Here is a 72,089-nt window from a genome sequence, read left to right as displayed (position 1 = left end):
ATCTGATGTGTCCATTGTGTCGATAGAGGTTGGCTTATTGTTTTTTCTCTCTGTGGTAACGCCCCATGCTCTTAATGAGAGATTGAAGCTCTGCTCTTAGGTAGGTGCTTTACAAACACAGAGAAGGATCTGGATTCCACTGCAAAATGTTACAGCTCAATTAAAAATACTCCCAAAGCCCAATCTATCACAGTTGAAATTTGTGTACTGCGTGAAACTTCCACATTACAAAAATAATTTATTTTTCTTCTTTAATTTAAATGAAAAATATCAGAATTTTAACTCACTTAAGGGCTAATAATTTGCTCTGCATCCATTGGAAAAAATCCCAAGCAGTACTGTTTCTTGAGCCACCTAAAACCATAATTCACCTACTTAGAAGACTCATTCAGTCATTTAAAAACATTTCAAACTTTCATGACACAACAGCTCAGTGAAAATTATTTCAGTACTGAGATTCTACACAGCTTACCTAGTAACTTCAGAATCAATTATTTGAGCCTGCTTACCAAAGATATAAATAAACATATCTAGACAAACATGGAATGAACCCTTTAAACATGAACATGAACTCAATTCTATTTATGGAAAAGCCATTTTAGTGTTACTTGTCCATCTTACTCAGGCTTCTTCCAACCTTCTCATAAGTCTATTCTCCCACCATGCCAATCTCTTGCTATCATTCCTTTAATTCTGTCAGATACTATTAAAGATTCAGTACATGATTTTAAATTGCATTTAATACAGAAAAATCACATATCACTGAAATTCAAACATAAAAATAGTTTATCTTTATGAATTCAGAATATGTAGATAAAACACCTGCATAAGGTCTTGTGCATGTGTGATGACACCAGTTCTTCACTTTGGGTAAAATGAGCACCTGAAAGATCAAGATAAAAGAAAAAATCAGCCATATCTTAGAAAGGATAAAACTATCTTTTTGCAATCTAAGTGAAAAATTTGGATTTAAGAGGTGTAGGATCACTGCCTGGTTGCAGAGAACTTTTCCTGCAGTGGCTTTTCCTGCATATTACCCTAAGAGGAAATAAGATTGAATGTTAAACAAATTATTCACTACAATAGTAAAATAAACTTTCAATATTTAATGAAAGCAATAAATAATAGATTGTAGTTGTCAACCTAAAACAATTTTAAAGGCAGAATAATTCTTATCCAAACACACTCAACTGGGCTAACAGGCTAAGTCAGGGTTTCTGGTTTTAAAATACACCAAAAAATCTTCAGATATTTTTTCCTCTGTTCTAGAGCCTGCTGTAGGCAGATGAAACCTATCATGGTTATCATTATATTCTGAACTAGTTTATTTGAAAATGATTTTGAAGTCAAGGTCTTGTGATACTTTATGACCTCCTTTACTCTTCCTCTGAAATATTCTTGGATGGACTTAAAAGAGAGCTGCACATATGGTCTACTGGATTAAACGAGGAGGTAGGAGGGTCAGATTATTACCAGAATAATTTATATTTCCTTTTGCATTGGCTGTGTATTACATGAGCTGTAAGCAAATGAGGCTCCCCAAAATTTATAGTCAGCTACACTGATTGAAAATCAGGACAAAAAGAGATTTTACATTAACCAGAGAACAGAAATCATGACCAAAAACTGGAGATGAGCAGATGGCAATTAGAAAGATCTTACCATGCACCTAGAATGCAATTCTTCCTGCACAGGTACTTCACCTATTGTACATATGTAAGTCTATATTTCAAATTTTGAAATTTGTAATCACTTTATCAGGGAAGAGAGATCTTTTTTGTTAGCCTCTCTCTTCACAGCAGTGAAGACAACCACTCAGTGGTCATTACACTATACTCCTGCAACTGAAGGCAACACTCCACTAAAAGAAACTGAGCTATTCATTTGATGACAGCCTGATTCCTCTTTAAGAAGTTTCTTGCTGAAATTCGCTGGAAAGAAATTTACCCTGTCACCTAGGATGGTCTGTGATATATCCACAAAACAGAATCATTTTAAAAGGTGCATGTTCTGCAATAATCCCAGCAAAGCTGATCTTTCAGAAACAATCTATGTAGTACAAGGACATCTTTTCACAGAATTTTTAAACAAAACAAAACACACACACACACTCCCTAGGAAAAAAAAAAGGGGGAAGAAACTTTTATTCTGCATTCTCCAATCATCTCGATGAAATGAGGATTAATAACTAATTGCCTATAGGCAAGTTGTTATAGAATTATCTACTAAAGGACTTCTCTCCCTTCACTTTGCAGTACCCAGTTCTGCCTCGAGACAAGGCATCAGCTTCTGTGCTTTGAAGGATATTTAAAAGGTCATCCAAAGTAACCACTGTGATAAATGCAAAGAAAATCAACTGAAATTGGTTCAGGGAAGGGTTTTCTTTCCTTAGTAGGAAGAAAACTTCAGGAAGTGCTTTTGTCAATCCCAGTAAGACTTTGACAGTAACGTGTAACCTCAGTCCTTGACCCAGCAAGTCTGAGCTGCATTTAATTGGTCTGTCTGCAAAGCTATGAAAAATTTCTCTTTGTGTACTGTAAAATAAAATGTATATATTTCATACAGCTGGGAAACAATATCTACTATTCAGAGCTGCTGGCAGCACAACAGAGCACTTTCCTTGTTAAACTCTCTGAAACCATCCTCTTTTTTCCAGCCCTGCTTTTAGGTGCACTGAAGAAGCCAAAAATATAAAAGTCAACAAGTGGAAAGCAAAATCACTGGAAAACTCAAAGGATATAAATCATTCTTAGGAGAAACACAACATTTGGTGAAAATCATGAGAACCTTGCAGTTTTGTTAGGTTGGTTTGTGAAGCTCGGGAAGGACTTAGCAGAAAAAAAAAACAAAACACTGAACAACCACAATGAAACCAAATCCTCATCTCTGTCCTATCCATCTCTTTTTTTTTTGCTCTACTTACTGGTCTTCCTCAGTATCAAGATACTCCTCGTAAATCCACAACTAGCAGCCATGTGGACTTTTATGAGATAAATCTCAGTATAACTGGGAACCCAGTTCATTTTTAAAAAAACTAAGCTTTTCAATACATGATCAAGTAAACATTCAAAGAGGAGGAATTGAAAGAGGAAGAGACAGAAGCTTCCTAATCTCTAATTCTCATGTCTGTCAGTGTGAGTTACTATGGCAGTTTTAACACACATCGAGCTTGGGGCCATTTTTATGGCTGGAAACAGGATGGGTTGAGGTATATCAGCATTACAGAATGAGTCAGCCAACAAATCCATGCCAGGAGATTCCCTCGCGGAGAGGCAGCATGCTGGAGCGGCTACACCAGTCACATAAAGATATAAACAAAGGTAGCAACAGGACTTATTTCACTGCTGAGGTGCAGCTACCCGAGGAGTTTTGTTGGCAACAAGATCTTAGTGAAGGGAGGGAGGATGTGGTCCCAGTTTCCACTTAATATACCCAAAACTAGTAAAATGTTTAGCACAGGCTGAGCCTGAGCTGCATAAAAACACAGTCGCTGAAAGTTCACACAACAGTGGTTAAAAGGAGAAAAATGATTATTTAAAGGATGTCAATATTGATAAGAAATTCAGGCTTTGCATTGATCCCATACTGATTCAACAATAAAATGTCTGTTATAAAGATCACCACCTCATAGGACTGAACACAATAACACAACTTCAACTTCTCCTAAGCCTTCATTTGCAATCAAATGACAAAGAAACAGGTAAATTAGGTGTGTCCTGTGCAGAAAACACATGTGGAAGTGATGCACATCATGTGTAAATTAGATCTATTTTTCTACTTCCAATTACCTTTAGATGCAGCGATAATTACCCAGAGAAAAGGTATTCCTGCCTGCAAGCACTGTCAAGACGCAGGACCATTTTCAATCTTTAAAAGAGCTCACAATTTTAAAGTTTCTGGCAATAGAAATGCAGGGGGAAAAGAAAACGGGAGCACCTTACTAAGGGACTTGAACAACATTCTGACACAAGTTTCATTATTATTTTTAAATTAAGCACAGAGAAATAAAATGGTAACAGTAACCATTGGTCATCATTAGGCCCATTTTTCTTTAATCCTGAGCAGAAAAAGAACATTCCCTTAAGTATTGTTTGGATGGGCACTGAACAAGTGCTAAAACCACCCACTCCTGTTTCCCCCTAGATGCTTTTTGGTGCTGCTCAGAGTTAAAGCACTAGCATTTATACAGTTTTATATCTTCAAGCATTGGTATGAATTGAAGGGATTTTTTTTCAGCCTTTTGTAGGTGTGTGATAGTTACACAATGCAGAAATACAGGCTGCTGAACACTAATTAAAAACAAACCCTTAAAATACATATTCCGTTTGCTTTAGAGCATCAATTATAAAACCAGATGTTAGAGCCAGATGTCAAAGAATTATTTTTCATAAGCCACAGCTTATAGCCATGTAGCCTCCATTTATCATCTCAGATGGGAACATTTAATTTGACAGCACACATTTTGGTTAATAGCCAGTTTCAACATTAGCACTTGTTTTTGCAATTTTATGTAAAGGGATGCGATAAAACTGTCTATAATGAAAATTCTGTTATTTCAGTACCTCAGCATTTACAAATCATGTCTATCTGTGTGCAAGCTGAAAATGTTTTACACACTTGTGAATGTCTGCAGTATGTCTCAGAGGCATAGTTCTTTCCACATGCCAGCTTATTTAATATATATCCACGGATAGAGTTTGCTCCTAGAAGCTGTACTCCTCTTTCAAGACATTTATCTTAAGAGAACAGAAAATAAAACATATTTGCTCCTGTGTTTCTTGAACATTACAAAACTTCACTGATTTCAGTGGATAATTTTGGTTTAAAAAAATATTGCATTCTGTTCCTTTTGGTACATGGCCTAAACAGAAATTTGGGCCTATAACTCTCAGGACAGCCTATATTTAGCAATACAAGTCCTGTCTTCTTATGAATTTCTTGCATTTCTTTGTAACATCTATGCCAGGTCTTCAGCTGCTGTCAGGCTGACACAGATCCAGTGACTTCAGCACTGTATTTAGGTTTCTTTTACATTTGACAGAAAAAAACCTCTATCTTTTCTGAAGAAATAGTGAGGAAGGGATAACTGGTATACCATAAAAATCTGCCAATAGATATCAATCTGCCCTGATTTTCGCCTTAAAGGTGAACAGTCCCACTGCAAGGCTTCCACTGAGAAAAACTGGGTAATCATATCTCATTATGTGACAAATTCACGAAAAGAGCAAATTAATTCTCCTTCTAACTAAAGCCAGGATTTGACTCTCCAGATAGTGAGAAGACACAAGCACACTATTTCAACTGTGATATTTCAGGTTTGAATTATTTTGTCCAGACAGCAAAACAGATTTTTTTGGCTGCCGATCACACGTTTGCAAACCCAGACGTGAATTTTAGAATAAAATCCTCGAGAAGTAAAATCAAGATGTTTAATGCAGACCTATCAGAAAGACATATTGTATGTGCTGCCCATACATGTGAAAAGTCAGGGAATGGGTATTTTGATTGCTCTTGTTCATAAATCAAAGAATGTAATGAACTAATACATAAAGGGACTAAAGAGGAACATACAGTATCATCTATCAACAAACTCCTACAAAAGGGAAATGGAGATGAATCATAACACACCTTGATAATTCTTCACTGGGAGGCATGGCCAGATCACAGACTCCAACTGCTAATAAGAAACACTGAGTCTCTTAACTGCAGATTAATACAGAAATCATGGCCAACATCCTTTCATGCTGACATAGAAGAAACCATACAAGCCAACTCTACTTTTCTGTTAAGAAGGATTTCAAAACATTTCTAAGAGAAAAAAAAAAAAAAAAAAAACGCATCTGATTTGGTCTTACCTTACCAGCTACCAAGAAAGAAAGAATAAAGAAGTAAAAAAAATAAGTGTATCATGCCTGGTTGCCTGCTAGTTTCTCTAGTAATCCAGAAATAGGAATTCCTAAGCTTTTTTTCTGTTTTACAGCTCTAAACCAGCACCACCACTCAGAGGAACTGGGAATCCAAGGGCTTTGGACTTTAGGGGTCCTCAGCCTAGGATGGCTTTGCCATACAGGGCATTAAGGGTGGTGGTTTCAGGTCAGAAACAGCCAGAGATCCCCAAGGCCACGAGCACCCTGACAGGGGTGCTGAACACCTCTGTTCACTCCCCCTCACTTCACAGGCAGAAATGCAGGAGGCCTGGCTGTAACCATGCTCAAAGAGCCTTCCACATTCTGAGCTGAGGAGGATAGGAGGGTTAAGATTCCTCCTGTGAAATAAATATTTTCATTGGGGTTTTCTGTTTTTCCTGATTTTTTTTTTTCCTGTCTCAGAGATTGGAATTTCCACCTATTAGAATTGGTGGAACATCAGTCTTACTCCTTCTGGCCCGTATGCAAACAAAACAAAAACAAACATATTATCTCAGTAAGTTAGTAAATCAGAATACACTCATGAGTTCTCTTTTCAGTTCCTGAAAAAAAAAAAAATTGAAACATCATTCATACACTGAAAATTTTGATTTTTCAATACCCTGTAGCAATCAGCTTTTGAGCAAGTCACAGTTCCTTTCATGCTCTTGGATATTTGTATACCGATACAACAAAGAGACTGAATTCACTACTGAACTATTGATATATACAAAATAATGTTCTGACACAGGAAAATGCCAACATACAGTAATTGTAACTATTGGTTTCAGTTGTTATGGTCTGGCAAAAGGCTGTCAGTGCTCTCATATCTGCTAGTCACAGGACAAGGGCATTGCAGCTTAACTAACTGGTTAACAATGTACAGGCAATGAGAAACTAACATTCTACCTTTTCACATAGATCATGCATGTTGAACAGCTCTAACATTCAGATCATTAGCCACAAAAAAAAGTTGTTTTTCCAGTCACCGACATCCATGTTTTTATTTCAGCAGCCATAACACTCTAATGGCTAAATGGGTTTGCATTCCCAGAGTGTCTGGGAAATGATTTTGCTAATCTCAGTTCACAAACTCATTACCAAACTGAATTCCAGCATCTTTTCCAGTGTCTAGCCAGAATATCAAGTTTCAGGCACCTTTCACTACTCCTTATTTATGTAATTCTTTATTAAACCTGCATTTTACAGCCTTTTTTTACAACTTGGGCATATTAAGTAACAAGGTTCTGGATAGCTGGAAAAAATTCAGCAGCAGCTTGAGAGGTACCAGGGATTTGGGATGGAAGTGTAAAATCATTTACAGAGCAGCAACGTGCACAATGCTGGCAGTGGGGCCATTGGATGTTGATGCAATTCACGTGGTGGCTGCTGCATGTTTTCCATTTCACACAGGAAGGTGCATTACATTCCTTCCCATCTCACGTTAGCCCAGGAATTCATTTCTGTGGGATCACTGATTCAAGAGCAATATCAAATTCCCACAGCAAGATGAGAGGCACAACAGCTAAATAATCTGCACTTAGGAAGCAGTGCAGATGTTTGAAGCACTGTGTGCAGACAGTAACTCAGCATCCTCTCCAAGGCTGGCACGAGGGAATGCACTACAAGCACAGGTACGAGGAAACAGGGACAAACTCTTCCCAGAGGACAAGAGCACAATCAGCACAAGAGGCAAATGGAAAACTCCTATTAGGGACTGGGGAAATAGAGCAGCTCTTACAGAAAGGGTGGTCACACCACGGAACAAGTTGCTTTGCTATGGAATCTCCATCCTTGGAGCTATTCAAAGAACTGCTTGGGAAAGGCCCCAGCAGCCTCAACTGGCCTCTAAGTTGCATTTACAATGAAGAAAGCTCTGCTGTGACTGGCTTGGACCAGCCAACTTCCCCTCCCAGCCTAATTTATTCCACGATTGGATCTCACTTTCCACCCCACGTTCAGGATTCCACAATTTGGGAAGGGAAAAGGGAAGCTTCTGCTGTGGAAAGTGGAGGCACATTTTCTGCTGCAGAGGCTGAGCAAGGCAGAAGAAGCAGCACACTCAAAATTCTTTTTCATTCTTTTTTCTTTCTAATGCTTGCTCTATCTTCTAACCCCTTAGAAAAAGACAGCATGCACTAAAATCATAAACTTTATCGCTCTCATTTCATCTCCTCAAACAGTATTTTTCTGGAAAGGGCTATGACATGCTCTGTTTTCCATGGAATTTTGAAGGGCAATGACCTCCCTGGAAACTTGAAGAATGTCTACAGCTGGAGGTATGCTGGATCCAGGAAGCCTTTCATATTCTACCCGAAATCCATCACAGTGGATACAGCATTTTTAAAAATTGCTAACTTTTGAAAATAGACTTTTGCCAATTAAATGTCTGGCCTGTGCAACAGCTACAAAGCTGAAGACTTCTGCATTTTCTTGTTGCTCCTTCAAAATCTTAGTTAAATATATTCCTTCTTAAAATTTCAAATTATCTACTGAAATAATAAAAATTTTCAAGTGTCCTAAAGAACAATCTAATTTCAATTTTACTGCTGCAGTAAAATCAGCTATTCCAATCAAGAATTTTCCCTACAGTTCACAAGAAAGTTAGAATTTCATTTGAACTGTAAAAATAGTTTTCATCTTATCAACTAATCTTATTAAAATAAGTAGCAAAGTTTTCTATCACATTAATGTCTATTTAAGTCTCACAAAGAAGAATTCCAAAATATTTAAAAATTGAAAAAAACATAGGACTTTGTTTCATCCTTCCCAGCTTCTAGAAGAAACTGCACAATTGACTTAAAGATACTTCAGGTTGTTTCATTTTGGTTCTAACAGTATTTCATGAGTTGGTGGTGTGCTTGCTCAAGTGTAATTTCAAGAAAATTAAGTCAAATACAGTAATGCAAACTGATAAGCTGAAGAGTGAAAAAAAAGTTCACCAATTCTCACTTGCACACAGAGATGGTATTCACAAAGTTATTGCCACTTCTAATTATCACAAGCAAACAGCTGGCATGCAAAATTGTATACCAAAAGTATACACAGATCTGTTATTTAAATTTATTTCAGACTGGAAATGGGCTCTTGGAATGAAGAAAAACTATAACTAATTGATTTATACACTTTAATTTGTTTATTTCAGTTAGAACATAAACATTTCGTACATTCCTGAAAGACCTGGCAAGGAAATTAACTGAGAAATGATGATGTTTCTAGCTTGAGCATTTTATCATTGTTCATTTTATTACTGCTTTTTTTCCTACTGGATAGATAAAATATGCAAAAGTTCCTGTTATTATAATAGAGATACATAAACAGAGGAATTTGGCTTTTCCCTGACTCCACTGCAAAGGAAAATAAAACAGAATTTCACCTATTGTCAGAGTTAGGCATGGTTGTATTTTTTCAAAACTATATTTACTGCAGACCATATATGTGGGAATTCAGGTCAAATCTCGTTCTGCCCATCCACTTTTCTTTCTGTCACACAGACTCCCTTTATTTCCTCCTGCCATTTCCCAGGCTTTCTTGACACTTGGAGCAGCACCACTGAGGAGGTGGGAGGGATTATCCCAACATTTAACAGTGCTCCATCACAAAAATGGGCATTGCTCTAAGAACCACTTAATGAGTAATTGACAATACCTAACCTGCAACTTCCCAACATTTTAAGTTGAATTAAAAAAAAAATTAAAAATCAGTTTTTTAATACCAAGAGAGCTCATTTTAAACAAATACCACTTTCTTTAGTCCCGTTTTACATCATTTTTATTTAATTTTTTTGCTTTGATTTTGCTGGTACTTGGAAAAAATCCCACCATTTGGAAGCTTATAAAGCAAAAGGTAGTGGTAGGCCAACATCATTCACAAAGCAACCCTACTGCAAGAGTTCCTGTCTCACTGTCTGTCCAAAGGTTGGAGAGCAAATAAACATTTTAAACTGCAATCCAGCTGCAAATGTCTTTCTCAGTGCAGCCTGACAGTAGGTTTTGCTCTTTGTGTGTATATGCATGAACATTAATTTAAAACTCAGAGGGGAAAAGCACTAAAAACAGCACTGGGAAGATTCAGTAAACCTAGAGAGTCACACAAATCTTTTTTTTTTTCATGTCTTCAAGTTCAGAAGTCAGACAAAACTGGAAACTGCCATATTCAATTTCTTGCATAATCCTTATTTCATATTAAGAGTATAAATTAGAGCCTAATCATTAACCTGGGTCTCTAAAGAACATACCAAGCCTAAACACAGAAACAAAAGCACAGATTCTGACTTTCACCCAGGTACACAAACTCAATTCTGCACTTTGTTACTAACAACAGGGAAGGTTGGTGGTGGTAGTGGTGTGTGCAAGGCCAGATGCTGCCAGCAAAAGAATGATGCTGAGAAGCTCAATAGAGAGTGAAAATCTTTGTCTTTTAGAACAAACACAATCCTGAATACTTAAAATTGGTTCAGAAGCTTCATTTGAGATGGTAGGTAATACATTGATTTTCCTTTAAGGAGGCTGACCCAAGCAATTTGCTTGCTGTATCACAGAATGACTCAATTATTTTAAAGAATAAATGAATTAATTAACTGCACTCTTAGAGCTGGCTAAAAAAATTAATTAGGCTAAAGACAGAATACTGGTTAGTATGACTTTATGCTCAATTGTTTAATGATTTTAATAAAATATGTTACAACTGTGCTTAAACTTTGAGATCTAGAAGCTTTTGGCTTCCCAAAAGTAGAAAAAGAGCAAATAAAATTCTGCCTTAAAAAAACATTTTTTTTATCCAGAGCACAAAACAAAAGGAAACACCCAGACCCAGGCTTGAGTGGCCCCAGCTTTAAGAGACCACAGGCACACTCTGAATCCTGCTGGTCCCACGACAATCCAAATTCAAACCTCCCCAAGGAGCCAAGTGAGGCGCTTGAAGCCCTCAGTCTCCAAAAACACCTTTTACAAATTGCAGCATCACTTTCTGATGATTCTGAGCAGATATATCCCTAACCACGACCTCTTCCAAAACTTCAGAGCCCTTATAGAAAACTAGACCAATTTTTCCTTCAACACTGGGCTCTCATCATCTGCCAGTGACCCACTGCTGACTTGCACACTGAGTTTGGTTCTCTCTCCCTGCCCGTGAAGATGCATCCCCACCCTCTTGCTGATGGGGATGCATTTCAGATGCTGGCATGAAAAGCATGTCGGGAGCTGCTGGCTGAGAGCAGCTTGGAAGCAAACATGGAGAGAGCTGGAGGAAGGGAGCTGGACTCGTGCACGACTTTTCCACACACTTTTGTAAGGATTTTAGGCTAGTCCAGACAGCTGGGAAATCCCGAATGACAGATGATCCATTTTTATTACCCTTACATTTCCATTGTGGATATAACTCATATTGGACTTGTTGCAAAAAAGCACCATGCTCAAAGCACATTTCGAAACAGTCTTTTTCACATCTCTATGGTTTTTCTAGGAGGACTTAATGTAAAAAGTAGCCAGGATGACATCTGCATTAGTATATACATGCAGCACCTATGGGTTTACTCGTTAATTAAAGCAAGAGCCTTTATGTCATTTGTACAGCGTGAGGTAAAGAACATTTTTCCTGTCTGTATAAGCTTTGGTACACCAGTTTCCTCCCTAAAGAGCACATAATAGCTACATTTAAGTAAATCAGGTCAGCATGTCCTCCTTTATTTTATGTTAAGGTAAACTAGCCTTCCTGTCCCACTGCAGCCTAATTTTTCTTTATAGCTATTTAAAACCTATTATAGGTTAACATTAACATTCAGACTACTTCCTGCACTGTCTGATTTTGCTAGATGATAAACTTAATAGCACGTAGTGACAGACAGCAACCGAGAAGCTGGGGGGAAGGAGGAATTTCATCTCCAACAGCAGCCCACAACACTCACAGCAGTTTAATAACGACATCAATAAAAAGGCAGATCTACTGTAAAATGCCTGCGGTGGCAATTACTCTCGTTTGTTTACTTTGGCTGCAGCCACCAGAGAGCAGGATCCACTCTGCTTGCCACACACCCCCTCTTCTCCCCCAGTCAGTCCTACCCCTCAGCTGGGCAGGGAGAGGTGTAACTCAGGGTGGGGATGAGGAAGGTTTGGAGGATGGATACCATACTGCACACCTGGCACAGACCACGTTTCTCCAGCACACAGACGTTCATCCCACTGCTGTGGCAGGACGTGCTAGCGTTCAATGGTCTGCACACAAACTAGAACCTTGGAAAAGACATTACCTCACATGAAAAAATTCTTGCACTGTGTTCATTTTTCAAGATTGAATTAAGCTTGTTTTGGTTAAATGTGAATATCAGTAGTTCTGAAACCCAAATTTGTTGCATATGCTCTCTCTACTGTCTCAGAGGTTCAATCAGGGGATGTTTAAAAGCTTTCTGCTAGTAGCAGGCAGAAAAAGTCACTCAAGAGGCAAGAGGAATGATTTGTCAAGAGTTTTCTGATTCCCAAAGCTGATATTCAGGAGCAGTTTTGTTCTCAGGGTGAGTGTGGCTTCTAGATACAGCAACTCTGCAGTTATGCTCTGAGGCTGCTTTGGAAATATCTTCATCGGCCAAAAGCAATATTTATAGTGTAAAAGACCATGTAAGTTACTTCTGCAACACTCAGTTTCTAAAGACATTCACACTTAGCTGATACCTGACTCTTATCTTTCAGGAAAAAAAAATTAAAAAGACATAAAGGAAAACCTTTGTGTTAACAATGACAACTGAAAAACTGGCTGTTCTCTTGAAACAATACAAATGGTGCTAAATGATTCTAAGCTGGTTGTGGGTCTTCCTGTCCTCAAGGTCTACCTGGTACAGAATGAAATGCTTGGAATAAAGAGAAGTTTCAACACCATAAGAAATTATAGACTCTGAGATTTTGCTCTGGCTGACAGTTTCCATGGGGTCATGGAAAACCAGGAGAATTTTTAAAAGATGTCTATGTGCCTCCTTGTACAGATTTAGCTACCTTGGTAGTGCAAATTAGGAGGTGTCACAGAAGAGGTTGCTATCTCCTTGCCAAGGAAACCTGACAGGTATCAATCTACTCTAACAAGCAGCACAAAGAAACCAGTCCTTTCATTTGATCAACTTCCCCCTAGAGTAGGACTCAAATTATTCTTATAGATCCATTACAGCTTAGGATATTCTACTGCATGACAATGCAAACAGCCACGCATGTAAATATTCCCTCTTTCTATTCAGCTGATTTTATTTACTACCTTTCTGTGTCTCTGGCTGTTTATATGACCTCTGTTACTGCAGTCACTTCCAAATCTTAGTATAAGTCAATCATTTGTCCCCCTTCACTTCGTGGGAAATCATGGGGGCAAAACAATAACGTTGTTTAGTCCAAGTAGAAACATAGAAATTTAGAAATAAATTCTGAATGTTGGCCAGCTGTAATTTTTATTTAATACATTCCAGTGGCCTCCTCCCCTCCCCAGATGTGAGATAAGAGCAGATTATCAGATGATCCTTTATTCACACAGTGACTTACCCAGGGACAGACCAGGAGATCTGAACATGTTCTCCCAAATTCCACAAGAGTGCACTTGCTGTAGGACCATTTTCCCTGTTTGCTCCAAGCCATTTAGGGCACTGCAGCTTGGTACAGTACTACAGTTAAAGGAGAACAGAGTCGATTTCCAGAGCTGTAACATTTTCCTAGAAGGAGCAGATTTTTAAGGGCCACCCCTGTGACAGGTGGGAAGCTTAATGAAGTGCCTTGCAGTGTTGACCACATGAGATTTTACTTCTTATATACTCACTCCCTGATTACTTAGGCTTCACTCCCTGTTAGATTTTGGGTAACTATATAAATAACAGGAGAAAGCTTCGTCTTCTTTCAACAAGTTTAACCCCTCAAAAAGACCAAGAGAATCTGCAATATTCTGCAATAAATGCCTAAAGTCCTTTTCATACACTACCTTCCAAACATGATTGAACAGTACAGGTATGTTAGTGCTGTACTGCATATCTATCTGTTACAAATCACCTGCAAAGAGAAATTTAAATGTGAAGTATGCCTAGCTTTGCTGAAAATAAATTGGATTTTATATGGTATGAGAGACACAGGTAAAAGATAACACCAAGGTATTAGAGTATTTAGTAGCTGAGTAGTTTGTTAATAATTCCTTTAACAGTTGCAGGAATCTTTGCTACAGGTTCATCTCAAGCAATTGTCTCAGGGCACAAATATTAACATATTATGATTTGAAGGCAACAAAAAGCAATATGCAACATCACATATAAAAGGACACGACCACTACTACTAAAGAAGTGAGCTACCTCATTTTCTGACTAAAAAGTTTTAAAAATTCTTCCACATCACTTTTGGTTTCTCCAGACCCACTTGCCTAAGCAGTTTCATCTTTCTCAAGCTGCAAACCCATCTAGAAGGGACTCAGCAGCCAGCAGGAAAAGAGAAACTATGGCAATGGCTGGGTCAGCATTCCAACTACAGCAATGATGTCGCTTCCCAGACTTTCCACTGGAAAGTAATGGTTTCTCTCTGCTGTGAAAAAAGGACACTCTAATGGTTCCAAGCAAAACAAGGCTCAGCTCAACTACAGCACTCAGGTTTTGCTTAGAGGATCTATTAAAAAAGCAATGAAACATCAGCCCAGCTGTAACTTGCTGTTGTTAAGAAAAACTTAATAAAAAAAAACACTCAGAGTCCACTTCAAAGTGCTTCTCAGATGAAAAATTGCCCCATTTTGGAGCAAGCTTTGGATACTACAATGATGAATTTCGTAATCTATCATTTACTAGTCAAAACAAGAATTCATTATCAAGATTCCTGCACATTTACCTTAGTTTACAAAATTCAAGACCCTTTATGCTTCCGTGCACCATCACTGAAAATATCCAGATAATAACAACCACGTTCCAAACTCCCCAGGTATTGGTTTTTCATGTGAACCATAAATAGAGAAAATTAAAAGGAAAGAAAACAACTGAAGATTATATAAATTTGGAGAAACCTGCAGGATAATGGGGGCAATATCTATTGTTTTGACTACAAAATCCACTAAATAATACACATTGCATACAAACACGGAAAGAGACATAAAAATAATTTTTTAAAAAAAAAAACAAAAACCACAGCTTAGTGTTGGCTCTCTTTTTCCAAAGAAAGCTTCACTTCTTGAAAGCTGTGAGAGATGTGTGATTTCTCACCCATTTATAGGGCTGGCTTTGAATTTTTATGTGTTAGACAGTTTCTTTGTTGTCTGTAACTTTTCTGTAACTTTCATACACACAGAAAAAAAGAAGTTAGTTCCCCAAAACAATGACTTCAAACAATTTTGCAACCACTCAATACACTCCACACAAAGTACAGACATGGTCAGACCTCCATTTCTCCAAAGTTCAGGTCTAGATCAGAAAAAAACAATCTGAAGTCTGTCGAAGTTTCATCTGAGTCGAAGCACTATTGCAATAGTTATCAAATACTTAAAGATGTATCAAAGTCACATGCAATACACAGCTACTTTAAAAATTCTTAAAGTAATTATTATGTGGAAGTTTGCTGATATAGTCATTTGATCTTATTTAAATTAATCAAAATTCCAATGCAGATTGTATGCCACAACATACATCATTCAAAGTATTTCTGAAAAACCTTTGAAATCATGACAACTTCACCTGGTTTTAAAATGTTTTCACCAAAATGTACACCATGTCCTTGGTTAACTACAAGAGTTAAAAGACATAAAACAACAGAAAACTTTATTAAGACCTATGTGCCCACAAAGCAAAAGTTCAGGACAACATCTGGAACAAGCTGGATACTACCTGAACCTGGGGTTTGGATACATCAAGTGAAGGCACATGAACACCCTGGACCTAAAAACATTTCAGAGCCCATACTCTGAAATTTTCCAAAATTTTGACATTGAGAGCTGCATTCCAGCCACATACACTTTTTAAAATCCAACAATCTACAATAAAAAAAGATGATTTTACACTAGGAAAACTTACTCTTCACAACAAAACCCCAAGTGTTTCATTCTTTAAATAGCAGACATGCATCACCATATTCTGTGGCTGTGGGTGTCTGCCCTTTAGCTCTCCTAATGTTTGTCCCAGCCACCTTCCACAAACTCCTACCCCATCATCCCCAGCACACAGAGACAGCCCAATTGCCCTCTGGTAAATAGATATTTACACAGACTTGGACAAAATGAGCAGAAAGGCCAGTCCACATGCTGGGGCTCTTGTTTCCTGCCTTCCCACTTCCATGTGAAGTTTAATATGATGATGGTTTCCATTTTTAGAGGGCAATTTTCTGAGCTACTATGCAGATCTGAATTTCTGTAAATAATGATGTCTTTAGCTTGGCATCAGCTATCTACTCTGCAGCACTAAACTTTGTTCTTGCCCTAATGACTTCTCAGCCATAATTTTCCCCAGACTCTGATAATACTAAAATTAGATCACCACAGATATTTTTTATTATATTCTCTGGCATCTTTGCACTACAACCATTGTCTTACATTAGCTGCATCGAGTGCCATTCCTTTAATCCTATAGCTGTTCTTCCAAGAGTGCTCTAACATCTAATTATGTGAGCTAAGGCATAAGAAAAAAAGCTTTTTTTTTCAGATAGTCATGTGCATATAGTCATATTGTTAAATAGATTTTACCTACTTTCATCTACATATGGCTTTTTTTTTAAGTGACTGGAATGGGATCGTTTAGTCTTCATTTTCATACAGGATTACAAACTTAAATACAACAGATATTTATTTTAGACTGGAAAAAAAAAAAAAAAAGAAAAAAAAGCAAGGCAAAAAACCCAACCACAATAACCCAACATGGAAATAAGAAAACATTGAAAACCAAAAATACTCCATAGGCAAATGCAGTGACCATCAGGAGTTTTTAAATTGTTAAAAATATTTAATTGTTAAAAAAATAAATATTAAATTGTTTTAAAATTATCAAAAGCTTGACCAAAACACTGTTTCCAATTTGTGGAATTAATTCAGATGCAAAGAGCACTGAAGCCAAAGTTTCTTTTTAACATACTTCAAAGGGCTCTGAATTAGCCTATAAGTAACAACCTGCTTTGATTTGTTTTAGCTTTATGTTCTTTTGTACAAGCTATTCAACACACAAATCTTTGATAACAACAGTTACCCTTTGCTAGGAATGACTGATTTTTAGTCTACATCTGTGCTCCTTTCTAAACCTACCACAGTAACATAACTACTTTTGGCTTGGTCTAACTGGACAATTTTTCTAAGGTTTGGACTTTAGAACATTATGTAACACAGGACAACATCGAATTCTGTTAATACGAGAGGCTTAAAAATAAGGAAAGACTTTAGATTAGAAAAGTCCCCCTGGGTCTTAGAGGGGACGATCATCACTGATGACTTGTAATAAGACCTAAGCCTAGTCAAGCCCATCAACCTGTTGTTGGACTTGCTCCCATTTCTGTTCCTCCCCCTCCAGCTGTGCCTGACATCCACCAAGGCCCTGTCAGCACCCACAAGGACACCGTCCCCAAAGCAGGAGGGTGGCTCAGTGATGGCGAGGTCACAGAGAACTGGTGTGACATCAGCACCCGGGCCCTAAGCTATAGAGCTGGTTGCACACCAACACACCTTGCAGAGTCCAGAGGATCGCAGAGAAGGAGCTTGCCCAAGGCTACTCAGCGAGTTCTGAGGCAGCTCATCCGCATCTCTCTTCACTCAAGGAAGGATTGGAACGCTTTGTCAGGAGGAGACAGGTCGGCAGTGCTGTGGCCCAGACCCTCCAGGCGCTCTTCCATTCCCACAATGGTGCAGCAGGACGCTGCTAAGTGTCCTCCTGGGAAGGAGCAAGGTGAGAGCCACGTCTCCCTCCCCATGGCTGGCACAGGGGGAACAGCCAAGAGCACGGCAAGGGGAAGCAGGAGCTTCACAGAATGACCCCAGAGTAGGTCTCTCCTCTCTCAGGCTAGCAGGGCCAGGCTGGAATGTGAGAACCTGTGTCCCCCCACCCTTAAGTCAACGCAGCAGGGCCTTGGGGACAATCCTGCAGGGACACTTCCTAAGCCCTGCAGAGGTGCTCACACCACTTGCCCTCTCCTCTCTCTCCAATGTGCACGCTGTGTCACCTGGCAGAGGCAGATGCAAACAGCAGGAGCAGCCTCTCCGGACAGCCCAGGCCGGACCAGACTCGACGCCGTCCCTGGAGACAGCGAGCCCAAGACTCGGGCAGCCAGACAGTGAAACCCATCCGGCTCAACCGCGTGCCACTGCTGTGTGCTGAGACCAGCGGCCCCAGCACCGCCACTCAGGAGGTGCCAGGGCTCTCCCAAGGTGTGGTGCTGGTCAAAAGCAGAAGCAGCAGCAGCTTCCCCTGCAGAAAGCAGGGCTTGAAGCGAGGCCATGCAAAGGAAGCCACAGAGCCACAGACACCCGAGAGCCCGCTGGCAAAACGCCGCAGGATTGACGACGTGCCAGCCCAGAGCGCTGTGACCCGCTGCTCCAGCATCGCCAGTCAGGTGGCATCGAGGCTGTTCCAGGATGCTCAGTCCTCCAGGAGACAAGAAGCTCCATACAGACCACCATGGCTCTTACCCCACCCTGTGACAGACAGCCGTGCCCAGCCGGGGCCAGTTCATATGAGACACGTCTGGCGGCAGCAGCGGCGAGCGAAGAAGCCCTACAGCCGGCCCGAAAACCAGAGCAGGACCAGACCCACATCTGCCCCTGGTGCTCGGCCCCCTCACCCCTCAAAATAAAGTTTTGTGTTTGTTTGAACTGGGAGGTCCCCCCATTCCTTTTTCCAGTCACCTCGCAGCCTCCTGCAGGCTGATCTCCAAGTAGGGCTCCCAGTTCAGTGAGACATTCCAGCACGCGTGTGCCCTCAAGGACTCAGCCTGCCCCAGGGCAACACTCCCGTCAGATGGAGATGCCAGCCCTGCTTCTGCCCTCCAGTCAGCCAGGGAAAACCAGAGTGGTGCAAAAGGGCCATGGAGATTTTGCAAGCATTCCTGGCTCAGGCAGCCTCAGTAGGAGGGCACAGCTCTGCCAGCTGCAGGTCTCCCAGAGGGGAAATCATGGATGCAGCAGGAATGTTCCCAGCCCAGCCCAGGCACATTTCAATCTACCATTGCTGCCACTGGGGTTGCACATACCAGCCTGGAGAGTAACTGGGATACTGCAGCTGATGCTGGGAAGACAAAAGTAAACCCAGCCCATTGGAAAAATACACTGCACCAATGGCCTGAGACTCACTCTTGGACTGAGAAGCAGAGAGTTTCCTTATTTTTGGGAGATTTTACACAAGTGCCAGCTCAGCTTAGGGGAGAAATGGCAGAGAGGGCTTGACAGCAAGGAGGTGGCTTCTGTCACAGTGGCAGCCCTGACTCCTGCCTCCCTGGAAACCCTGGTTTGCCAGACAAGCACACTGAGACATCTCTGATGTCACACTCAAATTACCATTTCCCCTTCTCTGGAGTGCATTTCCCCCAGGATGAGTCTCAGCCACTGCACTTGCTATCAAACAACTATCTTTCTGGAATCCAGTATTGTAACCATGAACACACATGGGGAAAAGCCTAAACCCCAGTGTTACCCCAATTACTTGTGTTTATTAATCACAGATCAGCTTTTGAGCTTCAGCCTTGCCTAGATCTACAAACAAGTTTTCTTGTTTTGAAGCAGTTTAAAGAGGTGGGCACTCTGAAATGAGTAACCTCCCCTTGACTCCAACCAATCTCTTTCTACCAACAAGGAACAAAATGTGAGTAGATATAAGTGAAGAAATAAAAGTTATTAACAAACAGAATGCCAACAGGCAAGAATAAAAAAGGTAAATATCTGCTAGATAGTAAACTGCTAAATCTCACAATGCCATGGCAACAGAGAGAGACACGAAATGCCAAAAATACCTGTTCAGCCTGAGAAAGTGGCTCAGTCCTCTGACACTTTCTGCCAAGCGTCACATCAGACTGCTGAAAACCTCTACTTAAAAGTTTTATTTAGTGGTACTTTTACTACCTCAAAACTGGCACAACCTTTTATTAACCTGGTGTGATGTTTACAAGACTGTTCTGCCAATTAGCTAACTCTGTGGAGGTACATTACAGCCATATTTTCCCAAATACATCTTATTTAAACCTGAGGGTATAATTCTAGCTTTATTATCAGGAGATATTCCCCTTCAAATTAAAAATTATCAAAATTCTATCTCAATCTTTAAGGTGTTCCAAAACACTTAAACCAGAGATTTGAACTGTAAGAGAAATGTCATGATAACAAGGAGTTCAGTCCCTCAAACAAAAAAAACACAATCTACAGATAACATGAATTAGAAGCGATCCATTGCATGGGAAAAAGAGTTGTATATTAAATGCAGACTGCCCTTGAGTTTCTGCATCTTTTAAATAGTGTGAACAGGAAACTTATCTGCACCACCTTCAGAGACTCAAAACAGTTTTCTGATCTCCCAGCCAAGCTCTTTCAGTGGTTACACAAAAGCAGAGCACATACTCTACCCAGAGCATGCAGGATTTGATCAGATCCACCACTCACAAGCCCTGGACTGTTGCAGCAGTTTCTTCTCCAGCTGTACTTCCACTTCTACATACCAAAGTAAACACAGAGGAGCCCAAATTTGCATCTATCCCAAACTCCCAAACTGGGCTGTTGTGTTCAGGATTTGACTAGGAACTGTACCTGGAGCCAAAAGAACTTTTCCAGCTGTAAGTTTTGTTGAAACTGGTATGCTTCCATCAAAATTTTAAGTTTTGACAAATTGGCAGTTTTTGGTATTAAAGTGACTTTCTCCGAAAAATTCCCAGTAAACTCAAACTCTAATCCCAAACAAAACAGCCAAACTTTCCAGAAAACCATGAGAATTCTTCTGCCATTTAAAAGGAACAATACATGCTTGAAATCAAGAACTTAATGAAAATATTGGATCAGTGTAGATGGAGTTGACATACCTCAAAATTATTAGATCCTGACAATGCTTTCAGCACAGGGGTAAGTAAGATTGCACTAAATCACTAGAGATTACACAGAATCACAGAATATGCTGAGTTGGAAGGGACCCACAAGGACAATGAAATCCAACTCCTGGCTCTGCACAGCACCATCCCCAAGTGTCACACCCTGTATCTGAAAGCATTGTCCAAACACTTATTGAACTGTCAGGTTTAGTGCTGTGACACTTCCCTGGGGAGCCTGTTCCAGTGCCCAACCACTCTCTGGGTGAAGAACCTTTTTCCAATATCTGCTCTAAACATCCCCTGACACAACCTCAGGCATGAACATCTGAATATTTTGTTGATATGCTAATTCTGTGTCCACAAAAAGTCACAAATGCATTAATTATTATTTTAACCCTTTTCAGATATCTCAAGAGGAGAGGAAATGGTAATGTGACAAACCTGCAGCCTAAACTAAGAAGGTTCCATAGCCTAGAGAAAGATGGACATATATGAGAGAATAACTGGGTTAACTGAAAGAGCTCATTATCTTTTGTTTTGCCATCCATCACCTCCCTGATCTCTACTAAATTATGAAGGACAGCATGTGAAATGTCTGTTCTACACCATACACATCTAATGGCAGATTCTTAAGGCACCCCAACTGAACCAGACTTTTGTGGGTACTGCACACCTTGTGAGTGTAGTAGGTGAGGTGTAGGCTCCCCATTAGGGTAAACTCCTGTTCACCATTTTACCTACTGCATTTCCTAGGGTCAGAACCTCCAGAGTCCCTCCCCAGAACATCACCAAGAATGTGTTGTGTTTTCCTGTGAAAAATCTCAGGTGCCAAACATAACCTAAGGAGCAGTTTGAGCAAACTGTCTCGGAGGGGATGTTGAATGTGCACAAACACATGCTCTGTTTTTGCAAGGGAACCAGCCAGATCCCTGCTGATGCATCAAGTGCAGGAAAGCATTTGGCACCAGCCCTCAGCCCCGGAATCTATCCCCTTGTAGGCAGTGGAAAAATGTTCCATTTTGAGTTGTTCAGCTATATTGGGTCTATACCTAAGTGAAGCATTCTATCTTGTGCAAAGGCTGTAACCCTTCATTAGGAATTTAGAAAGCCAAGGGGTCCTCTCATAACCCCATGACTCAATGGAGGAGTCTCTCATAACCTTTACATGCCTGCTCTTCATGCAAATCATTCTAAATTGGTTCTTATCAAATTTTCCTCTGTATGTTTCTTTTGTGCACTAAAGCAACAGAGAGACCCTCACCAAACTCTATTAGGTCTTGCTTTCAAAAATGTATATTAAACCCTGGTTTTGTTAACACCTTTGATGGTGATTCTTTAAGTGGCCAAACCACTCATTTGCAATGGGCTCTCACAATGGAAACTGAAATGAAGTGGGGAAAGGATGAGAAATGACTGAATTTTGTCTTGATGTACAAGCAAAATAAAGTCATGGGTGCTGGGAAGCACTGCATGTTCATTACCATAAAGGATGAGTAGGAAATAGTTTGCTTTAATTAATTGTGGGAGAGGTCCTCCCAGAAAAGTATGAAACTAAAGAATGAGGGAAATTTTTAAAAATTGAAAAACCAACAAAACCAGCCAGGAACAAAGACAGCAAAGAGCATCATGAGGGAAATAATGAAGCCCTTGAGGCAGAAAAACAATAGAAAATAGGGCCTGAAAGCCTGAGTTTCCAACAAAAGAGAGAGAGGCAAAAGCACAGCTAAGTCAAAGCTAACAGGAAAGACTAAGAGTGCTCAGACAGGATGAAGAGCCAGCAAGGTTAAAGAAAGAAATATGCCATGGCCAGGCCTCAGTGCTCAATTCCAGCTTTAACACTCTCACTGGTATCTTTGGCAACACTGTCAACTTTATTTTAGTCGTGCTGCACAGCCCCAACCTTCTGTACTCCTCCAATACACTTCAGGAAAATCTTTCTATGTATATTTGTACTTTATAACTTTAATTAGACTAAATATGTTTTATTTAATTCGTTTCCAGTAAGAAAATGAAATATATATGCATCAACACATCGTGTTTTTTCCTAAGTGTAAAGAATCTTCTAGCATTCAAATATCTCTACGAAGAATTTAACAAAAGATTAAAAGGGCACTTTGTAAATGCTTGGAATAAATATAAGCAGAGGGGAGACAATTTCCTTTTTCTATTAAACAACATAGCAAAGCGTGAGACCTTCCAATATATAAAACAAATGTTTATGGCTTCCCTTCTTCTTCCCATAACAATCTCAACATTAATTAAGAAAAACTTTAGTTTGTCACAGGAACATTTCTTTTCAGCATCTCATGCAGTATAGCCAAAAAAGAAGAGTACTGATTTGATAGGGGTCTTCTGACAGAAAGGTTGAAACAGCTGTTGTATTGGATAACACAGAGAATCATGATTTAAGGTATTTGGAAATAGACTGTGATGCAAATAACAAATGAGAGAAACAAAAATTTGACCTTGCTCAGCTCCCTTCAAGTCATGCTGAAGTTTTCACTTGCAAAGAATCAGCTGCTTTAGTAGACACAACCCCCAGAAGGTTTGAATCAAAAACTGGTTTAATAGAAGATGAAAAAACATGGAGTGGAAGCATCTCCCATCTTTACAAACAGCATCTACACTTACACTGTACAGACTGGCCATCACATGTTCTCAGCAGAAATCTTTTGATTTCAGATGAGAAGTCCAAGACTCACCCTTTCCTTCACCTACCCATTATGGAGAAAAGACAATCACATACAAAATCTGTCTTTCCCCATCCCCAGAACGTAAGGCAGGTTAGCTGCAGCATGCTAATTAAAACCAATTAGTTAAATTGCCTAAAATAGGCAAGATTACAAAGGAAAAAATTCTGGAATTATGTATCTCCAATCAACAGCCTTAACTCTTATTAAAGATTGAGACACATTGGGAAGCAGATTGTTATTTTGGCAAAACTACTCTAAATTATCATCCCATGCTTACAAAAGAAAACTCTGGACATGCCTGAGCTACAAATAATGATTTAAGCATTCATCTGGTACTTTCCCCTTAAGTTAAATTGCATCCAATGAAGTTTAAAAAAAAACAGTTGCCAAACCACTTTTCTCACCTTCATCTGTTTGCAAGGTCTTGTAATGATGTTCAAATGAAATTAGCTGGTAGCAGTCTGAGGAACATGACAGTAATATTTTTCCGTTTTTTTAGTTAGTGCAGCTAGCAGCTTTCTTAAGCAGTTTCTATGTTATAGAATATTTTTTAAAAAGTCAAAAATATAGAACTGACATCAGGGAATAAAAATATAATAGGAATAACTTTTGAGCTGATATATTTCAGATTTAAAAACACTAAGCATATGTCATTTCAATGTAACTAGTATTCTTGAGGTTGGAAACAAGTTTCCCTAGGAATGGCCAATGGGAGAGGGGAAAAATGAATCCTAGCCAACAAAAAAAAAAAAAAAGGCTTTCTAAAGAACTATTAATAAGAAATCTTAAGAGAAGGGCATTTGTCTGCCCAACTGAGTAAATATGAAGTATTTCCACCATTAATTTTTTCATACAGTAAATCACTAAAACATAGACCAGTATCAAGAAAATACTCTGGAATCAACACATCTCTGGTCCAAAGTTAGTTGGTAAAAATAACTCAGTGATTATTCCTCTTACAAATAGGTTTATGTCTTAGTTCAGAACTAATTTTTAAACGCTCCAGAAAGGCAAAGAGCCATACAAACAGCTTGTTGAATGACGTGCCAACTGAAACAAGCTCATAATAATGTTGTGAAATTACATTATCTGACACGTTTCAAAAGCTTATTCAGGTGCTTATTTAAGCCCATAAAACCTGTAGGGAAATACAGACAGGATGACATTTCAGTCAGCTTACCATAACATTTTTCTAGTGAAATTGCATAGCAACATATTAATGCTGAAAAAAGTGTCAGCAGTAAAAACAAATGCCAATAACCTACACACTTCCGTGAAAAAAAAAGAAAAAAAAAAGCTACCGGTAACATAGATCAGCACATTACAAAGGCACCACAGTCTTAACAGCAGTTTAGAGCATCAAATATATGCTCTAAAAATATCATACAGCCTCTTAACTGCACTCTAAAATGAGAGAACAAGGCAGTTTATACCACATGCCGTGTGAAACCTGCATCTCACATCTCTCTGCAAACATGCACAATTTGAAAGAAATTATCGAACTTTTCATTACTCTGTGAACAAGCAGATAGCAAGAATTGCTGTCAGTGCGAGAGCTTTTTGTAGATGATGAAACTCAACACAACTCAGTCATCAATTCACACACTGCAAGGAGGCACACCATTCTGCCCAGTAGGCTTCTGGTCTGAAAATCAAGCTAGAAACAATCAGTTGCTAAAAAAGGTCCTTCTTGTACCTAACAAATTATCTCAGTGGCAGAAATATCATAAAGTATCCTTTGCCCCACAACTCAATTCATCTGCAAGTCAATTCAGATCAGACTATACTTGGAAAGTGCTTAAGGTGAAATCAGACAGGCGATAAGGGAAGAGGCCTGTAGGAGAATTTAAATGAATGTCATGTGAATTGAAATGGGAAAAGACAGTGCAATTCTAAATGCCACAAGTGAAACACAAAAGATAACTCCATTCAAGGTGTGTGAAGTACCAAATGATACCACTTTTAGTCATCTGTTTTCCATAGCTTAGTAAGAGTCATCCATATATTCTTTTCACACCCAAAGAATGCCACTGAAGTTGCACCAAAAGGATTGTCAGATCAAGATCTAGATGCACAATGAATTACATTAGGGAAAACGCAAGCAGAATAAGCACTTAACCATCTGAAATTTTATTCTTCCGAGCTCTCTCAAACACGCAGTGCACTTTTCCAAATCTACTTCCCAACCCATTCTTTACCCATTATACAATTTCCCAGGAGAGGCATCTGTTGCCTTGACTAAGAAAAAGAAATATGACTGCAAGAAACCAGCCAGAGATGAAAGTTAACCATCTTTGATAGTTACATCCCTTGGACACATACAAACAGCAATATGATCTCCTTGCTGCAGTTCTTCTCTCCATGGTCTTTATAGTTCCCTTTTGTTCATTTTTAGATCTCACTTGTATTATTTTCTAGCAGTGTCTGATCCTTACACTCGGCACAAATGGATTAACACCATTTAGGGCACACTCACAGCAGTACTGATGTCTCAGGTTGCAACCTGCCTAGCTCTGAAGGAAACTCTTTACGTGAAAAACAGCACATTTCTGAATTCATAACCATTCCTTCAAGTGATACAACCAAACCAATGAAAAATATTTTCTAATATTTTTAATTTTATTTTCTAACATGTTCTAATAAACACCTGTTTGTTTATAATCAATAGTTCCAAATATCTTCCATTTAGAGTAAAAGAGGACTTCACTTGCTAACAACAAAGGAAACACAGCATGAACAGAGCACCATTCAGCAACAAACTAAAACAGGTAAGGTTTGAAGGCCCACAAGCCATTTTGAATCCTGTCTAGATATAAACCTGTGCCCATGAAAGGCAGCGAGCAACAGACTGAACCAAGACAGTGTTGGGATCAAAACACCAGAATCTGTGAGTCCCCAGCCAACATCTTTGTCTTGCCTTGGCCATGATACAGCAGAGGTTACCAGAAAGAGAAATGAGGATGTCTGAACAAAGAACTACAGGAGAAAAAAGAACTTCTGCTCTGGAGGGATATAGAGAAGAATTTGCCTTTGGGTATTGATGGTGACCATCAAAGAGGTAATTGTGATAATTATATTCTTAGGCAAAAACACAGATGCCTCATACAAACAGCAGAACTAAGCCCCAAATATTTTGCCTATATTTGTGAGGACCTAAAGATCTTAACTACAATGAACCCAAAAAGATATGCAGCCCTGAGAGAAAAAGTCACACCTCTCAAAGGAAAAAAAATCTTCACTTTCTGCCAGCATTCATGACATCAGTGCTGAAGTGAACAAGCACCAGCCTGTGCCACCTCTGCTTGGCTGCCACTTGTCTTCTCACACTCCCTCAGATAGAAGTGATGACATGAAGACTAAATCTGAGTTATGGGGCAATTCAGCAAGAATACCAGGTTCTTTGAAAAGAGCATGTAATGTGGCAAGTAGATCTGGATTTTCTTCAAGCCCCCATCTCAAGCTCACTAACTTTGATTTAATTCCAATAAATAAGAATTCTGAAAATGGGGAAATTTAGTAAAAGCTCCAAAAGTTTATTATTTAATATTAATTTTCTAAAGTAGATATTAAACACGCCTTCAAAAGGAAAACAGGATTTAAATGCTATATAAAAATCTTGCTTTGTGAACACAGTCAATGCTCAATAGAGATCACTTAATCTTGTACCTTTCAAAACATATCATTGATGACTAAATGTCATGGATCTCAAAATATTCTCTGACTACTAATAAATCTCTAAACAGCCATGATTATTCCTTAGCCAAATGAACTTTAGCAAACAGATTGTAGAATTCTATAAAACTGGAATAAAATATTAATTGTACATTTAGGAAGGTCTTTAGTTAAAAAAGAACAGATGTACAGCTAAATGGAGTTACAAATCTAATAATGACAGAAATTCCTTAACTCTCATCCACTCCTCTACCCGCATGAAAATGTATCATGGTTACAAAAGGAGAAAAAATTACAGATATTATCAGATCTCTTTATTTTTTTATTATTTTTTTTAACTTGGAAGGAAGGATTCCAGCCTGCAGCTGTCCCACTGATTTGGCCTGCAGCAGTACCGTAGTTTGCAAGTGAATCCCCACATCCATTCGTGTTTCTCAGAGCACTTTAAATGCAGATGTGGCTGGACTCCCCCATCTCTGTGGAGAGCTAGCGAGGCTGTGAAGCTTCTCAGCTTCTGATGGTAGATCTCACAAACAGCAAAAGAGTTGTCAGATCTGCTGTCGGTTTATCTGGGCTTTTAATGGAGGATGAGAAGGAGTTGGCAAAGCAAAAGAACGGAAAACAAAGCAACCAAACAACCAGAAAATGGCTGTACTGATTTAACTGAACGCATGATTAGGTGTTGCAAGTTAATGTTCCACCTCTGTCTCAGGAAAGTGTCCAGTTAGACACAGGAAGCACAAGAAAAAGTTTGATTTCCACCCTCTTACGGTTTCATACAACTTGTTTGGGAAATGATTTAGCATAGTTTAGAGATTGACTAAATCCCCACAGGAGCAGTAAGGCTGTTTCAAGGTGCAAGGAACATTTCTTTCCGAGCAAAGTGAAAATAAAACATGTACATATATATTTAACTTTCACATACTCTGGCTGTCTTGAAGCTTCGTGACAGTTGCAGACCACATGAACCATGTCAAGTCTTGGTTCTCTGCAGAATATATAGCACTGAAAATGGAAACTTATTTTCTTTTTCTCTAATCATATAGCCAACATTTGTCTTCTTACAAAAGTAACCTGTTTTAATTGCTAAACTACATTTTCAACAGTTATTTCAGTATTTGAGAGTTTACATGATAGTACAAAGGACTTCAGTTGGAATTTCCCCACATGTGATTCAAGCACAATGTCCCCTTAAGAAACCAAATTGGGGAAACAATGATTAAATTCCAAACACCATAAATAAATATTTGCTAAAGACAAGGAAAGGCAACTCCATGGCAACAAAATTTATTACATTTAAAAAAAAAATATCAATGAAGGCTTCAATGATACCCTTGTTCAAAAAAAAAGTTCTCCTAACATAAAACCACCAGACTAAGAACTCTCTAAAAGTTATTCATTGTCCAAACTACACTGAGATCCAAATCTGATAAATGTAACATGGAGATTTTCATTAATGCTTAGTCCTGCACTAGAGCAACACAAAGCAGACAGCTAGTTACATCCCTTTTCCTCAGCAAAATCCCTGTTTTCATCTCTACTCTTTCTCCAGCAGGGTGCAATAATCACAGAACCATAGAATGGTTTGGGATGGAAGGACTTTCCAGATCATCTCATTCCAACTCCCCTGTCACAGGCAGGGACACCTTCTGCTACAGCAGCGTGCTCAGAGCCCCATCCAACCTGGTCTTGGACACTTCCAGGCATGGGGTAGCCACAGCTTCTCTGGGCAGCCTGTGCCAGGGCCTCAGCACCTTCACAGCAAAGTGAAGATTACTGGATTGTAGCTAAAAATTGGAATTACAAAATCATGGAAATAAACCTCAAAGGGTTTCTAAGAACATACTCCTAGTATTGTAACTATTTTAAAAAAATTAAAAATTAAAGGCAAGAACTCCATTAAATTAAAGACATCTCCATTAACCTCTCAATCCCATAGATTTGTCAAAGTATCCAAGCAAAACATGCCCACGTAAAGCTTTAAGCAATGGTAAAACTCTTAGTAGAATTCCCATTAATTTCTAGAGCATATAAGCATCCCATTTATAAGCTCAACTTTCTCATTTAACAAATTCATTTCCTTTCTACAGATACCAAGACTATCTAAAACGAGCTTAGTTAAAGCATTCCAGTGGTAGACATATTAAAACCTTCAAACCTTCAGCCAAAAGCCAACTGGCAGGGAAACTTGAAATGAAAACATTTACCTCACATCATAATCTGAAGTGCACTCTTTGAAGCATTATTTTTAGATCAAATCTATGCTAAAGTAGGACTTAAGGAGATTTGTTCATAGCATGCTAATGTATAATGTCCTAATCTCATTTATTCCAAAACTTGGAGCTTCCAACAAAATTCCGGTTTTTCCTCAGTAGTAGTTTGGTTTTCTTCTGAAGATCTTTGCTGCTGCATATCTGTTTGCTATTACCCTTCAAACATGAACACATTTATCATGATTTAAGGGCGACTCCCTCTCAAGTACATTTATCATGATTTAAGGGTTCTTCCCCACCTCTGTTTCCCTCTCCCCCACCTAAAATTTCAGGTTGAAGTTTTGGCTAATTCTTTCCACTGATTGCACATTTATTGAAACCCAGATGCTTCAGAGACAACTGGATCATTTGTGCACTGGCATAAAAACATAACAAAATCAAGGCTAGCCTTCATGTTCTTTGAATTGTATACTCCAAAAAGCCAGTGTTTTTAATAACAGACTATATCACTCATTTATTAAAAAAAAAAAAAAAAAAATCAGACCTTTAAATTCCAATACTGCTATGTAGAGGAAAAATTCAGTGTTTTCTTATTATATTTCCAGTCATAGAAAACCTACATTTTAATTCCAAGCTAAGAACCCAAAACAAACTCAGACTGGCAATAAGCCTTTTTCTCCTAGCCAACAATATCTTAATCAAACTTTCCATTTCCTTTGTTTACAAAGTTCCTTCTAGCTCCCATGTTACATTCAGCACAGATCCTGAGAGCACCATTCATCTAGGAAATTGCCACTAAATGGGGTAGAAAAATGTTATGTGCAACATAACATAACAGCACTGTCACTGCCTACTGCCCCCAGGCTTTAGTCTGCATTGTTTGTACACAAATGGAAGAATTGAGTTTTCAAGATCTCAAACCCCACCTCATTTTGAACTTGTCTTTGTTGCTTTTCTCTGCAAACACCTAAATTTTCTGTTCCCTGAGGCATGCTAGAAAACAGTCTTTAAAAAAAAAAAAGGAAAAACACATTTGTGGAAAGCATAAGAACAGTGAAAAAGCCGAAAGACAACAATTCAGAGAAGATTCTGCAGTAAACTGCCCCAAGTGCCGATAAATCTCAGTCTTTATCTGAAGGAGTTGCCTTGAAGACACAAGTGGATAGTTGTCTCCTTGCCCATTCGCTCCTTGTTAAAGCTGCCAATTTTGCCTCTTTACACAAAAGACCACAAATCCAGTATTTGCTTTTCCTTTTGAAATTCAGCTATGCAGCTCAGCTATGCAAAGCAGCAGAAAAAGTCAACGCACATTCCAGATTAAGAACTTAAAACCAGAACTTAAATCCAAACCAGTTTCTTTTTGTGGAGCACATGATATATATGGTGTGTGCTCATTCTTTCCACTCCAAACAATACATGCTGGAAGGTATCTGGTGGTGTTCCCTGGGTGTTCTGGGGAGGTTCCTGCTCTCTCCCATCCTGCTACCAGGGAACACCATAATAACCACTATTAAATCTGTCCTTATCAAGTGTTAGGACAAGTACAGAGGCAAATCATGCAGCCTGCATCTGCTGGCACAGCTTTTACATAAATGTCAAATCTGCCCATTTGTAACAGGCACGAGACATTAAGAGAAATAAATGCCACAGAGCAATTTGGCTTCTTGTGAGCTGCAACAGACATGACAGATTTCAAATACAAAACTTGCTGATTGGAAGACTTTTTTAATTGCCAAAATGCTGCCATCTGTTCTTCTAGGTTTACTGAGAAATACAGGAAGGGCTGCTGCAGCCAGTGTTTGATGTATTGGTGGCAAATGACAGGTAATGGCTTTAAACTGACAGAAGGCGAGTTTAGATTTAATATTAGGAAGAAATTCTTTGATAGGAGGGTGATGAGACCCTGGCACAGGTTGCTCAGGGAAGCTGTGGATGCCCCATCCCTGGAAGTGTTCCAGGCTGGATCAGATGGGCCCTGGGCAACCTGATCTATTGAGTGGCATCCCTACCCAGAGCAGAGGGGTTGGAACAAAATGGTCCTTAAGGCCCTTTCCAACCCAAACCATCCTTTGGAAACTTTAATTGTACATCTGAGGCCTTTCCTTCCTGCCCTAGATTTGTCCCCCTGCTCTATATATCAGATGATTTGTGCCATACCTGTGGGTGACACTCTTTGTGGAACTTTGATGACAAGTTTCTTCTCAATGCAAGGAAGCACAGCTTCTCACATGATGTACAGGTTTGATGCCTGATGCAAGAAATTTGGGGGTTGCTAGAAGCCATAAGAAATTAAAAGCTGGAAGGGGAAAAAAAAAAATCTCTCCAAGTCCCTGACCTGGTTACTCACTCAGAAGTTCTAAAATCTTTAAGCAAAACCAAGGTAATGACAATGATCCTTTTAGGAGAGGCTTGCAGCAAATCCAGCCTGTACTTAAAGCACTCCAGCCAGCCCTACTAAAGACAGAACTGAAGTTAATCCACTTCATGGGAAAGAGAAACAGGAAAAGCTGTGGGTGTCCTGATAGGCAACGCCTCTTCAAGCTCAGAAACACTTCTTTGACACAATTTGACCTGCTGTATCCTATTTTGGAGCTGTGGCACAAGGTACAATCTAGCTCTCAGTGGGAGAAGGATAAATGTGGTTATAAAAATCAGGCAGGAAGAGACCCAAGCAAGGAGACAGCTGAATAAAACTGAATTCTTGCATTTGGAATAGTTGAGGCTGGTAGCTGTCAAGAATGAGATACTGAACTAGATGGAATTAGCCTGCCATCATGGCAGTCCTAACTTTCTTATATTTCTAAAAGGAAAGGCATGCTGTATTTCTTTCTATAAATCCTAAACACGATTCAAATGCTAGACTGTAGATAAGAGAATAAGTGTTTAAAAGCGTAGCTGTCTCCTAAAGCAAAAGCTAAAAATTGAAGGAAATATCTTTGCCAAAATATAATAGCAACCTCTGAACTCTCTTTAATTCCATATCTGGCTTCTGTTTAATCAAAGCAATCTCTTCCCCCCATTAAAAGCCACTTTGGCTTAGATCTCTAGCAAACCCCAAGTGCAAGGTCGGCGCTGGAGCTGTTACTTGAAAGAATTGCCATTTCAGGAACATAGGGGTGACACTGTCACCACAGCATGGCATTCGTCATGCTCAATTCCATTCATCTGTGAGGTAATAAAACTCTGCATGCTGCCTTTTGCTCAGGAATTAGGAGTCCTCATGTCAAACCATGCAGCTTTTTCCATCTTTCAAGAAGTAGTAGCCCAGCAGCACCATTGTCTCTTTGCTATGAGCAACAAACTAATGGGGGTAATGGTTCTAACCACAGCCTACTTTCAAAGCTTTTTTACAGGTGTCAGTTAGTGACATTTTAGAGTGAGATTATCAAGTAATCCCTCAACAAAAGTAAAATGTAAGGCATTGTTTGAATTCCTTCCACATGGGCAATACGCTCCAAAATTACAGACTCCATTAGCACTGCTTGGTGATCCTACAGTTTCAGGGCTGCTCACCTGAATTACAAAGTGAGACCTGGAGTTTTCTAATTAGAGCTTAAAAACACCCTCAAACACATTACTAAAATATATAATTTTATCCTCAGAGAAATGCCAGATTTTTATTCCTTTTTCACACCAGATTTTGACATTTTGTCTAAGGTTAGGGTGAATTAACATTTCTGACTTTGGAGATGAACAAAGTTCCCCATATTCTTAAAGGACATAATTAAGAAACATCTCAGGATCTGCACTGTGCAAGCAAGCAGCTTCCATTTAGCTTCAGTAAAATTCAGATTTTAGTGAAGCTCTCTAAAGCAGCTGAAGTCTGGTCCTGCTTGGTATGATGAAAGACCTATCATTCATACTTGAAAAAAAAAAAATCATTCCTCATGGGTGTATTCACTGTAGAACATCAAAATACATATTTTAAGAGAACTCCAAAAGTAGAGCACTGAGCTGAGTTACACAGCAGCTTAAGGCTACAATAATCTTTTGCCTCGATAGGATCAGTAACCAAAACTAAGTATTAAACACTGTGCTTGAAAAATAAGTGTCCATTTCAGGAGTCATTTTTATAGCCCAAGGCAATAATTCAACATATTTGTATTCTGCTATAGAATTTCTGTTTCAGCTTTGCTTTCTTTTGTTTCATTCACGGAACCAAATTCCATGTGGATGTAGTCTGCTCTTTCTTGAGGGAAGGAAATACATTTTTAATTAATTTAACAAATTAGTCACATTGCTGAGGCATAAATAACCTCTGTAGTAATACCAAGTTCAGTAGCCCTTTCACAGCAGCTGTTAACACCTCTTCTCACTGCCAGAAACTTCCGGATGGCAACTTGGAACAGAATCTTTCCATTTCAGAGCAAGATAAGCCATCCTAACTCTTTCTGTATTGGAGCAGGACAACAATGTTTTAGCACTTCAGTATTTAGAGAAAAAAATACAAAGATCAAAATTATGAAGTGAAAAATGTGTAACTGAAAACCAATACATTCCTTTTCTAAAACCAAGGAAGAGAATTAAGTTGAATGAGAGCCCACAGAGTAAAAGGAAACAGGCAAAACCATGGAAGAAAGTCAGGGTGGAGAAAAAGCAGGAGTGTGTGAGTAAGCACCAGGAGCTGAGGGAATCAATAAGAAGGTTATGATCTAGGGGGAGAGATACAAATCTGCACAAATCATATGCCATAATTCAACTCCAGCTCCAGATGGGCAGAAATGAAAGACAGAAAAATATCAAAGCAAAAAGAAGGGGGGGTGGGGGGAGAGAGAAACAGAGACCCACAGAGATTATTTTACTTTAAATAACGTATGGGTTATTAGAAAAAGTCAGTGATAGGCTGCAGTTAAAGTATTCTCAGCTGCAAAATTCATCTGCAACGGCTCAGCTTTGCCCTTGTGTATTTAGCAATTTCAATTAAAATCTCACATATTTCTAAGTAATTTTTGCTAATATGTTTCTGTTCCAATTTCAGGCAATGAAACAGGGTCTTACTCAGACCTCTAAAACAATCAGTAAGTTCCATAAAGTGTGTGCTGTCAAAAGGCCAAAGCCATAAAACTCATGATTCTCTTACACAATGTGAACTGAACATTAGAAAACATCCTGAAGGGAACAATCCTATGCTGGCAAGCAGAAAGACAAGATTGCTTAACGAGCCTTTTCTATCAATTTCTGTGATGTTATCAGTGCTGTACTTGACCTTAATATTAGGGTGATTTAAAGAAAGTGCCATATTTTTAAATATCCAAAGAGGTTAAAGCTTGGTGATCATTAGACCATCCGACCTTATCTCTTGCTGCAGGACAACGTATCTGGTCCCATTCCTTCCACGTTTCTGAAAAATTAAAACTAATAATTATTCCTGAACCTTCTAAATTTCCATGTTCAAGCATGACCCCCCTGTACAAAGAAGCAGGAAGAAACTGGAACAAAATCATCCCCAATCCCAGTCATCACTGCCAACCACAGAGTGAACACCTGAACTGATTTACTCCTGCTGGAATTTTCTCAGGTGGAAACATTTCACTGTTGAGATCGTGTTCACCTGTCTGTAGTAGCACACATCTGGAATAAATCAATGGGAATGAAACTCGTGTCTCTCTTCACTGGGATCATACAAATGGAGCAAAGAAGAAAATTTGTCAAATTATCATCTTTGATAGTTCACCTCAAGCCATAACCACTCACTTCTCCATTCTGCTTGGAACGGTTTCCTTTCATTAAGATAAATTTTCCCAAACAGCCTCTATCATGGAATTATTTTGCCCTCACACTCAATGATTCAACTCCCCCACATCCTGAAAGGAAAACAGCTGTCTACACCCAAACTGCCTTACTGATCCAGCAGAACTACTGTAAGCAAGTCCTAAAATTCTTGTTGTTGTTTTATTTGGAGACCCAGGGAAGATTATGGAGTAAAGCATCCTCAGCCTGAGCCTCCTGGGGCACAATATTGATTCCTTCCAACCACAGTGAGTTACAAAACATCTGACTCGTGCAGTTCTTGGTGGATGAGCTGCCTTGCCAAGTAAGCAAGGAGATTAAATTAAATAATAAAACTCAAAATATGAAATATCCTCCACTGCTCCAGGATCTTTTTCCTCACTGGTTGCAAGTGAAGGCAGAAAGATGATCCTGCCACAGACTGTGCTTTGAGGACTGGGTGTGCAGCTGGCAGGTACTCAAGTCTATATTTAAAAGTATAGTGAGGATGAGGGAGAACTGAGAGGAGGGGGAAAAGGAGGGTTGCAGAGAAGGGTGGGATATTTTGGGCTAAAAAAAGATTTTGTCATCAAATCAGTTTTTTGGGGTTTTTTTTCCTGGGGAAATAGGAGGTGGGGGAAGAGAGAAGGTGGAAGGGAAAAGTTTTACAGTTCCTTCAAAGTCATTGAACAAAACAAAACCCTTCCAAACTTAAAATCTAAACACAAGAAGTGTTTTAAAAAAACAAAGTACTGATAATTTCTCCCTCAGCAGTGAGCATAGAGAAGCTCTGTCACTGAGAAGATAAACACTAGGTGTACAGAGAGAACATGAGTAAAATGTTTTCCCCCTTGGAAACTGTATCTGCCCAATGTGCATTTTGAGCACGTTCCCAACAGATTTACTGAGGGTCTTCTAATAGTCTGACAGGTAATTAATTAGAACAAAAACTATTCTACATAAAAGGGCACTGCATCAAATTTCTAAGACCTGATAAATCCATAGCAAATATGTTAATTGAAAAGGATCAGGCCAACTGAAACTGAGGATGGTATTTCACTTTTCAATATATTGCTGGGGTAGGAATATTTTCTTTGTAACTCAAGTTCCTCAGAGATGCCTTCTTATTTATTTAATATATTTTAAAAATACATTTTATTTCCTGACTAGCAGACCATACTGCTTTTATTAAAGATCATTCCTCTGACAATACCTCTTTTTTGTTCACTTTTTCAGCCTCTTCTTTTGGAAAGTTACTTAAAGTACATAAAGATTACTTAAAATATGGGTCTACAGATATCAGTCTTAGAACAGTATAACTGTATTGCCCCAAGAGACAGGCATGGGGAATAGTAACATAGTATAAACTGCATGGCAAAATGAGCAGTATAATTAAAAGAGCCTTTACTTTGTGAGAGAATCTTTAAATGGTTTTAAAACGACTGGAAGAATGCCAGAAAACCTTCTAGTGAGCAAGGTTGCCTTTAATAAAATGTTGCCTAAAATTTGCTAAACTGGTCACAGGCCCATCCTGCTTCTTTTAAATCAACTTAGAATTAAAAATGGGGAAAGAAATATTACATTTAGGAGCAAAGGATGAGAATCACTTTTGAGCATGAGAAATATGCTGCAGTTACCTAAGTTCCAGGCAGGGGTGCACATACCAGTGGCCTCCATTCCCAGCTGTGCTTTCTAACCCATTTGCTTCACTCTCCTTCCCTTGATTTCTCATCCATAAATAACATCATTAAATTATTTTATCTCCTTGACACTGTGCATTAGAAAAATAAAAAGCATCATAAAAGCACCAGCTAGCATCTGAGAGCTACAGACAGGCAGGAGACCCTTGCTATCATCAAACCAAGAGTCAGAACAGTAATACTGAAAAAAAACATGTTGGAATTTCAAGGAAAAGAGTGATTAAGAACAGAGAAGGGAAACCTGACAAAAAAATCAATTCTTGGTTTACAGAGACTCTGGGCATTGGTTTGTGTTCTCATTAAAGTTAGAAGAATAAGAAGGTCTGCCAGATAAATAATGTAAGATAGAAAGTATTTTAAAATAGAAGCTTTCCTTCCACAAAATGCATTTTCCAAACCTCTTATTGTGCTCTCCTCACTTACTCCTTACAGCTCTCTGTCCTGCTTGTTTATAAAAATACACTCTCACTGATTTTCTTTTTACCTTGCTTCTCAGTCTGTCCATCACGATTCATTCTTGTCTATCTCTTGTAATACTGGGTCCTGTATCAAGATTAAACCCAGATGAGAGCTCCTGACAAAGCAGAAATTAATTCATTCATGGATTGGACCCATCTGCCAAAAAATGTAATGGGATTGAAAGAAATAATCCTCTATTTTCACTGCTGCTCTGTAAAATACACTCCTTTCTTTCAAGAAGGTTTGGGTTTTTTTATCATCTTCAAACTGGAGTTCAAAGAATAGGAAATTCACACTTAAACTTTATTCACCACAACCACATCATTTGAAGGGAAGATAGTCTCAAAGATGAGGACTGAGGGGGAGTTGCAGGTTATAAATTAAGTGGGAGACCAGGTTCCAGTTGCAGACTATCCCACCACCATAATAGGGCTGATGCTCCAGGGGCTCTGTCTTTTAATGATCTGATGGCAGATGTATCAGCACAGCCACACAGCATTGCACATTTTGCAATATCACTGCCAGTCTTGCAGTTTTTGGGAGTTTCCTTCCTTCAATAGGTTTATTGCATACTCAGATACATGAACACATGCTCAAAGCAACACTCAGGCAAAGGAGACTTCCTTTTGTTCCTCAAGTACCTCTGCGTGAAAGAACAGAACAGTCAAGAAACATCATCATCATCTTTTTCACTGCAGCCTTGGTCTAGTGTAATGAAACAAATGTTGGATACTCTCAGATTGCACAGTAATCTCTCAGATTCCTTTTAGTAATTAGGAAGCAGAAAAAAATGCATTTCGGGGAAATGAAGGAAAATAGAGATAGAAATCAATGCCATAACAATCAGTCAATGTATCTGCATGTTTTGCCACTTCATCAAGGAAGAAGGATTGTGGGTGTTTTATGCAAAGAAATGAAAAAGCAATAGGAAAGTTCTGGGAAATTTGTCAAATAATATATTGGTTTGTTAGGGGTTTTTTTACTAATGCCATAAGGAGAAAACAGCTGGCCTTCATGGCTATATACTCAGATTTCCAGTAGTAAACAGGCACTGGTAAATGAAAAGCATCTTTTGCACAACTTGACTGTTTAACACTTTCAAGGGGTATCCTTTGATTTTTCCTACTAGTGTAAGACTATCAGCACAAATAAAGTCAGTACTCCTGTCTGCACTTTACACATAAGAATTTTTCTCAAAGACACTTTAAATCTACAGCATTTACTGTATACTAGCGATTAATGAAACAAAAATTTTTGTATTGCTAAATTCCAGACTTGATCGACATCTACATGTATTATAATAATATGTATTTTGTTGCCAGAAAAATATACAATCTGACCAAAAGTGGAGTTTTTAAAAAATGTTTCATTTCCTTGAGCTTGTTGGCACCTGCATATTTCAGAATACAGCTCTTCTCATTCAGAAAAGATGAGTTATTCCACCTCCAGAGCAAACCAACTCCTGGAGTCCCAGGAGTCTAGGAGTCCCTGGAGCCAGGAGCTTTAGAGCAAATCAGTGCACTGGCAGTACAGCACAAAGAAACATCTTCTGGGACAAAAGTTTGCTCTCTTGTACAGAGAGAGGACCTAGATGCAGGTACAGGGAATCTCTGTCATTTTCCCACCAGTCTATCTATGGTAGAAGTAAAGAAAAAGCTGTGATCTTCAAGGAGAATGCAACAAATATGACCAAGAGACAGCTTTCCAGCACTAGCTCCAACAGCAAAATTAACCCAAAGGAGAAAAATCTGGAATTTATAAAAGCCATTAGCTACCAAATATGTGACCACAGAAATTGCCAAGACCAACTATGCGACCACAGAGTCCAGGGTATTTTAATCACAACCTTTCCCAATTTAAAGCCAGAAGCATTAATGCAATATATCTAAAACAGGCCAGTATATCACATGGCAAATCCCAGCAAGGAAAGGAGCACTTTGCTTGCCTTCCCCCACCTGGCAGTGGGAGGGCTGGGCAAGGTGCTGGCTGCCAGCACGTTCTGGGGGACTGGCAGCATGGGCTGTCTCGCTGGGGCTGAGCTCTGGCCAGCTGGCACCAGCTGGGGCCACTTTCTGCTTCCCTCTCTCTGCTGAGCTCCTTCAGCTTTTTAGGAAATTATTCTACATTTCTTCCCTCTGCCCAGATTAGTCTTTGGCAGCCAGGAAAATAAATACAGTGGAAGGAATATAGAAGGAGAGCTTTTATGACACGGCATTTTTAGACCTTTATAGCAACAGATTGAGAAATCCCCTTTCACAGAATAATCAAACATCAGATGTCAATATCTATTCATTCTTAGGTAATGGTTGAGGTTAATAGGACAAACCTGTTTCTTTTTAAATTCAACAGAGAAGCAGATTTTGGTCACCTATCTCGCCGTTCTTAAACATACATGTATTTTTTAACAAAATCAAAAAGAACCTGCGTGGCGCCAGCCACCTTCAAGTACAGGCAACCACGTGAGAGTGCAGAGAAGACTGATCACCTCCTCCCCTGGCTTCCTCCCCTCACCACACACTAGGAGCCAGAGACAGGAGCCCACAGCATGCCAACACAAACAGGGGAATTACCAACATCAAGCGTCATGGCAGGATAAAAAAAAAATGAGGAACAGGAAAGCCCTCTGGGGGTGGGCTAGTCTGGGTGCAAAATTCAGCTGTGTCTGGCTTTCAAAGGGTACCTGCCAGAGCTGCTGATCCATCTTATTAATCAGGGAAAAACCCAAGCCAAGGAATTGCCACGAGGCTGTCAGGACAGTCCCAGCACTCCTGTTCCCCCAAGGCCTTTATGCTGCTAATTTGGGCATAGCACTCCCAAACTTTTTTCTCATCTCCAACATTCATTAGCATGCATTAGTTGAAGCAAACAAAACACACAATGAGTACTATCAGTATGGTGCAGTTTTAATCCCAGGTTAAAATTAATTAATTCTGGAATATCAATTTTATGCTTTAGTACAGACAAAAATGATTTATTGCTTTTTTAGTAACACAAGTCTCCCTGCACAGCAGCTGATGATAAATTATTCCAGACAAGAAAGTCTAAAAGGCAAGGCCAGATTTACTGATCACAGTTCGATACCTGTGCATAATGCCAGCCTTGTCTTCACCACCTTGTGGCAATTTAATTTTCTGGAAGTATCTCTCTGCCCATACAGTTTAGCTGCATGTATAAGAACATCTGCAAAAGTAACACTCACTGGCTCCCACTACATTTCATGTTCTGCTATTTTCTAGCTATGCAGTGAATTAGTTGCTGTTATATTCCTGTCTTGGCGGGCAAAACAGATTCCTTTTTAAGATGTGTTAGTTCAATTAAGTTAATATAAATTACTTGAAAAACGCTATTAGGATGCTGACACATGAAAACCTCCCTTTACTGGCTGTCGCCATTAAAAGGAATGAACAAGCAGCTTTTTTAATGCAGTCCCGTTGAAAACTGAAAATACAGAATGACTTTTCATTGTGTGTTTTTTTTCATATTGAGAGGAGAGATGAGATGGATACTTATTCTTAAGCCCCATATCAGCAGAGAATGAACAGTCTATCTCTTTTCTCTCCAGCAGCCTCTTGTCAGTGGCCTCCTCTGAAAGGAGCATCATAGGAGTCTATCAGAAGCTTCCTGACAGAAGCATTTATTGAAGCACCTGAAATTTGGGGGAGGTTTCAGCTCATTCAGGCAGAGGAAGCTGACTATGAAATGGCAACACAGCAATCTGAGGGGAAATGCACTCCATGCAAGAAAAATGAGAGGCAAAAAGACAGAGACTTCTCAGAGTCCAGTAAGGCAATAACACAGAAGTGTGTGCTGCCAATATAAACCTGCAGAGACAAGCACAGAAAAACTGGCTCTGGTGACAGACCAGGCATCACAACTGGGATCAAACCATTCTAGCACACATTATTAAATGACCCAGAGCTAGCCATGCAAAATGAGCTGGTTTTTGCAAGAGGGATGGTCCTCGGCCATTAGAAACATAATTAAAAATCAAAAATTGTCTACTGAAATCAAATGAGGTAAAAAGAGCTACAGATTTCAAGGAGAGCATTAAAAAAAAAATACACTTTAGTCATTATCAACTGCAAAAATGCTCAGAATCTGGGGAAAAAGATGCAATAACAATTAAAGTTCCACCCCTTGACTACTAAGTTACTGAGGGCCAGCTTATCACACATGTAATTTACATGCCAATATCTGTTATCTCAAAATAATTATTCAGGGAAGAGAATATCTCAGAGAAAAATTAATGAACAATCAGCTAGAAAACAATACAGACAATTTTTCCTTTTTATTTTGGCAACAAGTGTAGGAGCTAATATGATCATGTATAAAAAATGGTCTTTGTTCTCTAAGAATATTCACAATCAGCAGATGAATGGGTAAAGACTCAGCAATCCTGTAAAAGAAGGATTATGCGTATCAGTCCAAAAGAAATTTAAAAGATCCAATGTGTAGCTATTTCAAATACTGAAAGAGCAACTGCTACACTCAATTTGCTCTTAGCAGGAAGAACTTTCTAGAAAACAACAGCAAAGCATTTCAGAAAAAAAGCTAGTTACTTGTGCAAGCACCGAGGAAACCCTTGAAATGAAAAATGCAGATCTGAAAATCTTCTCTGTTCCTATCAGGGTGATCCCAATCTTAAGAAAAAGGCATATTGTTCTGAGGATCTCATACTGAGCAGAGGTTTCAACAAAATTTCAGCAGGTCACTGCCACAGAAAACCAGGCATTTTGTTTTTCAAAGATACAGAGGGGTCAAATAAAAATGTGAAGGGATTTCTGTTTTCTAATAGACAACGAATCTCCAAGATAAGGTTGATGCAGAATTATACTACAAAATTAACATACCTGTATCTATTGCAAATATCAAAACTCGTCACCAATGGCCCTAGAAGTACCTCTTTCCCACTCTGCCACTTGAGATCCACATAGCTTCACCAAGAAATACAAGTAGCAAAGGGAATTAATTGCTACACACAAAAGACATTTATAAATTGAGAGAAAATTATGCAAAGGTACAACTAAAAGTTGTATCAACACTGAGTTCCTGATTCTTCTTCCAGCACCACCTTCCTTCAAGCTCCCCTACTAATTTCTTACCACTGCAACCTGAAGGTAAGGAACCTTTATGGTACAAAAAAGCCCAAAATTAAAATAACCACCTATTACCAGGATTACTCCAAAGTGAGTGATGAAAGTGAATACAGCAAAGGGATATAGGCTGGTGAGAGCAAACCTGAGGAGATGATGAGTACACCTGCTCCTGATGGTCAAGGAAAAGACAGAAATGCTCCTTGAAATAGCAAACGGCATAGGGACTTCTTTTTTCTCCTAATCCAGACCCAAATCTAGAAAGAGATTTACAGCTGGAGGAAAGACTGGTAGACTTTACTGGCACTAGTCACACAGTAAAATGTTCTACAATTCAAATCAAGGTATCACAACTTGTCTTTAAAATCTGCTCTCTGTAAATACTCACAGCCAGAGCTGAGCATGCTTTTGCTTACATACAATAAAATATAGATGGAGAGGGAGAAAGAGAGAGTGAGAGCTCAGCCATGAGAATAGGGGAGTTGGAGGAGGTGAAATTCCCTGCTACCTCTGAAACATAGCAGTTGTTCTAACTAACAAAGGTTAATAAAAGCAAAATGCTTTTAAATATAAAAGCTTTAGGTTTATTGTCTTCATGCTGTGTGGCAACTAATTTTATCACACAGTCATGCAAGTATAAAATAATGATTTGCAGTAGTGATGAGACAAAGGACTGTGGCAAGGAACACAGGCAACTTTTGGTGAAAGCAGAGACTCTACCTGATAGGCACAGGATGAGCAAAGCCTCTATAAAGGAGTCATCCAAACAAAACTCTCACCATTAAAACAATGTGTTAGACTTTCTTCTCACAGCATTTCTATAAAATAAAATTAAATATAAAACCATCCACCTTGATTACTGAATAGTAATTGATCCCAGACTCCCATCTGACCAGAGTGCCAAAACTGCCTGAATTTTTCCTATCCAAAAATTATTTGCAGAACAACCAGTGCTGAAGTCCAGTTGTCCAGACTTTTTTTTTTAAATACTGTATTGTTTATTTCTTTCACTTTTTGAATAGCTGGCTGAGACGATGGAAATCCCCTGTCATGTTTATCTATTCCTGGATCCCTGTTATTAATACTTGTAAATGCACACCAGCATTGTCACATTCTAAACACCTAAGCAAACTGTCAGTATCCCAGGAAAACAACACGTATGCTACAGTCTACTGTGAAAAAACAGTGAAAACAGAAAAGAAAGGGGTCTTTGGCCAATTTATTTCCAGCTATTCACTTTTTACAAAGAATCCTATGGAAAAGCCATTTTCAGATATCAATTAGGAAATAAAAAAACCTAATATTGCTGAGGAGACATTTGGTTTCTCCATAGCTGGAGAGAGGAAAACATCCACCCGTGTACAATCAAAAACTAAAGAGCACATGTGTTTTGGTATTTTTATGTTTGGAAGGGGAGTTCAAGGAGAAGGGGGCTTAGAAAGAGTTTGCCTAAAGAATGAAAGCGAGGAAGAGCAGTGGGTTTGGAACAGGAAAAATTCTCTTTTCTCGGAAAAGAGAGACAACTCCCCATGAGTGCATATTGCACATATTCAGGCTGAGCTTGTTCTGGAAGGTGTTAAGTGTTCTGGCTTGGTTCCAACAAAGCACTTAATCACGTACTTAACTTTAACTACACCCACAGTCCTGTAGGACATCAATTAGGCTGATTTTTAAAAGACTACTTGAAAACTTTTGAAGTCACATACTTGTAAGTCCTGTTGAATTGGAGTGAATCGAAGCTTTTAAAGCCTCCTATTCTTTGACAGGTAAAGGGAAAAGCTATTAGAGCCAGAGCTGGGGGAAATTCAATTTGAAAATCGTCCGCCTTCAAAACCAGGTTTCATGAAAGTTGTGTATTTCTCATTAAGATTAAAAATTCCAAAAATGTTCATCCTTCCTGTTCTGTTACTAAGCACAACAGGAAGAAATAATAGCCCTCACTCTCTCCTCATTCTCCAATTCTCCATTTTCCTTTTTCTCTTTTTAAAATTCAATATATTTGGGGTTTATTCCTTAATTTGCAGAAATTACGAAGTACTTTTCCCAGAAGGAAAAAGAGAAAATGAGCAAGTCATTAAAATGTCTACACTTTTTATTTAAAGGTCTGAAGTGTAACCTGATGAAAAGAAATATTTTTGTTTCAGGTGTGAGCATGTGTAGGATTGTAATTTTCTGATTTTTGAATTAGAAAGTTTTAAAGTCTTTGTAATCAAAATTGGCACCAGTTTACAATAAAATAGCACTCTGAAAGACTAGATGTCCAGAATAAACATCAGTAGCACAAGAACTGCAAACCTAAGTGCAACGAGGGAGCCAAGTTTATCTGACTCTCAGCCCAGGGAATCCTGCTTCCCGCTAACCAGTGCCACTTTCTCCTACAACTGTGCTTTATATTGCTGCAAGACAGCTGGCACAGAAACTAATCCCTAAAAGTCAATATGCTGCTGGGCCAAGTGCTGCTGCTGCACGTAGGTGAAGCAGGGGGGGCTGCATAGCTGTGACCCCACGCCACTGTTGGTGCACACACCCAACCCAGACAAGGCTCCAAGGGGCGCCTGGGTCCTCAGAGCCTCCCAAACCTGTTCTCCCATGCCTGAAAAAAAAAGGGTCTGCTGGGTCTGTGGGTGAATTTTGAACAGTGTGTTATTAACAGGAAAAAGACACAGAGTTAATAGAGTTGGAGCTGAATCATTTAAGGGGTTTACCTAGGGGAAGTAGAACAGGAGAAGAAAAATTTCTTCCATTCTATTCTACTTCTCAGTTTCCACTTCCAGGTATTTCTCCTCTTCAGGAGTTGTGTGCATGGTTAACATCAGCTAAAACAATCTGAGCAGTGTTTAAAACTATAGCTCTCTACATATTTAAATCTTCTTCACCCAGACTTGGCTTCCTGGCATATATACACAAATGTTGTGTAAACTTCCCCATAAAACCAGAAAAACTTAAAGTTTTTCTAAGATGTATCTCTGAGCCTCTTATTCCCAGAAGAAATTCTGTGTCAGATGCAAAGAAACAAGTTTCAGGGCCCCAGGTAAGGCAAAAGCATTTTATACCCACTATCAGCATATTGGCTGCAAATGTCTTCCAGTTGACACATTCTGTCAAGAAAGATAGCTCAGTCTGTCTACACAAAACCTAACAAAACAGAAAGTGTTTGAGAATTTCAGACACTTATATTAGTTATATTTCCTTTCCGTTATTTTGAAACCTATAGTTAGTTATAGCCACACAGTTTCCTCATATAAGTACCAAGTTTAAAGATGATAACCTCAACTTACTACAACCCTGGGCTTCTTTTTTTTTCCCCTTATCTTTCTAGTATTAATCCCTGATGTAAAATTTTACCTCGTCTTACTATTAAAAAAGCAATTAAAAATCCAATCATCTGAATGGCCAGTGAAACCTTAAAATATAATGTGATTGACACAAAACTTTTCTAATTCCAGTGGTAAAAGTCAACAGTTGTATCTCATTTATGACTATGAACCTCAGCTATTCCATAATTCCATTCCAATGCTGTATTCCATAATACAACAGCTAAATATGGGTGTGAAGACCTAGATCATCACGCTGCTTTTCTTGACACTAATTTCTAAATGTCCTCCCTTCTCTCACTGCTTGGTTGTTCATCCATGTTAAGAAATGCAAGGCTAGAAAAGAAAAGGAAGGCTAGGATGTCTTCTGGAATCTTGCCCTTTTTTCAAATTGGGTTACATCACTTACATGCTTAATCTCTTCCAGGTTGGAAGAAAGAGTTTATAGCTCGCTCTCAAGCTATTAATATGCTACAGAACTCCAACCTCGTTTGCTCACCAAAAGCAAAATCCTTGACCTGGGGGACATTGGGAGCACCAGCCCAGGAGGCTGGGAGGAACAAGGCCCCTCATTCCACAGCCTGTGGGCTGAATGCAAGGCAGCTCCACAGTCCCTGCCACTTCCCACTGCTTTGGGGCAGCCAGAAAACACACCTTGGCAGGGGGCTGCTGCACAGACCTGCCTCCTCCCTCACCTACACCTCCTCTGGCCCCCCAGCTGTCTTGAATGATTTAAGACAGGTAAATCCTGCAGAGAGAGATATTGGTGCAGGCAGAGGATTATTGGACCTGTGCACGGAGACATAACACACAGGCTGCAGTCCAAGTCTTTCAAGCCTCAGTACATTTATACCAACCCACACATGAAAAAGAAGTTTAAATGGATGTATGCAGCAGCAAAACAGAAGCAGCTACTGAACTTTCCCTTCTACCTTCCTGTCCTATCTATATTACAGACAGGTGCTGAACTGTTCTTCCTTGAAAGGTTTTATATGTCTGCACAAGAAAAACTAAGCTCATGCCCTTCCACAGAGCTCCTGCTTGATTTTTCCGGAGTGATGCAGTTATGACAAGCCTACCACTTCTGTGACTCCTCGTATTCACCATCAGGTACTTTTATCAGCTGATTCCTTGACTTGGTTAAGTGATCCCTGCTTATTTAAGGTGCAAAAGCTGCTCCTCTACCACCAATTAAAATGGCTGCTAAGATGATTTCTGATGCTACCATTTCTTCATCAGAACATACACGTGGCCCTATTTAATTTCTTCCAGTATGACACAAGGATGGCTTTGCTAATGGTGTGTTGAGCAGTCAGACCCCCAGCACCAAACACACACCCATTCACCTCCCCATGCAAAGGGAATTCAGGCACAGCACTACCAAAAATCTCATTACCTAGGCTCAGGAGGCAAACACCAGCTCCAAATCCCAGATAACACACTAATAAAACATGACTTATACTCCAGAAGTTTTCCAAGGGCTCTTAAATCCACCCCCCCCTCCCCACAGCATTCTGAGAAACGCTAGTGCATAGGACAAATAAACATCAGCCAGCCCAGGAATCAGAGCTGAATGGCTGGCATATTTTCTGTGTTGCTTGCAAAGCAGCAGGCATCTCCCTTTGTTGCTGATGCAGATTGTTTCCAAGCTCTCAGCATGTCTTTTTCAGCCACTTGCTCCTGAAACTTAAAAGGAAAACAGTGCACACTTAATTTGAAAAATGCCTTGCAGATTCCGTAGCAGAAGGGGTTGAGTAGGTTGGAGGGGGTAAAAGAAACTGTTTCACAGCGTTATTGAGGCCATGTGTGACAGGCTAAACAAAACCTCCAGGCAGTTCTGTCACAAGTTATTTTCACTTCTTACAATTTGCACAACCAAGTGGGTGGCCATATGTCTATCCCTTCTCCTTCTTTTTCAACAAATGAAACGAGGAGGATTTTAATTTTTTTTAATAGTTTCGTTCGTAACAGTTCTGCCTTTATTGTTTTCAGATTGAAAATGTGCAACTGAACAAGTTTCCTCGTTAAATGCAAAAGCAGATGATGATCATGCTGATCAAGCTCCTTGCACTATGGGATTCATTCTACATATCAGGCTATATTTATCTTTCATTCCTCTAAGAAAAAGGTCATGTAGTGTCTGACACACATCATGGAACCAGAGTGTAAATGCAGGGCCAAAACACTAGCCTGTGTCCAAGGTATTCAAGGAAAAATAAACAGAATCTGAAAAAAGTGTACAGTAAAATAATAAGCCAGGCTCGTTCTTCTTTCCTTTTCACACTCAAGCAAAGGTCAAGATTAAAATAAATAGGGGTTTTTTCTCCCCATACTTGATGCCTTGTAAAGGACAAGGTTAGGGCTGCCTTCACAGTCTATGCAGATTAAGAGAAAGGTTGCCCTGCAGAAGTCTTGGTCTTGATGGGACATGGTTGGGACAGTACTCCAAAAAGGAGATTTGGGGGAAAAGAACCTCAGGGAAATCTGACAGAGCTTCACATCTCCAGTTTGTCTCAGAGCTCAATCTGTCAAAATGGTTTTTTCCTTCTGTCTGCTGATTAACATCGCTTAAAGTTGTTTCTTTTCCAAGCACAATGAAGATGGACAAGCATGGGTTTAACTCAACAATCAACTCTCCCTGAGAAATAGGAGTGGACCTTTATGATCATCTTCTCTGAGTTAAGCTACTGAGCACTTCTGATTGAGCAGTGGACACCACCTTCTCCTCATTCCAAAGCAGCTAGACTTCATAGAAGAGCAATTGTTTGGGAATAAAGCAATAAATTCATGTACATTTTTAATACTGCTATAATGAATTTCCAACAACAGAAAGTGAAAAGATATTTCATTCAAACTGTTCAGCATATCTACAAGATATTAAACTGAAGTTCTGGTAAAACAATCATTGATCCTATTCCCCTTTTAATTAAAAGCTAGTCAGTCTGTGCTTTGGGACAAGGATTGAGAATACCATTCTTCAGACAGGGGTCATTTCATACAACATAGAGTTCAGTCCCAGCATATTAGAAAGGTTTTGGATTTAGTGCTGCTCACAGGGACTCTGCCTCCTGGAAATTGATATTCCAGCATGGCAATTGTCTTGACTGGATGAGCAATACATAGATATATATATAGACACACATATGTAAGGAAACAAAGAAGGAAGTTGGCCTATTTGCTTCTCTTCTCTACCCAGTTTGTACATTTTCCATCTGTTCATGCAAACTCCAGCTTCTTTTTGTGCTTCTCGGTCCCCATCTCTTTTTGAGTTCTTTGCCAAGGCAATACCACATTCTTATTTTCCCTCCAAAATTAACTCCCACTCCAAGCACCCATCATACACAGCATTGCTTTGGTTTGTCCTTACCTTAACACAGTGTCTTCAACTCCCTAGGTGCCCTCCTTTTAATCTTCATTTCCTAAATCCTAGCCCATTCCATCATCATCTCTACCTGAAACAGAATTTCCCAAGCCATTCCAAGTCCTTTATAGTTCTTAAAACACTGTGACCAACCTCTCACAGTGATTCCCCCCCACCCAGTGCAGACCTTGTTGTCTCCCAAGACCAGGATAGTTCCCACTGCCCCAGGTCTGCATTTAGCAAAGCCAACAGTACTTCTACCACTGCTTTCAGCAAGACCCAAATTGAGTCTTTACATTTCAACAAAACCAGATGATGTCTACTTAGCATGAAATGAAGTTATTGTCCAAGATTTGTATGCTCCAAGCAATTTCTTAGCATAAAAAAAATTTAGATACATTGAGTTTAAGTGTTTGGAAATCATCTGCTAGTGTATGTAGCAAGTTCACTGCATTCTTGTTTTCGTTATCTATGCAGAGCTAAGGAATTCCAGTTATGAAAGGGCTCTGTTCTGTAAGCTCATTAAAAGTTAATATCCACCACAACACTGTCTCTCTATTTCACTGGCTCTTTGCAGCTGCCTATCAAAGAAAATAAGTGCTAGCTTTTTAAGAGAGACACACTTTCTTGCATAAGACTCAATCTTGTTCCCTCCAAAGCACTCACACAGGTGAAAGTCACAATTTCCCTGACTTTTCTTTCTTTTCTAAACCAATGCAACATGAGAGAAAGTAACTTTCCCCAGGCAGATGGGCCACAGACAGGTAATGTGACATATTCCTCAGAGGCAGTCAGCAAGCAGCAGAGGATGATTTTAAGGGTCTAGGTAACACCATCCTCTCAAGAGAGGAATCCTTTAAGCAAGCACATTGCTCATCACTTCCACCCTGCTTTGGTTTAATGAACCAACTATTCCTGGCAATGAGCAGCAAGAGGATCTAATTTGACTGTTACTATCCTTTTACATTTTATTCAATCATTGCATCAGAGTAGGCATTTTACTTTTGTTTCACGTTACTCCAGAGGACCTTGGCAAAAAGCAAAATTAAGCCAATGGAGAAATAACTAGCTTAAATTTAGATACACCAACAAATCATGCTGCATTTCAACAAGTGTAAGAGAGACATGGGACTTTCCTTCCCTCTGAGCAGCTACAAGCATAAAAAAAAAAGCAATGATGCAACATGCATTAATAAAACTTGTTTCTTAGAAATCTCTTCTTGTGAACAGATTCAACATCTGCAAGAGGTACCCAAAACATACTCTTTGTGCTGCACTTCCTTTTTTCCATTCACATGTTGTACATACTGAAAATATGTTATCAAGTAGGTAGGAACACACCATGTTCCCAAATTTTCTTCTGACCCATACTTATACATGGCATAAACAATCACAGATACTGCAGCAAAGGAAATCTATCACATTACATATCTCTTCTGAAGAACTCTGCCAACAAGTAACTTGTGAAACAACAAATAATTGGCCAGGGCTTTAGTCAGTGATGTGAAGGAATTTCTCATTGCCCCATTTGCAGAATCTGAAGCAAGAAATAGCAGAGGATCCTCTTTAAGGACCCAACACCTTGAGCAGTATCCAGCATAGCATAGAAATTTAAACTGAGCAATTCACAATGGGCAGCAATTCATCTGGCCAGCTCACACCTCAGATAACTATCTGCTAAATCCAGACCAACATAATACTCCACGGGGCAGTGAGACAGCCAAAAGATTCTCAGCTAAAGAAAATCAGGAAAGAACATGATGTTCCTTAGCCTGGCTAACCTAGACAACATCTCCCAGACATTAGCATGAAATTAAACAGAGAGAGAGAGGCTGAATTACTTCCAACGTACAGATGCTGCCCAAGTGAAATGTAACAGGTGACCTACAGCATAAAAAATGCACTTAACTGTAAAAACTAGAAAGTGAAGCTAAATATGAGAAAAATTAAAAGCTGTTCTTGGATATGCAGTAAAAGGCACGCTGACATAATAAATGGGAGAAGGAACACAAAAGCACCCAGCTGTTGAAAAGCTGCGCTGTTAAGGTACAAAGAAATCAACATTATTTTTTAAGAAAAAAATCTCTCACAACATGAATGAGCTCAATAACACTCAAAACAATATTATTTATTAGAAAAATCATGTACTCCAGTGCCTGAAGCAAAAGGTTTGCAGTTCATTCCATCATTCCTCCAAATCCAGGGATTAGTGAGAACTTCTTAAAAAATTCCTTCCTTGCCTTATGGTCCTTCAGCTTGACTAGGGCCAAAGCTTGCTGTTCACAGGCAGTACATGAACCCCTGCAGTGTTACCATCCACACTGGCAGAGAAAAGGACTCTTGATGGAGAACAAAGAGTTGGGGCAATTGTCTGATGTCTGAGCAGGATGTTCTCAACTCAGTGGCACAAACTCTGCTTTTGTTCAAAGAGGAATTAAGAGGGGAAATGGCAGAAATTAATAAAAGGGATGATGAGGAGAAACGTTGGATTGTGCACACATTCAGTCCAAGCAACATCAACTCTAGGTGTGGTTTAAAATTCCCATTTACTCTTTATTAAAGCCATGCACTGTATTTATGGCTCTCAACGAATTCTGTATCCAAAAGGGACACATTAGATGATTAAAAATTAGTTGGATTTCTTTCCTTCTCCCGTAGCAGTGCCAGTAGGAGAGGTAACAAAGACAGTTCTCTGGCCTTCAGGCATTGCACAAAATTGGGATGCACGGATACATACTCATGCAGTCAAACTGCAGTTATTTAGTCCTGGGCCTAAGACATGAAGCTAGAATTTTAATAAATCATGGACAGGGATGAGCTCCTAACATTAGTATTCCACTCCTCCCTCATTCTGCTGAGACAGTCTGGACAACATAGATCTCTCTAATACAGATTCAGGACTCAGGTAAAACAGTCATCCCCAGAAGCCATTCCAACTACCTTTCCTTTTTTGCATCACATCAGAAGAAACAAAAAGAAGTAAAACATATTTCGTTTATTATTACAGACAAAAACCCCTCTAAGTACATAGGAAGAGAACTTGTATTTTGTAACCTTGTCCTCCAGCTAGAATTAAGGCAAGGTCTGGTGTGAGGCAACAAGAGAAACAGAGAAAATGCTGAAAAGAAACTGAGGAATGCAAAGCCAAATTTTCAAGCATTCCACACAATCATACCACTCGGGGACATTGTACAGCTCAGCAAATCACATGGTGGAAAGCAATGGAGTAAGGAAACAGGGAACTGCTCAACCAAAGGGTGCTACAGCCTCTTATGCTCAGACTTTCAGCCCAAAGTATCTGTAACCCAGAAGAGCACTGACCTTTGTGACTTTTGACGAGTTTACACTTCTCAGATATCAGTACTTATGCAGTTTCTCTCTTTTTTTTTTTTATATTTTCCCTACTAGTCATAAAGTAAGTGTAGGAGCCATTCAAGAACCCAGCATCATTACTATATTAATAATACAGAACTCAGGAGCTCTCAGAGTGTATTAATAAGGTGCCAACAGAAATCACAAAATGATCTTCCTCATGGAAAAACTAACAGATAAAAAAAGTGTGAAAATACTTTGTTAAGGTGGCTGAAATGAAGTAAATTCTTAAAATTAAGTAAATGTCTGAAATTAAATTTAGGTACATTTAACTGTTACAAAGTATTCAGAATACACATACAACACAATATACTGGAGTCCAAAATTTAAAAATTTAGCCATGGAAATATGGGGTAAGGGATATGCTTATTTGGAAAAACTGGTTCAGCAGAGATCTTTGCTACAAATATCTTGAATTTAATTCCTCTGCCTTGATACAACCTCCTCAGAAAATAAATAATAAAATAAAAATCCTACAGGAAAAGCTAGTGTTGGATGCAGTCTGCTCTACCCAGACCTGATACAAAAGTCTGATTTATTCTCTTGAATTATTGTCTTAAGGAGAATGAATTAATTATTCTTCCACTCAGAGGTCTATGGCATTAATCCTTGAGTTCAATCAGAGAAAATTCAATCTCTCATTAGTTCCAACTCCATTTACTTTTCTTGTAGTATTCTGTTTCAGGGACAAATTTATGAGAAAAGTGACATATAAACTCCTTCACTGTTATTCATTTGGCACAAAATAGTGTATTTCAGCAAGAGAAAATTCCACTTCTACCTGCATGAATTTAATACTCTTTCTTCACTGCACTGAAATCAAAGTCAGTGATTCTAACCATTGTTAATTGTGCTGGAATAGAGTCCAGGAGACTTGTGAAGTCATCGAATAAAATGTAGTGATTGCCTCCACTTCAAACCATAGAATCCCTTTGGAAGAAGCCCTAAAGAAGCTCAAATCCTGAGGTTTATTTAAACGAGAGGCTGAACCACCTTTTAACTTGTATTAAAATTGTCTCAAAGGTTTTAGAGGAACTATAGAATACATAAGAAAGACTTGGGTTTGATGTAAAGAAATGCAAAAGACAATCCAGACAGGGGAACTTGAAGCTGAAACTACTTCTCACATGCTTTAGAACCCGGATAGGAACTCCAGCCTTTTTGTCTTAGCAGATGAGTCTTTTCCTGACTATGAGCAAAAGGAATTCCCCTCGGTGGCACAGCCAGTGGAGACGAGTGCCTGTACAGTGCAGCTTTGTCAAAGGTCCCTCCCGAGCTCAGAGACCATCCACATCTCACCTGCACAAACAGAGATGCTGTGGCAATTCTTACATATCTGAGCTATAAAAGTCTCTTCCAGGTCCAGGAAGATGCAATTTCTCTAGTCCTCACTCCCTAAACAAAGTCCACACACACTCCCATCTTCTTGTGTTTAAGAACCGTGAAGATGACAAAGCCGATTTTATTCGTTTTTAAAGAATTCCTTTTCTCTGTTGCCTCATGTCAATACAAAGGAGGTTCATTTTCTCCTTCAATAAGCACTCAGAATTCCATAACATTAAAAGCTTTTGCACGGGATGAACTAGATTTGAAAAATGTATACTTCTGAGAGCTTACCTCAATATGTTTTGGGACACAAAAAAAACCCAAAACCTTTCAGTGGCGAGAATATATGAAGTAATTTACAAAGAGGACACTTAAAACTGAGGATAAGCATCTATGTGCAAAACCACTTTGCCTCCTGCACCCTTTCAGAAAAGCAGTAGTGATCGACACATGGGGAAAATATTTGCATTGTTTTGAAAAATATTGTTTGAAAGTATCCCGTTCACATCTGTTGGTGACTGCAGGACTGATAGACACAAAGTGCTCTTACACGGCTCTTGTGCAGAAGTAGCACTCTGGAGAACATCTGGGGAAGACATATAGGGATGATATGAAAGTATATTTCATTTACTTTATTTTTTCCAGATGACCCAGTAGCAGAACCTCAGCATGTACCAGTCTGAGAATTTTGGAACAGTTTAGATGGTAACAGATCAGTGAATATTGCTGACAGTAAATGTTGATGGGGTGCACTGCCTTTGGTGCTGTGTCTGAAAGGGGAAGGGCTTCACACTGCAATAAAAGAAGAATGGGAAACTTAAATAATTAAAGGTACAGAAGAAGCTGACTTGGCTGTATGTTTTGTGGCAGCCCATTTCTGAACTGTTTGAACAGGCAGATCTAAGGCTATTTTACTGCCATTCCTGAGAGCTTATTATGCCATTCAAACAGCTGCTATCTCTTAGCACAGCTCTATTAACCCCAGTTCAGTGACAATGAGTTTAATGTTATGGTGATGTCACTGAAACAGGCTGGGGAGTTCCTCTGGCTTTCCCATGCAATTACCTTGGATTGTTGTTGTGTCTCCAAGTTTCACTTTGCACATTTCTCAATCCTAATCTGTGTCCACCTTACCCACGTGGAACCATTTACTCATGGCAGAGTCAGGAGCCTCAATCCAGCCTTTCACTCTGTTACACAATTGTACATCAAAGCTGTGAAATAATTTACCAAGTCACTCCTAATTTACACAACTAAAAGTAAAAACAGGACTGTGTAAAAGAGGACAGTAAACTATTCTATTGAAGGGTAACTTGAAAAATTAAATAAAACCATCAAATTAAAAAGTTGTCTCATTTAAATTGTTATGGACACAAACACATCTAGACAAATGGGAAAAACATCCACCTTTACTATATCTAGATTAATACCAGAATACTTACATATAAACTGGTAAGCAGTACTCCAGTAGCCCAATATCTGTTCTCGTCTTGCTGCTCCTTGCAGAGAAATCAAAATAATCCCAATCTAATAATAAATAATTTTGCTAAAAATGTTAACATTATGCTATTCCAGTTGGCAAGTTTCAAAAAGGAGGAGTAAGCATATAAATGAAAATTTAGCACTACACATTTAAACTTGAATGCTTGAGGGAAGACATATAATATCTAATAGAAGTGTAAATATCTGAGTTAAACTGAAGAATTTGGGTCCAAATTTTTCACACTAAAATAGTGAAAATTTTGTACATAATACTTGTGTCACTGACAACAAATATAAAAGGATTTCAGAAATATAGTGGAGCTAGAGCAAGGAATAGCTGGAGAAGCTCAGAACATCCTGAAGTCAAGATTATTCATTTCCCCAGAATTGTTCTCAATGTCAATGACCGCCTGCTGACTTAGTAATAAGGATTCCCACAAACATACTCCCTGCATGACAGCAGCCCTTGGGTATATCTAGGTCTTGCAGAAAGGAAAGCTAGAGAACCTATTAATTTCTTTCCCACCTGAACATGTTTTCTTTAGAAGGATCAACAAAAAATATACATTAAACATCACCTGAAATTTGCAAGCAGCTCATTCATACAAAGAAAACACATTGCTTTAAACTAGAGCTATAAAAGCACAAATGCTTCTCTTGCTCTTACATCAGCTTTGCTTCAATTTGGTACAGGCTTTAGCTCAGTCAGATCAAGGACATGAACATGAACAAATATGTACTTAAGGTGCTGACTTTATAAATCCTTTATCTCCACCTCCTCATTACCACCCTCAGCAGCCTCCTCCCTGGGATAGCAATGGACCCTCCGAGCTCCAGTGAAAAGTGAGACAGAGCACCTTAAACTGACAGGTGATTAAGCTGATGAATTAACACATTTTGCCCTGCACTGAACAAAAATGAGGAATGTTTATACATAAAATTCCAACATCTCATGTGAGAAGGCTGCAAGTCCCAAATGAGGGGCAATAACAAACAGCTGGATAGCATTTTAGATTATCTTCATTCCACATCTTTATGGTATTCACAGAAACGTTCACATTTGATAAATTAATTAAACATTAAACTTCAATATATGTTACCTCAGTGGGTTTAGGATTTGGGGTGGGGTATTTTTCCTTACATAACCTGTATTAACCGTAATGGCCAAATGTGACAGTGATCTTGTCTTGTGTGGAAGAAAGAGCAATAAAGAAAGGAGTTTGGGTTTTTTTTAAAAAATATTTGAGCAGGTTTTTTTACAAGGCTAGTCTCCTGAAAGTCTTTGTTTTATGGTACTTTCTAATATCTAACACAAATTTTGAAATCCTTGAAGAATATCCATCTAAAACTTAATGACAAGGTACCTTCAGCAGAAAGAACAAACTGATTCTCTACAGAGAAATTACTCACTTCAAAGGCAAAAAATTATTCCAAATGTTTTGTGCAACTAGGAGGAAAGGGGCTTTCAGGAGTCCCCTGCAGCACACCATGTAAAAATAATGGTGGGAGCCACTGCCTCTAAGACATCCCGAGAGCAGAAATCAATCATCTGCAGAGCACACGCTTCGATGTTCTCTGGGTTTATTACTCTGACTTTGGCTGGAAGTTTGATAAAGGCTCTGGAAACTGCAGACCCAAATCTATTTTTTATTAAAAGTTTTGGCAGCAGGACGGGTGCGTGCTTTACAATAAGCGGAGGGTGGGGGGAACGGAGTGCTGAAAAAACCTCCAGTCACAGCCCAGGGTTCCAGCACATCTGCTGGGCTGCCATTTCTGAGAGGTTTGTGGTTAACCTCATGGCACGGAATGAATTATCCCCCAGCCCCAGCCTTCATTAAACCACCCATCCTCTGAAATGTGTCGAGGAAGCCGACACATGGCCAGCCACTCATCGGCAAGACGACAGGACGCGTTCTTTTGGGCCAGGATGGAACAGAGCTGCTCATCCCGTTATGATTTCAGAGCTGTTTACACTGTGTGCTGCCCAGAGGTCACGAGCAACTGTGGTGATTTAATTCAAGCAGCCCTGAACGTGCACACATTAATGGTGGACGTCGTGCAACACGCATCGGGAGCGCCAACACTTCAAAAGCTCACAACAGCATTTGCAAATATAAATCACATACAAGGACTAAAGGTGTGCTGGCTGAAATGGCCTAAAAAGGGCAAGGGCAAAGCAGCCTGCAATAAAAATAAAGCCTGCAAAACAAAAAAGCCTGAAATACTGTCTGAGCACCTTTCTGCAAGAAAGTCTTAGGACAGAAGTGACTAGAAGGCTGAAATATTTAGATATAAAAGCTTTTATGCCTCCTGTGCGGTTTATCCCTCTTGTGAGGATCACTCATTACGTGAGTGATCATTACGTGATTGCTACTATATGACACTTCAAATGGTAAAGAAAGAGACAGAAAATAAACATAATTGGAATTTTGTCAAGGTATAATTGACAATTAAAAATGCTAAGTGATGCTGGGACAGGATTTAAATTAAGGTTTTCCCAGATAGGATTATTTTAAAGTGTTCATGTAGTGAGGTCTGACTTGCTGGAGGACTTTGTTGTTATTTGTAACAGGTATGAAGAGGACCTAGACTAAGTTCTGGGAGAAATTAGTGTACAGGCAACTAATCAGGCTCCTTCAGTCAGACACTTTGGGCACCAGAATCATCACATCCCCTTTCTCCAGAAGAGATCACATCATCATATTTTCTCACAGGGAGAACAGAACAGGAAGAAGAAACCCCATGGCAATGAGGGAGCTGGAAAACCTCACAAGGAAACTGCTGAAACTGTTCTCAGAGCAACACTTGAATGGTATTAAATAAATAAGGCATGTGAGCTAGAAGAAATAAAAATAAAGCACAAGCTTACTTAGCAGCACATTCAGTGAGCAGAGACTCTCCTTGCAGTCTATTTGGAAACACTTTAAAACCAAATCAGATAACATTATCACCAAAAGGCTGGCTGGAGAGTCCAGGAGATCACCATATCCAGAACTATCTCCATTATGGTTTAATCATTTTGTGAACTCTCAGCCCTCTCTTTTCTCGTAAATTATATGAATAGCATAATTTTACTCTTGATTCTGAAAAAGTAGTGCTGTGCTCCTGCTGGTTTAAGGAAGAGAATAACAATTGCCTGAATGTTGGGAGAACCTTCTCTGAGATTCTGAGGGTTGCAAAAATGACAGAAAATTGGCAGTGGAGAAGAAATTTTAAAAGAAAAAAGAGAAAATAATTATCTGTGGTAGAAGTTCAACGAGGACCAACAATTTCAGCAAAGACAGGAATATTTTGCAAAATGCATTAAAGGCATTTGGTCAATATCTTTGTACAAGAGGTTGTTTCCCTCATATTGCTGGCAGGGGAGAACTGAACACATTTGCAGAACTTGAAGATTTATGGTTTGTACAATGAGGAGGTGATTTGGAATACAAAAGGTGCAATTGCTTTAAAAAATTGTGTGCCTGCTTCCCTTTCTTTTTTAAAATTATCTTAATATTTGGAGAGATCAATAAGCTGTTACTTGCTGAGTTTGGAGTGGTGGGTGGTGGTGGTGGGTTTTTTAAGCAGTATTCACATTGTTTCCCTTTGTTCTTCCCCTGACCCATATCAAAACACCCAAAGGCTAAGAGAAAAGCCCTTTAATGTTATATGCAAAGAATCTGTGTCACTAGAAGGAGCTGCTATGAGCTGACAAAATTTAAATATGAAATTAATTTATTAAAAAAGGAAGTTCCAAGCAACTTTAAATTATTTATATGCAACATTCAGGTCATCTGCAAGAAGGAGGAGATGCACTTCTAGAGTTCAGCTTGGCTGAGCTCTCATTTGAGCTTTCATCCATCCTTCTCCTTTATGCCTCTTACCCAGATTTTACAAACCTGAGCTTAAATGAGTGTACTATAACTAATGGGCTCAGTTTCCTTACTTCTTTCAGTGTTAAACCTAATGCATTGTAGATGTGTTGACAAGTGTTTCAAAGGGTCTGAACACCATTCTGAAACTCAGGCCTGCTCATCTTTTTTTTAAATTTTGCACAGAGGAAAAACCCCAAAACACAAACATAAATACATATATAGATATGTGTATGTGTGTATATATATGTGTCTATTTCAGTCTCCACCAGTCCTGCATTGCCTCCCAGCTCTGTCTCAAATTTCAAGTTGCCAAAAAGAAGCTGTTTCTCCCTCCAACTTCACAGATGCTAATCCTCAGTAATCACATCTCCTCTTCACTTGTTCCACATTTATTAAATAAGTCACTCGGGTAAAGGAGAGGCTGGTCAGGGAAAATATGGGGCAGTGTTCTATTTAAATAAAGCAGTAATGAACTCAAGAAGTGCACCCAAATGAACCTGAACATCATTATTATTGTAACCCTGACCCTTCCTCTCCCTGCTCGTTCCTGCTCCCACACATGTGCACATAGGCTTCTCCTCTCACTCATTGACTTCCATCTGAAATAAGATCTTCTGCTCCTAAGGACTGGGCCACTTCTTCCACATAATCTGTAAAATCCTCAGTTCAAATGCCTTTTTACATGTAAAGCATAAGTCTGACAACCAGGCAGATACCTGGATAAAATCAGTCTAATTCCCAGCAGGAAAGGATGTTCCTTAACTAATACTTCATTGAACACAGACAGAAGGCTTTTCTTACTTACTTTGAGATAATCTTTCAAACAGAGAGAGAGGTAGAGGAAACAGACTGATGAAGTGTGAATAGACTGTAATATTGCTTCTGCTCATTACATATCCAATTTATAATGTATATATAATGCATTAAAAATTAAAATTCATAATATACAATGTGGTTAAGTTCTCAGCTTTCATAAGCACTATCACATGAACAAAGCCGTTCTTATTTGACTTCTCTAACACATATCAAAATCATCCACTCATTTTGAAGAAAATAAATAAACTATATGAATAAACAAACAAGTTATTGCTGGCAGTTTCACCAAAAAATTATAAGTTGGTTCTTTCAATCCAACTTGGTTCAAGGTAGTTATAAACTCAATGAACTAACAAGTACAATAAATAAAAAAAAATAAAAGTGACAATTTTTTTTGTATACTATGAAATACATCATATCCTTATGCTCCTGGATTTTACTCAGAACACAACTCAGGACCAGGCAGGGATGACTTTGCTACTGATAAATAAGCTACTGAACAAAAACAGACACTAAGTCATAGCTCCCCTAGGAAAAAACAAACCAAAAACACATTGTTACATAGTTTTTCACTGGGGATTATTTACTTTGAGCAGAGGTCTGTGCTGATGCACCTGGATTTGCTCCCCTGAGTTCAGCTCTCTCTGAAACCACTGCCCTGCACCCAGTCAACAAACTTACTTTCCTTCCATTTCCTTTGGCACTACTTTTTCCAGCTTTTTTACTTTTTTCTCCCATAAGCTACACCAAAATGAGGACTTTTTGGTACAGTCTTATGAAACATTTTCAAAACTATCCTTACACATTTTGCTTTATAGTAGAATTAACTGAAAAGCTTCAGCTTTTCTGTGTTCTTGTAGTATTACCGAGTTTCCCTTCAGCAGGTTTAAACTGAGTGGGCTGAGAGGGTGAAAGACACACACAAAACTGTGGCCACAAAAAGATGATCTGGAATTGTCATATTTGTATTTTTGCATTCAGTAACTGTAAGAGAGATCCCACTCAGCAGAACCAGTGCTAAGAGTGAAAGGGAACATGTGGAGAGGAATATATTACATAAGAGTCTCCACTGCACACAGAAATAGATGCTTTGGGCACAAGCTATAAAACATTTCTCTGCTGGAGCAAGAGTTTCCTCAGGGAGATCTCACACCACCTCATCTCACCAAAGACTGAAACAACAACCTACTCCTTTCTGTAGTCTCCATCTCTCACATTTATGGGCACTGATGAGGAAACTGCCAATCTGTCAAGGCTGCACCCAATCTGGTTGTGTGTTATTTGGCATTATTTTTCCTGCATGCTAAATGGATAAATGAGGGGAAAAGATCATCTGTGGTAGGCTGGAACTCCTTCAGAGATAAGGAAGCATTGTCAGAAGAAAGAGGCAATAGCCTACAGCATATGGGTGGTGACTAGGGCACTTCTGCAAGGAGCAGAAAATCCAGGCCCCAGGGAAGAGAAAAATCCGAGTTTTTTCTTTAACATCTTAGAGGGAGTTGATTCGAGTTTACTGCAACACAGATAGCCATGGAAAATTGGTGGACAGAGAGCAAAGAGTGAACAATCCTCCTGCAAGGACAAGTGGGCAGAGAGGATATCTGTTCTCAGCCTCTTTATTTTGCCCTACCCTGTAGACTTAATGGTTTCAATTTCTCAAGTTAGCTGTTCTGGCTATCTAGAAGTGAGGGATTCCAAGTCCAGCTGGTAGACATGTCTCTGGAAAAGCACAAGGACCTTCACCCCATGTCTGCATGGCAACCTGCAGGAGCCAGGACAGTGCTTTCCTATTATGTCCAACCCCATCAGACATCGTAAAGCAAAGAGTGTTGAGTAATTACTGCTGTCAGTAACCATAATTGATCCCAAATTGTTACCATTTTTTTGGTGTCTTAACTACACTAAGTCAATCAATCAATCCCTGATAATGACTGACTCATACTATGACCCTTAACAGGCATCCAGACAAATAATTGGATGATATTGCTTTGAAGAAAAAAAAATATATACCTGACAAAAAGGACAGCAATAGAGGGGATGACTCTTTGGTGATTTAAAAATCAGACTAGAGATGACCTTCACCTTGAGTCCTCAATTTTAAGTACAAATACAGGTGGCTACAGCCAACGTGCACTCGTGGCCTGTAGCTCAGTCGTGCAGCAGCACTGCACAGCACATCACGAAAGCTGGGTGGTGTCAGCTCTGATATCACCACATCAGAACACAGAGTCAAAACAGGGCTACTCTTCCAACACAGGATTGCAGGAATCCAGCATCCTGGCACAGACTTTTAGAGTAGACAGGAGCTGGAGAAACTCCAGTCTGAGAGGAGCTATTCCAACTTCTTTTCTATTTAAAGCACAGTGTGCTAAGAAGCTTTGCTAAACCCTAGAAGTGAATAGTATCCAAATATCCTGCATTTCCAATTACTTATATTCAGTCAGTCCAAACACATGCCACAGCATTAAATTCCACCCAAAAATCTGGCTCATCATACTCCATTCCCTGGAATACCAACTTTAGAACAAAATAATTCTAAGTAGAATGGTAGAAGCCAAAAAGCCCTTAAAACAAACAAACAAACAAACAAACAAACAAACAAACACTAACAAAAAAAAAGGTGAGGAGGAAAGCAATATTCGTTTTCTCAAGTAAATACTTTTGCATGCGTCTTTAATACATAAAAATCTGGCAATGCATCCTTCCAGCTAACAGCCTCTTCTGCTGAAATAAAATACTGACAGGTAATAGATATAGCAACAATAGATGTGAATTTTTTTCACCAAAATGCAAAATCCTGGATGGGATTATCAAAGTCTTCTACAGAGTCTTAGAGATGTGGATTAAGTGGGTGAAGAAAAACAGAAAAGTGCAAGAAAACACTCACTTAAAGCAGGAGTTTCCAAACATGGTGGAGGTACCACAGATTTGCCTTTTCTGCCCAAGTGTGACTCTTGGGTGTTTTGCACTTAAACGCAAGTAAGACAAACCAAAGCAGTCTGCAGTCACCTGATAAAGGCCTTGAGCATTCTCCTAGAGTAATTCTGCATTGCCATGCCCAAACTAATAACTAATCAGTTCCAGAGCACAGCTCTTTCTTCAGGTAAGATGAGGACTATTACCACAATCAAGTATTCCCAGCCCAGCCACAGACCCAGCTCCTTCTCTTTACAAAATCCTCTTTTCCTGATCTTAGGCATTGCAATTTTTTTTGCCCCTGTAGTTGTAGTAGCAGAACAAGTGTCAGTGAGATTGCTGGAACTGTATCAAAGTACAAGGAAAATAAAACAATTACAGGAATATTTTTACAAGGAAGCAGTTCTTTTATACAGATCACAAAACAGTTCCACAGTTTTGCTTTCACAGCTGACGGAACTGAGTGCTGCAAAGCAAAGGTAGAGCAAAAATGCACTGAGTTAATCATGTCACTGGATTTTGTACACAAATCCATAGTTAATTGCAAAGATCACTGAAAAAAGAACACCAACAGACAGCTAGTAAACTGTGGAATTCACCATGAGGGGTGAGGAAGAGACAGTGACTTTGGAACTACAGAGTCTTTCATAAGATATTGTTTTCCTAATGATTTTTGACATCTCCCTGTTTAACACTACCAGACGTTCCAACAATGAGCAAAGAATTAAATTTTATCACCCTCAACTTATCCATGGGTGGCCTAATTTTCAACTGATAGCAATAAATAATTTTCATTGTACAGAAACTTTGTGGGTTCTTTTTCACTGCTGGAGTAGTCATTTGACAAATTAGGAAGTAGAATTGCATTCTGATAGGATAAAGGGTCTTGTGGCAGTAGCAGGCAGTGAGAAGAAATTCAGAAGATGAGTTACAAAACAAATTACTTAAATTAAGCAACTCTTGCCTAGCTTGCCCATATTTTTTTTTATTACAGCTAGATTCCAGGTAGGATTCATAAAATTGTCCCTAAAACAGGCTGGACAGGGACCCAGGGGATTTATAGGCTGTGTTTGTTGTGAGGCCACAATTGACTTTAACTGCCCTTGGAGGTTCATTACCCATCTTTGTTCTCTCATAGTTAATATTCTTCCCAAGAAAGGACAACAACAAGCAACAATGCTTCATATAGTGCAACAAGTCGGGTGCTACTTCAAGAATCTGCTTGCAATTCCAGAATCTATTTTCACCAGATTTCAACTTTTAAAAAAAAAAAAAAAAAAAATCATCTTCCTGCTGTTACTAGGTTCCACTCCAAGTTACAACAGGCTACAAGGACACACCACCAGCCAAGTGTTTTGTGCAGTAGAAGCCCACCTCCTAAAGGGAGAAGCTGAAATAAACATGGAATAGCTTCCCCATGACTTGCTAGGCTACAAATGGTACAGCTATCTCCTTCTCCATGGCACTAACTGCTCCACATTTAGAAAGAATAAAAAAAATAAAAAAAAAAAAAAAGAAAAACAAACAACCTTTATTCATCAGCTCTCAGAATGGCACCAAAATATGTGAAGTGCATATCTACTCCACACACTTGACCTACTTTATCTACAAGAAAGATAAAGAGTTAATTGCTTGTGGAAGTTACTGAAACCTACCTACATATCCAGTATCTGAAAACATGGGCAGAACTTGCATTCCCTTTGAGGAGACTGAGCTGGAGTGAGAGGTTTTTGTAAAGCAGACTTGAATTTACTTCTTGGCTAGCTTGCAATTCACAACAACAGCTACCTGCTGGTAATGTGTCAGGACAGTATCCCTACTTCTAGCTAAAGATGACCAAAATATTAAATCAAAACTCACACTTCCCCTAGCAATCATATCCATATTCCATCCACTTCCTCCATTTCAGCTCTGCAACAAAACACAACTAAAACCAGAAGATGCCAGCCAACAGTGGGGAAAGTATTTCAGTAAGGAAGAGAGATAAATGCAGAAGAGCCATCTCTTCTGAAATAAAACATATTTCATGTTTGCACTGATGTTTACATTGAATGCCTCTGCCTTTTACATGCTGTCAGGCACAGTAAAACTGAGCAGATGTATATGCAAGAATATAAAGTCATACTGCCTCAGGCCAGGCCAGCTTGAACTCTTCTGATTTATTTTTTCCTTGGTGTTTAGTTTTAATGCTATTTACACACATTCTTAGGGTGAAGTGGGGGGGGGGAAGGGGAGGATAAAAGAGAATTATGTGTCCTTTTGTCTGGAGGAGAAGATGGATTTTGTTTTTTGTTTTAATCTTCATGCCCTTCATGTGATATCTTCCCTATCTCACAAACACAGCTCCTGCTACTAAACCAAGGTGCCTCAAAGGTCACAATCTCCTTGCTATGATTTCTTTCTGAATTAAGATGTTTTCTGAAGTATACCAACAAAAGCAACAGAAACAATATACTGGAAACCATTAGTTAGGATATGAAGTCAAGAAGAGGAAAAGAATAATGACTTCAACTTATTTTAATTAATTAAAATCTGATTTAATTCCAAATTCAAATCCTCTTTGGCCTGAACTCAAATTGAACCTGTAGCAAAATTCTTTGAAAAGAATATGTAAGTATTTTACAAGATACTCAATACTGTTCATAGAAATCTACCCTGCTTATATCTGTACATATATCTACATTTTAGACTGACAAGAAATCTCAGATTGAAAAAACAACCACAAAAGACTACAACAAAAACTACCCACACAAAAAAGCAAAATACTAATAGCCAGAAATAACTTGGTATTTCAGAATTTTTGTTTTCCTCTTTCTTGTTCATCAGGACTTTTATCCAATGATGAGTAAGTGACTGGAATTACAATAGTTCACATTAATTTTCTGTGCAAGCAGAATCCTTAGCAAAGATAAAAAAAAACACTGAAAAGAATTCACGGAAGGCCCAAGCCTGGCATAAAATCAAACTGCAATGTGCCATCTGGGAAATATTTTTTTCTTTTCTTTACCTCTGCTACAAAAGATGAGTGAGTGTGTAGGAATTTGCTGGGTTTTTTCCATCTTTGTTTTGTGTTTCTGGTGCTTGGTTTGTTGGTTTTTTTTTCCCAAAATGTGTGCAAACAAAGAATCCCTTTAGTTGCAGTACAGGACTCTGTTGCTTCTTTACCTCTTCCAGATTTCTCAGTTGTTTTTCTCATTTATTCTGTGGTGTGGACATGACAGCATTACATCTTTGTCTGTCATGGAGGGTGTCTGACCCAGCCCTGTGACTTCTCTTTCATCTGGGACCCTTTTGCTGTTCTCTACATCCCTCCATCCTTTGGAAGCACAAAAGAGCCAGGGCAATGTAAGGCCTGGAAGGGTCATCATCAGCCACACAACCACCTTATTATGGAAAAACAATACTGGGTACATATCAGCTTTAATTTGTATATTTCATTATATTATACTATAGTATATAGTATATAGGCTATGAGTTTGTGCTTTCCTTGATAATTCTTGGGATAACTTTCTTGGTTGATATTTTGCCTCACCTATAACTAATGAGCAGAAGCAAGCTGGAGTTTCCTCCTCTCATATCTGTTCTAAGTCAGTCCCTCAGTGAATGTTTTACTTGCAGACGATTGGGACTCAACTTCTCACATCATTTTTTGTGGATAAAAACAAAATTCTGAGGGAACGAGGACAAGTTTCTCCATAATGGGTTACTAGAGGCCAGCTATGAGTTTACATCATTTTTTTCCCAAGTATTTCTAAAAACTGTGTAAAAAATTGAGGCATCCTCTTGTGTATTGTGACTTCCAGTACAAGCAGCAGTATTGTACCTTAATGGCCAAAAAATATAATTCGTATGTATTAAAGTTCCAAAGAGACATTTTTGAAAAATAAGGATATTGACCCTCTGTCATCCTGTTCTAATGTAGGTCATCATTCTAATTCCCTCACCAATTTTAATTCCACATGGAATGCACTCCTAGTCTTAAATTTTTGCACATGTAGATACAGCAACAGATCTTCAATCAACAAAAATCCACAACACGTCCTTACGCAACGCAATCCTCCTCTTTACCAAACAAAATCTGCAGAGCATTTTTCCAGGACAGCATGCACTTGTGTGCATATATTTGCTTTAAATACATAATGAAAGACAAATATGAATATTTTTGGAAAGGCCATTGTGGTATCATGTATGTCCATTTCAGGTTAAGTCTCTATGTGCGTTGTCAGTGCCTCACACTGCACACGGTTTCCATTCCGTTCCCTTCAATGCTCTTGGAAGCAATTGAAGTCAAAACATCCTGGAAGAAGAGTTCAGGTTTTTACACCCCTGGTTTCAATTATTTTTAAATCTGACACACAAACACAGCTTTTTGAGATATGTAAGCAGAGTGCCAAATAAGGATCTTTTGATTTTTTTTTTTTTTTAAATACATGTGGTTGAAATATGAGACCTGTCTGCTGCCAAGCCACAGTATTTGGAATCAAGTACTGGCACAAGAAAATAAGCCATTGTTCAGAGTATAATTTTAAGAGGAACTATCCTGCAAAAAGGAAAACGTAAATTCCCATAGTTTAGCTCATAGTTATAAGACAATCCCATAATTCTTTGTTAAACACTTGAAAGTTGAAATATAGGTCCTAGCAATGTTTATCCAGGCTCTCAGAAATAATCTTTTGATATAAACTATGCTAAAGCCATTAAGTTTTTCTCCATTATAAAAAGAAGCACAATTATAGGATGGAATAGTCTATCTCATCAATGATTTTCTCATGGCATGCTGACATTGTCACTTTTTATGTAAAGCTGCTTCCATATTTTTGGCTGTAGCAGCAAAAATAGCAACAGCTCCTAACTGAGATAAAAGTACCTTGAGGGTAACACTGTATCCTTAGGTAAGGCTGAGCAACTTTACATCCTTAATTTTAGAGGCCAAAGAGCACATTTTTTAGACATATAAGCATTTAAGTATTTATTTGCAAGTAATCTGAGAGATCCAGAGCTTCAGCCATTCTCAGCTTTGGCCAAGTAAAAATATTGAAAAGAAAAAAAGTTTCCTATAGTAACAAGGGCTCAGAACTTAATTTTATTACAAGTAACTCTTCCTAGAATCATGGATGAGCAAGAGGAGCATGGACAAATAGAGTACAGAGAGAGAACTGGGTTTAGCTTTTGTGAGGGTTAAGGTTGCATAGAAAGAACACAGTTATGTACTGTGGACATTCACATACAAAATGAATGAAGTTAAGAATTAAACTGAGAAGACTGACCTCTTGAAGATAAGACTGAGTCATTTATTCTAATCTCAGGTAGTGAAACAAAGGAAATATTTAAAAAAACATAAATTTTTCACCTCAAACAAAAAGTAGATTTGTTTCCACTAACAAAAGAACTACTACAGTAAATTTTAAGAAAAACATTAAACAGCCAATCTAGTGACATCTCCACTAGCCTAGGATTTTAACTATGAATGTGCTCCTTCCCGTGCTTGATGCCAGAGTAACACACAAGTCACAGTGTTTAAATTGGACTTAGACTAATAATTTGTTTTCTCTATCTCAATGCTCAACTTTCAGTTCACCCTCTCAGTCCTTTGTGAACACTTTTGCTGGTTCAGTCTTTCTCACCAGTTTGCCACTCAGGTTTCCCTACAAAGTCAGAGCCAAGTTAGACCCAGATCTGCCTTTGACAAGAAGCATCATTTTTAGGAATCCTTCCTATTTTATTTTTCTTAGAGAATAACAACAGCATCACTGATTTTTTGAGGTGTGTACATTGAGAGAACATGTCTGCTCAAACCAAAGAAAGAAACTCTCAAGCATCTTGTCACTTCCCAGAAGATTCTCACAGTTTGGGCGCCTAGTCTGGAAACTTTAGGAAACTGATCACTTAATGAATCATGGGAGACATAATGAATCACGGAATTCTGATGTACTGCATGAAATGCCTGTGTGCCAGCCTGCACAGGCAGAGCAGCCCCTCTGCTCAGGCTGGCTTGTAAAGCATGTGCAAGTATAGAAAAACATCTCTCAGAGTACTCAGTACCAGGGCACACCTGCACTATTGACTGTTCACAGTCCAAGCTTCTTGTCTGCTTTGATGACCTAAATTTAACCAAGTCTGGGAGGAAGATAAAAGAGGGTTTTAAGAGAAAGAGAAAACATATTTTGAGTCTGCCTTACAGTCAGGACACTGGTTCTAGTGTACACACCATACATGCTAACTCCAGTGTGATGTCTCCCATGGCTGAGCCTTTGCTGGAGCAGGCTCTCTGTTTCTGACCCTACCCTGCTTTTATATGCACAGAAGGAAACTTTATCTCATATATTAAAGCTGCAATATGCATTTCTTTTTCTCTTAAGCCTGGTTGTTGTTGATTTGGGTTTTTTCTGGAGAAACACCAACTTACTCCCCCCATGGCACAGATTGGCTTAGGACAGATTGTGAAGGAAAGTAAAATCATTCACACAACTGGAAACTGTTCCCGTGTTTGTGCTGCCCTTGAGAGGTTTTCCTCAGATTGCTTTGTTTCATAAATAATCGACTCTCCCTTTTTGTGCTCATCTTTTGTTTGGATTAGCTCTCAGCGTGCAATATGTCATGTTCAGAGTGATGCACTGTCAGTGTGTACCGACATGGTGTGGACAGAGCCCACCCCAGATCATCACTAGCAAAGTGGAGGGGGTGTAATGCCCATGCGTGCATGTCTGCATCTGCCTGCACCAAAAATGAGTTCATCTTGGGGTGATGCCTGTCATCTGTTTCTAGGCTTTGTTACGCCAATACTCTGAAATAAGCTCAACCAAAATATTTTCTTTTGATGCAACAGAAGCATTAATGCATGATAGATACATTTGGAAATTATTTATCACTCATTAAACATTCTCCAAATAGAAATTATGCAAAACAGACTACACGAATGGTCTGCAAACTGACTTCCTCTGAGGTACCGAGAAATCTCACAGCAGTCTCAGAGCAAGCAACACTCAAGAAGCAATAAATAAAAAGGTACAAAGCTTATGCTGTTTTCAAGCAGAACCTTCAGACAGGTATCTGTTCAGAATTTCCTTCATGCAGGCACTCTGCTCACCTTCACCCATCTTTTAACTAGAAGGTTTTCTTTGAACACATGGTACAGGGAACAACCAAATAAAACACATCTGGGAAAACCAGCAGGGACACCAACATGAGCCTCAGGCAGCTGAGCCAGGAGAGTTTGGGAATGAATAGAAAGGTACCAACAGCTGATGACTGCTTCCACCATTCTTCAAGCACAGTACTAAAAACCCCAAGACCAACCTTGCATCATCTGGAGGTCCTCAATTACCATCCTTTAATTAGCACCCTCATTACATTGTCTTCAATGTGTAACATAACATTTCTGGGAAGTCAATATGCCAACGGTCTGAAGCTGCTAAGCAGGCATCTGACACTGTTCAAAATGAAAAGTGATCTCTTCAACAGGTGCAGTTTCTGTACATGTGGCTTTTGTTTATTGACTCCATTTTATTATTAGAAACATGCAGACTTAGGTCAATTTGGGTTGTCCTCCTCAATTACAGAAAATATCAATCATGCTGCAAAAGAAGCAGGTGGATCTGTGCTTAATTTGCCCTCACAGAGTCCATCTTGACATAACACTTCTACTGCCTGGAAGCAAATATCCTACTTCTCAGTGTACTGTTAATGGAAAAGATGAAAATTTTATTTAAGAGTTCTAAAATAATTTAGTTCTCATAACAGCTGAGCTCCTCTGTGTAAACAAGGAGAAAGGCTGTTCCTAGGAAGACTCCCATGAAAAATCTGGAAATCTGTTTCTATTTCAGGTATAATCACAATGGTGTTCACAAACTGGATTTCTGAAGTTTATTAGCATCAGTATGATTAAACATGAAACTGAACAATATTCTGGCTACGAACTCTATGACCACTGGCCAAATAGAGTAATATTTAACATCTTAATAATAGAAAATTAAATTTTTAAAAGTCAGCTGGAAAAAAAAATATTATCCAAGACATAGTAGTCTATGATAAAAAAAAATAAAAAGAAAGGTATTCCTCGGGGCACAGGTTTTTTTACTGAAACTTATTTATCTACACTTAAACCATCACCCACAAACTCATGGGACACAGTGCAATCAAACTGAGACCTGACGTGCTCAATTGTTCCAGTTTGTGCTGCTAATAAATGCATTTACAGAATAATGCTTTCCATCTCTTTACTGAAATGCTTTCCATGTGGTAAGAACGTTCAGGTCTGCATCTGATCCTTGCATGCTGTAATACAAGGCAAATTTAAAATTAATAAGGCCATTCTGTGGATTAAAATTTCAAGGATGACTTGTCAGTTCTGTTGACAAAGGATTTGTGGTTTCCTACAGAAATACATATCCATTCCTTGCTTGACATGCAGCTAGATTCCAGTGATATGTGCCTCTCCTGGTACTTACTCTGTTCTTTTCCTTTACCCGAGGCCATCTTCCTCATGTCATTTTGTTAGATTTAATCATTATTACCAGAATCAGACCAAATATGTGTCAGCTCAATAAGAACTGGCTATGTAGCACCATCTAGTAACACTACATGTTTGCTAACAGCACACAGGGAATACTCTCATTCCCACGTTATGGACTGGGGAATGGGAACATGGGTCCTACGTGAAGCATCCAACATCACCAAGCGCGTTGGTGGCAAAGCTGCAAAGGGAACTTTTGTCTCTCAAACATTCAAGGGGAGTGGATGAGTTTGCCAAGCCTCCCACACACACATAAATGGAGGTTTGCTGTTGCTCTGCTCAGTTCTTTGGCACTGCACATACTTGCAAATTTACGGCTACAGCCATAACTTCATTAAGCAAAACATTTCACAAGTATGACAATTTCTTTATAAGGAAACCTACTCTCCCAGTAACCCACCCCTCTGTCCTGACACCAGTGATGTAATCCAGGGCAGAGGCTCCAAGGAGCATCTGGTAAAACGTGATGATTCAGTGGAATTTTGTAAAACAAGATCTGGAAGGGCAAAACACATCTTTGAAGGAATTCCACTGAAGCTTGAAACAGAGGGAAGACAGCACAATGATGCCAACAAGATTACATTAGGGATTAATCTGGCCTGAGATCAGCTTCACCTGCCCCTCAGCTACTCCACTTAAATCCATGAACTGGCTAGAGACAACCATTCCTCTTGAATTAGAGCAGGCTCCCTGACTTTAAGGTTTCACTCATCCCTGCT

The sequence above is a fragment of the Sturnus vulgaris genome, chromosome 4 (assembly GCF_052056855.1).
Source record: "Sturnus vulgaris isolate bStuVul1 chromosome 4, bStuVul1.hap1, whole genome shotgun sequence".
NCBI classification, from domain to species: domain Eukaryota; kingdom Metazoa; phylum Chordata; class Aves; order Passeriformes; family Sturnidae; genus Sturnus; species Sturnus vulgaris.
This window is presented reverse-complemented; position numbering follows the sequence as displayed.